The sequence below is a fragment of the Canis lupus genome, chromosome 2 (assembly GCF_003254725.2).
Source record: "Canis lupus dingo isolate Sandy chromosome 2, ASM325472v2, whole genome shotgun sequence".
NCBI lineage: Eukaryota > Metazoa > Chordata > Mammalia > Carnivora > Canidae > Canis > Canis lupus.
In genome coordinates, this window is record NC_064244.1 from 31,326,685 (window position 1) to 31,398,773 (window position 72,089).

General features: G+C 43.8%; 4 long non-coding RNA genes across 5 annotated transcripts in view; 3 read left to right on the forward strand and 1 right to left on the reverse strand.

Moving 5' to 3' along the window:
• Nucleotides 1-7,825: 7,825 nt before the first annotated feature.
• Nucleotides 7,826-40,144, reverse strand: LOC112658983 (uncharacterized). The gene is made up of 4 exons (XR_003136076.3): nucleotides 39,498-40,144; nucleotides 23,570-23,812; nucleotides 15,858-16,045; nucleotides 7,826-8,958 (listed from the first exon to the last, which is right to left on the reverse strand). It is a non-coding gene; the product is annotated as an uncharacterized LOC112658983 (long non-coding RNA).
• Nucleotides 40,144-57,203, forward strand: LOC112658982 (uncharacterized). 2 transcript variants are annotated; one of them, XR_003136075.3, is made up of 7 exons: nucleotides 40,144-40,296; nucleotides 44,709-44,771; nucleotides 51,029-51,166; nucleotides 51,518-51,634; nucleotides 52,337-52,607; nucleotides 56,366-56,461; nucleotides 56,872-57,203. It is a non-coding gene; the product is annotated as an uncharacterized LOC112658982 (long non-coding RNA). The 2 variants fall into 2 exon arrangements; XR_003136074.3 differs by having other exon boundaries at nucleotides 51,029-51,634.
• A 5,807-nt stretch (nucleotides 57,204-63,010) lies between these two features.
• Nucleotides 63,011-63,610, forward strand: LOC125753660 (uncharacterized). The gene is made up of 2 exons (XR_007405980.1): nucleotides 63,011-63,265; nucleotides 63,427-63,610. It is a non-coding gene; the product is annotated as an uncharacterized LOC125753660 (long non-coding RNA).
• A 5,367-nt stretch (nucleotides 63,611-68,977) lies between these two features.
• LOC112658984 (uncharacterized) overlaps nucleotides 68,978-72,089 on the forward strand; it is an 8,069-nt gene continuing 4,957 nt past the window's right edge. The window contains exons 1-2 of the long non-coding RNA XR_003136077.3: nucleotides 68,978-69,266; nucleotides 70,677-72,089. The exon at nucleotides 70,677-72,089 is cut by the window's right edge and continues 637 nt beyond it. This is a non-coding gene — a long non-coding RNA (uncharacterized LOC112658984). The remainder of the gene's footprint in view (nucleotides 69,267-70,676) is intronic.

Below are 72,089 nucleotides of genomic sequence, written 5' to 3' on the forward strand. Positions count from 1 at the left end.
ACATGAAACTTTTAAGAGACCGACTTACACCTTCCTCCTCACTGTTATGCCGCACGGGCTACGGTGTGAGCTCTGAATACACACTTGGGCATTTCTCGTGATTTCTCCCCGCACAGGAGCCGTGCCGGGTCCCAAGGGCTGGGCCTGCTCAGGTGCTGCCCCCAGCCCGTGCCCTGCCCCAGCATCATTGGCTCCTCCCGCTGAGGCCGGGCTGGTCCAGGGCTCAGCAGGCACTGAGAGGCTCGCCGTGGCCAGTGCTCACTCGCTCATCGCGTTCCTACCATCCCCTTTTCCTACATCTTCTGTCGCTGTCACCTGAGCTTTCGGATCAGGACCTTTTGCTGTTGTTTAAAGTTGGGGGCTCTACTATTTCCCAGCTTCGTTAAAGCGATCTTGATGGTATAAGTGGTATTTTCTTTGGCTCATTACTATTTGGAAATATTGTTTCTCTGTAGTTCTGTGTTGTTGTCTAACCTTCATCGTTTTTCTGTAAAATGTTTTTTTCTAAATCAAACCTCACTAGCACTCTTCTAGAACTACTCGGATACGTAGGGTGACACCATCTCCACCAGAGTGGACCCTCGTTAATGACTCTGGGACCCCTTCTTTCATATTTGCAGTAAAGCCATGAACTGAACCACCAAAATTAAGGGGCTGCATTTATTTCTCTGCAGAAATAAACACTCTGCTCTTCCCTGGGAATCCTGTCCTGAACGGCTTGGGGTATGGGGTCACGTAATCAACTCCAACAGAGTGATGTGAATCTGATCTAATATTTCAAACTGTGCTTTGGGGTAAAATATTTACCTCCTAGATGTCGCACTGGTCTAACCTTCTTACAGGAAATGCTGCTCTGTCGGTCTTTACTGGCCCTGGTGTGATGCTTTGTGTAGACCCCCACCACCTGGGTGGGGTCCCTGCCATCCCCTGGCCCTCAGGGAGGGTATTGTCCACGCTGTTTGGGGTTGCTCGGGGACCATGTTCCTCTGAATGGCTGTTCCATGTTTCCAGAAACACACCTGCAGCTCCAAGTTCACTTTGGCTTCTTCCATCTGCCTTGGAAATCCTGGCTGCAAAGCCATTTCAACCTGAATCCAGCAATCTCGTCTGGCAGGATACCTAGCTAACACACCGGCTACCTGCCCTAGGTGCTCGTGCTCATCTCTGAGTCCTTTTCACCCTATGGAGGAGGGAAGCCATGGACAGCTGTTCTCAGGAACCTCCCCTGCCTACACGTGACACGATGGAATGTGAAGTGCTGGAGAGTTAGCCAGCTGGGGATCCTGGACCCCTATTTGGAAAGGGGTCAGCGACCCCGGTTAGTCTCAAGTTACTTCATACACGTCCATCTTCAGCACTGAAGCACCGATGGGATGGATCAGGGCATACATGGTCATCTGGACCTCCATCTCTTTCTGTCCTTCCTAGTGACCCTGCATTGTGCACCTGCCATTTGGGGAGTGACCAGAGGCAGGGTTTCTGCGAGGGGTGTGCGGTGTGCTGCAGGCAGCCTGGGGAGAATGTTCTACTAGCCCCTGAGGTCTCCTTTTGCTCCCTGCACAAAGGGATGTTTTCAGAGATACCTCCCATCAGTGAATGAGATTGGGGCGGCGAATGAGGCCCTTGGGTATGATCTAACTGCATCCCCCTCTGTCCCTTCTTCATCCTTTACCCTTACAACCCAAAGGAGCAGATGGAACCCTTTTGTAAAGTCTAAGCAACTTCACACTTAGGGCCAAACCCCATGGTGGGGTGGTGACGAACAGAAATAGCATTTCTCCACCTCATTTGAGAAAATCTGTGATTTAGACCCTCTTACCTTGACTTTTGGCATACTAACTGAATTCAGAAAATCCTGCCTTCCATAACAAATTCTGGCATTAAGCCTACATTTCTTGCTAAAAAAATACAATTTTGAGTTTCAGAAGTTATTATTCATATATTTTTAGTGTGTTATCTGAAATACTGCTGTCCACCTTCTCCAGGCCCATGACGGAGAGACAACCATGGGAATATCATGAATGTGACACAGAAATGCAGAAGAGAAAAGGATGCTAATATTCTAAATATAATTCCCTGATATACATGGTATTCAGTAGTAATTCATCAAATATCTTCAGTATAAGCTACTTTCCTGGAAGCTATGTATCAGTTAAAGAGAAGAGATTGAATAAGAAGAAAAGATGGAAAATATCAAAAGACCAGTTTGTTTTTTAAAGACGCGTAATCAAGAGGCTATAAAGCTGTAACTTCATCAAGCTTGTATTTCATTGCTTGTTATGCATCTGTTTTGTTTGTTGGTTCTTTGGTTGGTTGGTTTTAGTTTAAACAGACTTAAAAAATAAAATAAACAGGCTTGAGGTTGTGGAATTATCCCATCTCCTTTTCCATTATTGTAAGTAAGAGCTCAAGGGACACAACTCTTGTGTGTCATTATTTAGATGGAAGATAAGGGATTGGGACATTATATTGAAACCACTCTGGTGGGGAATGTGTATTGGACACAAGTGTTGCTTGAGGGCACCCAGCATATCTGAAGCCCCTCTGTGTGTTTGGGGGTTGCATTGAGTCCTGCTCTTCTGGAATAACTACATGCCCTGTGTCCCTTGACGCTAGAGCACAGGCCTGTGATCCAGGATCTGTGCCTTGAGGTGCAGAACCAGATATGACATTCTCAGGAGCAGGGCACACACAGCATCTGCATCTTCCAACACTAAGTGATGCTTTTGGAGCCAGAGTTCAGTGCGGGGTGGCAGCGCTGGAGCCTCTGGCTATCATCCTGTGTGTCTTTGATCCCTGTACCTGTGGTGTGCTGTTCAAGGAGCTCTCTGTGTGGCCGACTGTGGTGCTCTTGGGTAGTCTCACAGGCTGGCTTTTGATCCTCTCCCAAATTCTCAGATGATCAAATTATCAAACTGAGGTTTTTCCACAATTTCTGTCTTACTGAACTAGCTGTGCTCTGTTCCCTATGACTGTGAACCTGTGTAACATAGGATGTTGGTAGAAATTCTCATGTCTTAGAATTGCAGTGGGAGTGGAATATTAATAAAAATTATGGGGGCAACCCCTGTGGCACAGCGGTTTAGCACCGCCTGCAGCCCGGGGTGTGATCCTGGAGACCCGGGATCGAGTCCCATGTCAGGCTCCCTTAGTGGAACCTTCTTCTCCCTCTGCCTGTGTTTCTGCGCCTCTCTCTGTGTCTCTCATGAATGAATAAAAATAAATAAATAAATAAATAAATAAATAAATAAATAAATAAATAAAAATTATGGGCAACCCAGGGCTCCTAAGTAGCATATGTGTATTTAATTTAGGAAATGAATTTGTAAGAGCAAAAATAACAAATAGAACTTTAAGTAATAATAACACATTGTCCACCTAAGGGAAAAAGCTGAAGAAACTTGCGTCAAACTGGACTGGATATAGGAAAACCCTCACATGTTCCTTAGACTTCACTGTCTCCTCTTCCATTTCAACACTTTTGATACACTAAAACCTTGACGCGCAACCCTGTTTCCCAAGAGTCTCATACTGCCTCCTTCCCCAAAGTTTACCAAAAAATTCATACTAGATTTGACTTAATTAAAATAGTGAATAATTGGGCACCTGGATGGCTCAGTTGGTTATGTGTCCAACTCTTGGTTTCAGCTCAGGTCATGATCTCAGTATCCTAAAATGGAGACCAGCAATGGACTCTGCACTGATTGGGGAATCTGCTTAAGATTCTCTCCCTCTGCCCCTCCCTCCATCCCAGGTTCATCCATGCGTGATCTCCCTAAAATAAATAAATAAATAAATAAATAAATAAATAAATAAATAAATAAATAATAAAATAGTGAACAAGCCAAAGAAGAAAGTAAAATTAGTCTCCAATACCATCACCCTGAAAAACACATTAACAGAGATCAATAAACACACCTAATTTTTATATATAACCACATCTATATAAAGCTGATGACATTGAACATTTTATTAAAGACTTGCCAGTGTCGGGTCGCTCAGGTGGTGCAGTTGGTTAAGCGTCCAGCTCTTGGTTTCTGCTCAAGTTGTGATCTCAGGGTCTTGAGATTGAACCCCAAATCGGGCTCTGCGCTCAGAGGGCAGTTGGCTTGAGATTCTCTCTCCCTCCCCCTCTGTCCCTCTCACTCTCCCTCTCTAAAATAAATAAGTAAATCATAAAAGTAAAATAAAACAAAGACCTGTTCATTCTGTTAATGAACACTGCCATGAGTTATCTTTCTAATTCATCATGGTTTATTGCTCAGATCTCCACGTTAACTGCTACATATTGTTCATTTGGATGAGTGTTCTCCAAGTTATCGAGCCAACGCACATTGTTGGGTGTGCAGATTACATCAACACTTCTGTGAATAAACACTGAATAATTATAATTATGGTTTTGAGATTCCTTTTTAGAAATGTTATTGTGGACATTCATTCAGATAGCTTTGTTGAAACAGACACGTCTCGATTAGAAAGAAGAATGAAGGGCATTCTTGAAGAAGAAAGAGATAATTCAGCCGACAGATTCTGAAGGTATGCAGGAGGGAGAAGGGCAGTGTCACACTTGGTCTCAATAACCAGTAAGAAGAAACAGTACTTACAGGCTGATTTTATTCAAGCCTATTATTTTCCTACAACTCTGAACCTCACTCATGGATTACTTAGCAGACACTGTAGTTGTCTACTCAGTGCACATTCTTTCCCTCTTTATTGATAACTAAGCCTTAATTTTGTTTAGGAAAGCAAGAAGTCTGGACAAAATGCACATTTTCCTGATTCATTTGCAGCAGAGAGTAGCCCTTGGGCCACATTCTGGCCAACAAAACACAATAGCCAAGAACTCTAAGGACTGGGGCCATGCTTTTGCTTGTCTGGTTTAGACACCAGTCTCATTCCTTCTTCCTACTGCCTTGAGTATGAATATGACGTTGGGGCTGGAACTGCATCTTAAAATTTGGGACAATGTGCAAGAGGACAAAAGCTACTTTGTAAAGATTGTTGCCATTAATTCCAAGTGAATGTTATGATTAGTTAAATCTGGGAAACATGGCCATCGGGGAGGTTCCTGCACAAATGTCAGAGCATGGATGTAATAGGAGCTCAACAAGTGATGAGCTCAATAAATGATGAATAAGTGAATGAAGAATGAATGAACAAATACAATTTTAAATTATGGGTTGATTTGTTTTTCTCTACTTTTGACATTATTTTCAACCTGAAACGTTTGGTAATCAATCTTAAGGAAGAATCAGTGGCATATGGAGAGTCTCAAATTTTAAGTTAGAGTTATGGATAGTTTTCATATGGATTTCCTTTGCCTTCAAAACATATCATGCTTTTCAAGTCCATTGAGGAATTGGTATAATGGTAAGGTGCATGGCCATCTTTATTTTGATTTTAATTTAATAAATAATGAGTGGGAAATATCAGAAAGGGAGACAGAACATGAGAGACTCTTAACTCTGGGAAACGAACTAGGGGTGGTGGAAGGGGAGGTGGGAGGGGGGTGGGGGTGACTGGGTAATGGGCACTGAGGGGGGCACTTGATGGGATGAGCACTGAGTGTTATTCTATATGTTGGCAAATTGAACACCAATAAAGATAAACTTATATAAAAAATAATTCAATAAAATCTTTAAAATATATTAAAAAAGAAAAACATAATTTAAAGTTAAAGCAGGCACCCATTTCAAGGAAAGATGATAAAATCACACAAACAAAAAACAATGCCAAGTTTATTTCAGAAGCATTATCTAGGATTTCAGCCTGGTTATCAGGTCTAAGACTTGAATATTCCTTCCAGATTTTGTTCATGATTATCTTTACATTATCTCCAAATAGTCTCATATTAGTGCAAGTTTATGTTGAACTTGCTGAACCGCAGTAATTATTTTGAACAATATTAGAATCATCATAATTATATTCTCTCAGCATGAGTAATCAGTAGGATAGGTTCAGATCATTCTGAGTTATGCAAACTTAAAATTAATTCAGAAAATTGTCATTTGAAGATTTCTGAAGAAATATTTCATTTCATCTGAGTGCATGATTTTGAGAATTCTAATCATCTCTAATTACTCTTTTTATTTTATTCTTTGCAATTGTTATGAATTGCTATCTTGAATAGGAGGAGCGTCAATGAATATTTATCAAGTTCTTGTTTATTCTAAGGAATGTAGCTTTATATCCCTATCAAATTTACTGCCTTCCACCCAATCTCTCACTCTCCCTTATGGTAGAGAAATCTTAGCATGATTGCTTAAATTTTAGATCACTAATGAGGTAACATTCATTAATGGTAGCATTAAAAAATGTATTGATTGGAATGGCTTCCTGGCTTTCCTTTGCCCAGGATTTAGTGCTTCACAGGAACAGCAAGAAAGGTAATCCTTTGGCTCATATTTTGGGGACAATTTAATTTGGTTCATACTCAACTTACCAAAAAAAAAAAAAAAAAAAAGCTTATAAGATAAGAATAACAACTACTGATCATGTGGCATCGATTTATTTCATCATTCCCATTGTTCCTTCAAAACCATCAGCCAGCTTAGTGAGACACATGCCTGGGTTTGGGTACAAGTGGGTATTTGAGGCGCACCTGGTTCCATTTTGAATTTTATCAGCTTCTGTATATTTTGAGCAGCTAAAAATTTTCTACATGCTAATTTCAGAAACTAGCAGTGTTTATTATTATCTATATCAGATGCATCTACTTTTTATTTTTTGTGCTATTAAGCCCCTGGACAGTATGTTTTACATCACTCAAAGGTGTGAGTTTTGGTCCTATCATTTCCAGCACCTCTGAACATCAGCTGCTGAACAGAAGCATGGCCCAGACACTTGGTTCTACCTCTGGGTCTGGGTCAGTGAGTGGCATGGACTTGGCCAAGTCTGTCTTGTGCTCTGACACTTAGACCCCTCATCTGCAAAGAGGATTGGACTAGATGTTCTCTGAGACCTGACCTGAGACTAGGGCAGCTCTGTGATCTAGCTCAGGATAACGTTACTTTTTAACAAGATGGATACATGGCCCGGAATAATGAAAGTGGAAATCACGGAAGCAATGAAAGTGCCCCCAGGAAGCTAGGAAGCACTCACACCTGTAAGTTGAGAATAATATGCAATTGAATTTTTTGAGTTTTTTGCTTTTTAATTTTTTCTCATTCAATATGCAGCCCCGTTGGGCAAAGACTTCATCCAAGGGCCAATTTTCATAAAATTCACATAGATGTTGAATTTTCATTTTATCAAATCTAATGATATTTTGTTTAATTTGCTAGTAGTAAAGGATTTCAGGTGGAAATCCTCAAGCCAAACAAAGAAGTGATTTGGTATAACCAAAAGGATAAGAGTTTTACTAATCAGACATTGTATGTTAATATTCCAAAAATAATTTTTAACATTATAAATATATAAATGGCAGTTGTATCGATTCAAGGATAATCACATTTCTCACCCGAACAAAACTCCTAATAAACATTCCAATGAGGTTGCAAGACAGTTAACACAAGCAGTAATTCAAATTATCATGAGTTAAGAAAATGTATTAAGTTTGGGCACCTGGGGGGCTCAGCGGTTGAGCTTCTGCCTTCAGGTCATGATCCCAAGGTCCTGGGATCGAGTCCTACATCGGGCTCCCTGCAGGGAGCCTGCTTCTCCCTCTGCCTGTGTCTCTGCCTCTCTCTCTGTGTCTCTCATGAATAAATAAATAAAATCTTGAGAAAGGAAAAGAAAATATATTAAGTCATAGAGACTCTTTCTGCAGAGAATAAGAGCACAAATTTCCATACATATATTTCAAGATTTTATTCAATTTATTTTTTAAAGGGTTCACCCATTTCCTCCACCTCCCACCCCTTGATTCTTCTGTTCTATTATTTTGTTTTGTTTTGTTTACTGCATTACAGCTGATAGACAACCTCAGATTCCTTTCAGGCATGCAGCACAGTGAATCAGCAACTCTGTGTGTTACATTTGCACAAAGTCTTGATGCAAGTGAAGATGTGGGCTAAGCAGGTACATGAGAGAAGAGCTTTTCACATAGAGCAAATCTTTGGGAGGAAGGTCCAAGGCAGGAGTGTGGCTGCATGTTGGAGGACAAGCCAGCTGGCCTGCGTGGCCGGAGAAGGCCTCTAAGACTTTAGGTGTTTACATGCACACGGTGAAGATGTGAGGTTCTTAAGCTCCTGGAAGCTTTACTTCAAGCAACAAAGAGAACCATTGAGCAATTAAGAGCTTCAAGTGTGCAAGTGCTCTAGAGACACGCAGGACAAAGACAGCATCTAGCAATGGCCTGGTGTCCTCTGAGGTCAGGAAACGTCCCCAGATTTCAGCCGTGTTTAGCCTGAGACCTTAAGGATGAATAGAATTAGCAGAAGAGGGGCCTGCAGTGGTGGGATGGCATCGGCCAGGCAAAGGGAACAGCAGGAGACGTACGGGATGGCAGGAGCCTTTCCCACCCATGACACTAAGATGTGTTCAATGCCGGCAGGAGAGAGAGAGAAGGTTTGTGTCTAAAATTCTGCTCTAAGAAATGCATCAGCCGCTAACGCGGCGCCTGGGGAAGCCATTGCTCACCACCACCTGCCACGTCCTCCAGAAAACCTCCTCCGGCCACACGTGGCCCGAATAAATTTTCTGCCTATTCAAACAGCAGAAAAATGTGCAAGTAAAGAGAAGGTAGTGATTTCTGTTTGTTAATGATTCCATTTATCTGCTTGGGCTGGAAAACTGTGCCTGCCTGAGCTCATGCTCGTTGGTGACCAAGATCCTGCTTCTCTGCACAATCTGCTCTTGGGTTGGAAACCACAAGTCTCATCTCCCCATGTCTTCCACCTGCCAACCGTTCATTTTTCCTTCCCTTTATTTTGTAAATCCTTACTTCGTAAAACATTTTATCTGTGGAGTCATTTCTTCCTGACTTGTTAGACTGTCATAAAACAGTCTGCAGAAAACCTGAAAAATAAAGGAAAACAGGATAAGAGAAATAAGACACCAAAGAGAAATACATGTTACGTCTTCGTAACATGTTAGAGCGTGCTACAATCTTCATGTAGAGCACAGGAATGGATAAGCGAACACCCTCACACGGGCACCTGGGTGGCTCAGTGGGCAAGGCGTCTCCCTTCTGCTCAGGTCATGATCTAAGGGTTCTGGGATCGAGCCCCACATTGGGCTTCCTGCTCAGCGAGTAGTCTGCTTCTCCCTCTCTTCCCCACTCCTGCGGTCTCTGTCTCTCTGTCTCTCTCTCAAATAAATAAATATTTTTAAAAATAAAGTTAATTAATTAAATTAAAAAAGAAGACCTTGAGAGAGTTGATTAGACATTTAAATTAAGAATACAGAAAGAAGAAAATAAACCAATGCACTCAGAGAAGAATCTTTTCTATTACTAAAGCAAAGAATAAATATCATTTCTCTTTTAGAAGACAAAGACTTTAATAAAGGATAAGAAAACTAAGCACAGTTATTTTTAATAAAACATGTATGAGAACACACATACACACAAATGCTATGTAAATCAAGGGAGTGAGAAGTTCAAAATCCAATGAGATAAACGATAAGAAATTTTTGCCAAAGGGATTATCAGGCATGGGTGCAAAGTTGCATATGTGAGATATTTATCACAGTCCTTTCATGATCAGCAAAAATTAGGAATATACTAAGTGTCCAAAAAAAAAAAAAAAAAAGGTCTGCATTGGTTTAAAACAGCGTAACATCTTGGGGCACCTGCATATCTCAAGTGGTTGAGCATCTGACTCTTGATTTGGCTCAGGTCATGACCTTAGGGTCATGGTTGGAACCCCACATCGGGCTCTGTGCGTAGCGTGTAGTCTGCTTCTCCCTCTCCCTCCGCCCCTCCCTCTGCTTTCTATCAAATAATAAATAAATAAATAAATAAATAAATAAATAAATAAATACTTCTACAAATTTTTTAAAAAATCAAACAATGTAAATTCTTGAGAAGAAATGTTCAGAAGACATTTGAAGGTTTAGCTTCAGAAGTAGTTAAAAATGTTTTAAGTGGTTTACCACACTATTGATAAATGATTCTAGATAATATTTAAAAATTATCGTTTCAATATGGAACTTCATACTTATTATATCATTATTAAATGCTAAATATTATTCTTGAGTAAAATATTGAGAATTTTACTTAGTATCTATTTACTTACAATATTGAGTAAATGCTAAGTAAATACTTACCTTCTAATGCTAAGGTAAGTATTTTTCTAAAAGACACCAGAAATAGATATTCCAGGTTGTCACTCATCTTTTGATAGTTGAATAATTTATTGTGTGTGGTTTCTTTTGTTGTTTTCTTTAGGGAATGTATCAGAAATTTCTTCTGCAGAACTTGATATTATATAACCACCTTTACTAAGTGGTAAGAGCTGAAAGCAGTAATTTAATTTGTGCCTAAATCATAGTCTGTGGGGTTCTCTTCAGATGGTTCACCTATTACCCCACAACTGTTGAATCACCTCCTCCTTTCCATGGTAATTGGAGATGTCACCTTTGGCATATACTACCCTGCATATTCTTGTGGCTGTTTGCTTTTTTTTTTTCCATTCAGCTTGTAGACTCATCCCTAAGGGCTGCTTCAACAGTTCACTGTATGTTCGTGGGGTAGGAAAGTCCCTCGTGTCCTGCTCACGTCTTCCTTCTTCTATGACATCTATCCTTCCAGTTGTGCTTCAGTGTATTTTTTAAAAATATATAAAGCAGGGCAGCCTGGGTGGCTTAGCGGTTTAGTGCTGCCTTCAGCCCAGGGTGTGACCCTGGAGACCCGGGATCGAGTCCCACATCAGGCTCCCTGCATGGAGCCTGCTTCTCCCTCTGTCTCTGTCTCTGTCTCTCTCTCTCAACTAAATAAATAAATAAATAAATAAATAAATAAATAAATAAATAATCTTTTTAAAAAATAAAAGAAAATATATAAAGCATTCTGAAGAAGTGACATTAACAAAACATCAGAAGAGGGAACTTCAAGTGCCCTTCCCCAAAAGAAACATTAAAAGACAAGCAGAAACTTCCAGAACCAAGGTTGTCAGACCCTGGAAAACAGAGTGTTACAAACTCCGAATCAAGACAAAGTCAAGGGGCATCTGAGTGGCTCAGTGGTTGAGCCTTTGGCTCAGGGCGTGACTCTGGGGTCCTGTGATCGAGTTCCGCATTGGGCTCCCTGCAGGGAGCCTGCTTCTCCCTCTGCCTGTGTCTCCACCTCTCTCTCTGTGTCTAAATAAATACAAGTTTTTTTTAAAAAAGACAAAGTCAAGTTAAAAATGGCAGAAAGCATCTTGGTGATTTGAATCTGGGCCCCTCTCACTTCCTCCCAGCTCAGTGGAGGTTCTGAGGTTCAGTGTCCATGTCATTTGTGTGGGGCCTGGCCCCATCCCCAAGAAAGCAGAGCAGACCTTATTTGCAAACCATGTCTGTTCTAACTCATCTGGTCTCCCAAAGGACTTCGGACAGATGCTTTCCTCGTGTTTTTCTAACTTGGACCTCACCCAGGGCCAAAAGCTGTGAGTTGTGAAAACATGTACGGTGCCCAGGATAAACCCTTGTATGTTGGGTCAAATAATTTCTGAAAAGTGCCAGGACCACTTGCTGGAGAAAAGGGGAGTCTTTTCAACAAATAGTGGTGATAAAACTGGATCTCCACACACAAAATAAGGAGGTTAGATCCTGACTCACATCATGGACAAAAGTTAAAATAAATCAAAGAGCTAAAGGTAAGAGTGAAAACTATAGAAGTCTTAGAAGAAAATAGAGGTAAATCTTCATGAAATTGGATTGATAAATGAATATATGTATATATTCATATTGTCCCTAAGGGTTATTTGCATTGTCTGTGTGTGTATGTCTATATCTATCTATATATATATATGTCTATATCTATATCTATGTCTATATCTATATCTATATCTGTATCTGTATCTATCTATATATATTAATGTAAATATTAATGTATATTAATATATACACACATATCCTAAATGCCAAAAGAATGAATAAAAAACATTGAAAATACATAAATTGTACTCAATATGTTAACTTGAATGGTCATGTGGCCTCTCTGAGGATATCTGTGTTTGGGGAGTTCTTTGGAGCAGTGGTAGATGTTATGTGAGGAAGGAGAGAGTAAGTGATGGATTAAACCATTGAGATTTGGGATTTTTGTTAAGGCATGTAACCTTTTTACCCTACTGAAGCCATGACTCCAAATTACTTATTTTTTTAAAGATTTATTTATTTACTTATTTGACAGAGAGAGAGAGAAAGAGAGAGCACACCAGCAAAGGAGCAGAGGGAGAGGGAGAAGCAGACCCCCTGTTGAGCAGAGAACCCTACTCGGGACTTGATCCCAGGACCCTGAGATCATGACCTGAGCTGAAGGCAGACGCCTAACCGATGAGCCACCCAGGCACCCCCATGACTGCAAATTCTTAACAACACGGGCCTATTTATCTTCATCTGCAGTAGTTTCTAAAATCCGCCATTTACATTTAGGTTTTTAATATATTGGAATTATAATTTTTGACTAATTTTTCCCAAATAGAAGAACTATTATTCTTGAACTGAACTGTCCTTCATTTCCCGGCATCCACAGTGCCCTGTCTGCTAAATGTGAAACTCCTTTTCCAGGACAACAGAGTTTCATGACATCTGGGCTACTCCTTCTCCATATAAACTTATGAATCTAATGATCAATATTCTCAGGAATACTAAAATCAAGTCAGTTGTGAGGAATGTGGTATTTTGTTGAATTACACAACAATGTAGGGATAATACCTTTACAGTGTTCAGTAACTACACTGTTCAGTTCAGTAGCTCAACCACGATATATCTTTTTCTAGGGCACTACAAGCAAATCTAGTGTAACGTGAACGAAGTGGTAATAGCTGGTGTTTTTGTCATATTTCTGGCATTTAAACACCCCAATTTTATCATCTCACCTTTGAAAATGATTTTCGCTGAGATTTTCATTTTGGGGGCATCTGTCTTATAAAGGTAAAAGGAATTCATTCTCTTACTTGTTCCAAAATAGACTTCTAAGACTTTGGATATTGAATTGAATGGAATATGTGTTTCTGCATACATTGAGATGAAAAGGTGTTTCAGTCCTTTCATTAGTGAGAGTGATAAGTGGTCGCACACGCGTGCTCATGTTCCATCAGCCACGCATTCCTGGAATAAGCCTATGTGGCCATGTTGTGTTTTCTAAAAGAAACATTGTGGATTTGAACAAAAAGAGAGGGGTTGCTGGGGGTATCCTACAGGAGCCGCATCAGAATACACCTAAAGCACATTTCTTGCATCGATAAGGCATATTTTTCTCCATAAGGCTTTTCCAACCTGAAAGTCAAGACAGTTTGTGTGGCAGGTGACATTCAGACAGACAGCACCGTAGTCCAGTGAGCACGCTGATGGGGAGAGGAGTTAGCCTGGTCTATGGGATGGTTTAGGAGACAGAAAATTCTCCCTTCCAGTGATGCCACTCACTCAATATTGAGATTTCAATATTGCCAAACAGAAATTTCTTCAACCATTAGGTCCTACATGTTCTGCACTTGGGTGTCAGCAAGTCTCTCCTGTACCCTGGCTGGGAACTGTCCACACATATAGCTTTCCTCTCTGCAGCGGATCCCTCCTGGGATGCGGCGTCAGCCTCCCTGCTCGGCCTATGCTACTTGAAATTTCACTGGCAACTCTACTTACGTAACTTGGGCTTTTCTGGACTCCTCTCTCATTTTCCCATCTCCCTCTGCTAGCTTAGAGCAGGTTTTGGGGGCATACACTTGTCATCTCTGAAGCCCCAGGCATCAGGGTGGTGCCAGGGAAGGGGAGCCTATAGACCAGGGCTTTGGGGACACTGGAGGGCCTCCGAGCCGCGTGACTGGTGCATCACCAGACGAGCTCTCCCATTTTCTCAAGTGATCTGGTGTCCACTGACTTGCTGGCCGGTGACTGGTTCTGGAATCTGCCCGGGGACAGAAAATCAGCAGGAACTGGGTGCCAGGAGTAGAATGAAGCACTCCAGAAGGCTCTATCACCGAATTAACTCCTATTATGAAATTAATACTAAAATAATTTCATAATATTAATAAAATTTCATATTATTTGAAAAACGCATCTAATAAATGAAATTTTGTTATGGTATCCAAAGATAACATTGAATAATAATAAAGTCAAATAGGGTATATTCTCAATTCAATAATACTCTAGTTATAATGATTTACAGAAGTCATTATTTTGAGTAAAACTGCTTATTAAGTGGTACATTTTTATTTCCAAATAGACTGGCTCGTATCTATATGTTTAACTAGCTTCCTGGCCCCATCGCCGGTGCTGTGTCAGGGCTTCTGTGTAAAACAGTTTGTCTGACTAATTAAAATGTGATTTCCAAGCCTATTTGTTATTACTTCTATTATCTTCTTGTAAGGCTCTGAAATAGCATGTTTATGGCTGCCTGCAAACTCATCTAATTTAATATTTGCCTAGTAACCTAAATGTCCCCATTTAACAGCAGCTGCCCTTGGAATACAGATTTTTTTTTTTCCACAAGGCAAGCTAAATTTTAACTAATTGTCACTGCGATATTCCATTCTGACTGGGTACATGAGCCTTTTCGATGGTGAAATTGGAATTGTTAAATGCAAGCGGTTATTAATTTGTTCTCAGTACAAAGGATGCAATTATTCATCTAAAAATAAAGCTCTTAGGGTCTGGAGAGAAGCAACGAATGGAACAAGTCCTCATAATTTAATATTCTTCGTTTTGATTTTCTTAGCAGATCTTCTGAATGACATTTAGAGGCCAGAACTGAAATTATTAGCCAGCATGACCAAGCAATTCAAGGGACTGTAATGACTCCTACAAAAATTATGAAATGAAACCAAATGATTACAACATTTTCATAGTAATTGTCCTTTTCCATCTCAGAAACCCGGAGGAGGCCTACAGGGGCCGGCAGGTGCCCCGGGGCCGGTGGCCGCCAGAGCCTGACCTCTGCCGGGAGGCAGCACGGGACCTGGGGTCTGCGTTTCCATTGGGGACCCCGGGCCATGCTGCCCCCCTGAATCCCACACCGCCAGGGGCCAGGATGGATGCAAAGTTATCATGGAGTTTAATTCACTGGCTTTGAATGCGGTTTAGACAGAAGAACTCAGGTGATCCGAGTCCCTTCTGTCCGTAGGAAGCTTGGGATTAACGTAACCGGTTATTCTGCAGAGAGAAGGACACAGAGACCTCACGAAGCCTCAAAGTGCACAAGTGATCGCGTGGCTTTATAAAAAATACATCGAAAGGACTCCTTGACTGTCAACTTGGGTACTTGGCTTTGTGTCCATGTGGCTGGTCCCTCTCCACCTGCAGGCTGGCGGGCTCCTTACCAGGTGGACCGGGCTGTGGGGCGTGGAGGCCTGTGTCGGCAGAGCCCGCTCCAGCCCACGGGCATTATGCCGACCCGCAGAGGCCTGACCCCAAAGTCCCTCGGGGGGGTTCTGGAGAGTATTTCCCCACCTATATTACATCGTAGACTCTTGAGATGGTTTCACACCCGACCCTATAGCCGGAGTGGGGGACAGCGTGGCGGAGGCAGGCTGGGCTGGGGGTACTGTCTCTGCAAGACCAGGACTCACCCCTGTTCCGAGCAGCTGGGGGAGCAACGACCGAGGGCCGCTTCCCTGCCTGGTCGGGTTTCCCTGACCTGGAGAAGCCCCTGCACCCTCGCCGTAGGGCCGTGCTGGAGTCCTGGGCTCTCCGACAGCCCAACAGGAGTCTGCCGTCCCCCCCATATCAGGGTCGCAGGGCCACCCCCCCAGTGGCACCGCCCCCCCTCCCCGATCTACCTGCTGTCAGTCGCTGCTTCCCTGCCACGAAGATCCTGCAGAACTAAAATATGTGCCGTCTGGCTCTTTGGATGAGACCTGTGCCGACCTCTGTTCTAGCAGAGGCTTCCATGGCTCTTCCTTTTCCTAGAAACTTTCAGTAGGTCTTTCCCATTGTCACTCTCAGTTGATCAAGCTGTTTCTGTGCCCTATTAAAAATAAATAAATAAATGAAGAGAGTACTCTCCGTTTCCAGACATCTAACTCCCTCTGCCCACGTGACGTCTCCCGTGCAGTTGCTGAGGCTGGTGCATCTCCCGAGGCATCTCCCGCAGCGTGGACGGCCTCTTTTTGCTGGGCCCTTGCCTGGGGGAAGGGGTGAGGGGCTCTCTGGGGTCTCTTTCACAGGGACACTGGAGGACCTCATCACCTTCCAAAGGGCCCTCATCCTGACACCATGACCTTGGGGGTCAAGTGTCAACACGGGAATTTGGAGGAGCCACAACCATTCAGTACATACCACGTATCACATAGGTCCTTTGGGCTCCTGTCTGCATAAGCTCCTGCTCCCCATCAAACAAGCGCCTCTCCTGGTTCCAGTGCGAGTGGTGTTCTGCGCTTAATTGTTGGGGCCAGAACCTACACGTGTTATTCATCCTTTCCCTATGCTCATGTGCAATCTTCCAGCAAATCCTCTATCTTTAAACTGTATCCAGAACCCCACAGTTTCACAGCACCTCTACCTGCACCACCTTGCATGGAGCCACCAGCACCTCCTCAGCCGCAATCCCAGTTCTTCCCACTTCCGCATCCTCTACTCTATGGTCTGCTCCCCTCACAGCCGGTGACTGACTAGCCACGTAGAGCACGTTGGCCAGGTTAGGTCCCTGCTCGACAGCCTGCAGTGGCTTCCCACGCCACTCAGGAAAGAAGTCAGTGTGTAAAATGGTCTCGAAGCCTTATAATTCTGGCCACATCGACCACGGCCTGCCTCACACACACACTCACCCCCTTCCCCTTTGCTGGTCTTCGAATACACCAGGCATACTACTGCCCCAGGGCCTTCACCCCCGCGGCTCCCGATGCCTGACCTCTCTCGCTCTGATTTTCGCATGCTTTGCTTCTTCTCGTGCTTCATGTCTGTTAAAATGACACTTCTCAGTGCGTCACTCCTGGCCATTCTGCTAAAAATACAACGCCTCCAACTGACACTTCTATCTCATTCTCTCCTTACTGAAGCCCTGGATTTTTATCTGGCCCATACCAGGCACTACATGGATTTTGTTGAGAGCACGAATAATGCTCTGCTGTTGCAGTTTGGCCCTTCCTGCCTACATGGTTTCATGCACTTTCCTCTCTCTCTGTCTCTCTCTGTCTCTCTCTCTCCCTGTCAGCACCTGTCACTGTCCTTATGACATCGAAGGAGTACTCAGAACGGCATAGGGCATCACACCAGTTGAAGCGCCATGTGCATTCCCAGCATGTTGTCTCGTTCTCCAACAGGTCTCGACCCTCATTGTCCACGCTCGGCCTTTGAGCCTCTTCTGGCACAGAACCCAGGCCCCGTCACCCTGAATAGCACTGGGAACATGCATTTGTCCCCACGCGACCTTTCTCCTCTCCGTGCCTCCCTGCAACCTTAGTCCTCTATGCATTCAGCAACTATTTACTGAACATGTTCCATGTGTTGCTAATCACAAAGGATGTAATAGTGAGCAAAACAGGCAACGGGCCTGAACTCACAGAGCACGAATGTCGGCCCAGGAAGCAGGGATTAAGCACATAACACCACCAGGTACAATTGCACACCGTCCTGGTGCAGTAAACTCAAGTTACAGGGCGGAAGCAACCCCAGCTTGTTTCAGGAGAGTGAGAAAGGATCTCCCCGAGGAAGAGACATTTAGATGATATGCCAAGGACGAAGAGAAGTAGTAATAAGCTGGGGATCCCTGAGTGGCTCAGCAGTTTAGCACCTGCCTTTGGTCCAGGGTGCAATGCTGGAGTCCCGGAATTGAGTTCCACGTCGGGCTCCCTGCATGGAACCTGCTTCTCCCTCTGCCTGTGTCTCTGCCTCTCTCTCTCTCTCTATGTCTATAATAAATAAATAAATAAATAAATAAATAAATAAATAAATCTTAAAAAAAAGAAGTAGTAAATAAACTGAAAGATTGGAGACAGGGAAGCTGTGATAGCCCTGAGAGGGCTAGGAGCCAGGGCTCCTAAAGGCAGTGGTTTCCAAGCACAGCTCGTAAGAGTGAGCAAGAAGCATCCATGGGTTATTCTGGCAAAAGATTTTATGTAAAGCAATGCCCTCGGGGGGGGGGTTGGTCTTGGCGCAGAAGGAGGGGCACTGCTGAATGGGAGGGGGCAGCGGCAGGGCCCACAAATCTTTTATTCTCTTTCTTCTGAATGAGTGGAATCATGTGTCATTGTTGTGTGCACACTACCAGGAGTGTGAATCCTCTTATGAAGTGATTCTGACTCTGGGGGTTTTATGTCTCCAGCACAAAAAGGGGGCGGCCCTGGAGACTGGTATGTTTAGTCTCAGGTGCCAAGAAATGTCCTGTTTGGGAACTCCAAATACCCTTGAGCCTGGGACAAAAGAGAGGCGGTGGGGCTAGCAGGCGCTGGGGGCGGGGTGCACCATGGAGTTCAACTGGAGACCGTGGGGCCTTTGTCTGGGGTACCCGGTGGGTTGAGCGTCGAGAACAATTATGAGCTGCTTCTGTAAAGAGTGTGGATAGAGCAAGCGAGCTGGGGAGTCGATGGTATTTTCTTTCTCTGGCTCTGTTTTCTGTGGAGCCAGTTGGCATGGGACGTCCTTTAGTTCTGGTATACTTTACACAGCACCGTTTGTCACCTACTATGTACAAAGAAGTGTGATTGTGCTCTCAGGCATTTTCATCAGCTGTGTTTTTTTTGCATTTAGAAAGTTAGTTAACTTGAATTACAGATTCCTTTTCCAAATTCTTCTCACGGGTTCTATCTAATAAGTGGTGAAGGCATTTCAGATGTCGTGCTCTGATCATTTTGACAGGTAAACTGGATCCTAGGTAACACAAATTATCCAAACTTAGTGATAATCCAAACTTAGATGGTGATATAATGGCACTAAGGGATTATTTTAGAAAAACTTAAGATATCTTTGTGGTTGGTGATCCCTGGGTGGCTCTGCTGTTTAGCACCTGCCTTCAGCCCAGGGCGAGATCCTGGAGTCCTGGGATCGAGTCCCACATTGGGCTCCCTGCATGGAGCCTGCTTCTCTCTCTGCCTGTGTCTTTGCCTCTGTGTGTGTGTATGTGTGTGTGCGTCTCATGAATAAATAAATAAAATCTTTTTAAAAAAGATATCTTTGTGGCTAGAAAACCAATGGATAACACTGAGTCCATGCCAACCACCGCTGTGGTGTGAGAGTCACTGTTATTTTGAACAATCACTTATTACCTATTTTTAAATTACTTAGATAGACATTACAATTCTTTTTTTTTTTTTAAGATTTTATTTATTTATTCATGAGAGACACAGAGAGAGAGAGAGGCAGAGACACTGGCAGAGGGAGAAGCAGGCTCCATGCAGGGAGCCCGACGTGGGACTCGATCCCGGGTCTCCAGGATCATGCCCTGGACCAAAGGTGACGCTAAACCGCTGAGCCACCGGGGCTGCCTGACATTACAATTCTAATCAACAGATTTCTCTGGAAGATATTCAGTGAGTGGATGTTTAATGCAAATGTCCTTTGGGTTGTAGAAAAGACAGTTTTACATGCAGGTAAAGGCAAAAGCATAGTTACAGGTGGGTGATTACCTTGATTTTGAGACAAGCAGTGAAGGTAGAAAGAAAAGGTAGATGTGCCTCACACTGCAGAGAAAGCATTAATAGCAAAGAGTTCATGACTGGATTTGGGGCATCAAAGAGCGTGAAGTCATGGGTTACCTCAGAGTTGAAACCTGATAACCAGCAGTATGATGATAGAAATAAGGAAAATTTGGTGAAAAGCTTCATTGGAAGACATAAAGATGAGATTAATATTAGATATATTGAATTTTCTTTGTTCAGGGAAGGAATCATTTATCAAAGCCCAAATCTCATTGATTGTAATTTAAGAAAATCAAACCGGTGTAGATCTCGCCCTCTTCCTCTTTCTGTCAATAAATGTTGGAATGAAGATAACCGATTCTTTGCAAAATAACTGAGGTGCCACAATGTCCTCTAATAAATAAATCATTCCATTGTTCCAAATGCATCGTGGAGGGATGTGTGAGATAAAGGCGCTCGCGTGAAATCGGCTTTCAATGAGACAAGGTGCTTTATTGTGAGATCTCTCCCGCTTACCTTTCTCCATTGAGAGGACTTAGCACATCAAGGCGGCAGGCTTCCTCCTCTCACATTTTGAGAGAGAGGTACCCAGACACACGGTTAAATCTGCTGCTCTGGGAATAAAGTGAACCACTGCAACATGAAACACGTTCAGGAAAAATGCGATGCGAGGAGTTACCGATGAACCCGCAGCGGTAATTAATGGAACACTTATGCCCATTGTAGTTACGAGGTTGGCCTAAGTCCAGTAGGACAAGGAAGTCAAGTCTCCTAATTAGCTATGATTAAAGAGCAGATAGAAAGTTAAAATACACCAGGACACACAGTAAAAGATGAACCACTCAGAAAATTTTGAAAATGGCTGACGTTAGGTCTAAATACCTTTCTCGAGATTTTAAGGTTGTTCAGGCACATAGACCGTACATTATCATAGAGGACGGTAATTAAACATCTACTCTGCTTGTCCTTTAGTATTTCATATCTGGTGTCATCTGATATTGGGACACACACAGAGAATAAGCCATCTCCAACCAAATTTATGAATGAATGTGTGCTCTGAGCCACATTAGTGATATGATGTGTAAACACCCACCTGTAGGTTTTACTGCAACAAAGCTCTGTATACGACATTACGTCATATTTTCACATCATTTCAGGTATGTGACATTTGTAAGTCTGAGGCACTTAAAGTCCAGAGATTGTTGTATCAGTGATATATCATTGAATGCAACCTCATAAAGCTGAACTTAAACCATCTCCAGGTACTGAGATGATAAAAGTATCATCCCATTTAATATTACAATACATAAAACACATTTATTTGAGAGCCATAAATGTTATAACTTAAGACATTAATAATTATTTTTATTGACTCTGTAATAATTAAACACAGATGTTTCTGTTTATTATGGTCTTCGTATATCATATGACCATTAATTTCAGACAAGAATGTGGAATTTGGATGTTTGTTAGCCAAGTTGAAAGCTGGTGGTCCCTCTGTAAGCTCACACTCAGGGGCTTTCTTTTCTGAAGGGAGAGAGAATGTTTTGTCAAGGAAAAGCAATAGAGGAGGAATGTCTGGGGGAAGGCCTGGAGAGCGCAGAGCTAAGGACAAGAGCCTTCCAGTTAGTTTGTGAAGTGTATATATGGATAGTGTGAACCAGATACATTTTTAAAAGTCTGACATGCTCCCCCCCAAAAAAGCATTTATATTTTAAGTGTTTTCAAGATGGATGTCAATTATTTGTGTAAACACAAAAGCCATAAGTGGTATGAGATGAAATCTTTCTAAGATTGGATTATAATAATAATTGTTGTGATTATTTTTAAATTGTGATGACTATTACATTTGTCTGTATCTATCAAATAGTTCTCTGAGATTTGATTGGGGTTGCGCTGAATCCATAGACCTCTGCAAGCTCGAGTTGGGCTCCCCGCCCCATTCTGTTAGCCCACAGATCCACTCGACCACAAGCTCCATGGAGTGTAGACAGTAGTCTAGGGATGAAGCCCACTCTGGAGTCAGGTCTTGGACAGATGGAGACCAGAGAGGCAAGACCAAGACAAGGGATCTTCCGGGAAGACGGGGTGGTGAGAAAGGACAGATGAAAAAGCTTCTATTCAGGCGCCTTCAGGGCACACCATCAACTATAATCCACCTGGTGTGGTGTTACTCAACATAGCAGCCAGCCCACCCGAGCCCCGCTACTTCCAAGCCTAGCCCACCATTGCCCTGCTCCAAAGGACTTGACAGCACTCATGTCAGAACCTAGGGCCCTCCGGCCTACCTTAAACGTAGCCTACACAAAGCCCTGCCGCGGAGAATTTCAGAACCCTGGCTCCAAGTGCAAGTCCTCATCACACTCTGGAGCCAAAGGGAGGAACCAAGGCAGGCGTTTCTAAGACGACTACACCGGAAGAGATCCACATGTGTTCATCATGACCCTCCCAGCATGAGGAAACGCCGAACATGCTAGCATGGGTGGGAACACAAGACCCCCGTCCCCAAAGACTTGACCTCCCCATTTCTGGTGGTTCAAAGTTTCAAAAACCAACCTTTATGACTGGAGTGCATAAACCACGGCGACCAGGGCCACAGGATTACTAGTTAAGCTTTATGATCTGACCAGCTGTTTGCAAGAGCAAAGTCACGTCAAGGTACCAAATTCCTCTGAGGGCAAGTACACCTGCTCCCATCTTATATAGGACAGTGGGGTTTAAAGAAGGTAAGTCACATTTCAAATTGACAGGTCTAAGAGCTGAAACTATTTCTCTCCTGATTTCCCACGTTGTTAGCTAACGCAAAGCACTGTCTACCCCAGGAAAGTGCCTTACCATCATTTTCAGTTTTCCCCTATGACAAAAAAATTTCATTTCTCACAAAAAACCTGATTTTATTTCTCCCTAAAACTATGAAGGCAAAAAATATTTCATAGATTCTGGTTCCTTTCTCACCTCTTCTGTCTTCCAGCACAAGGCTTCTCTCTCTTCTCTTCGCTCACCTCTCACTTGGGCTTAGTAGAGTTAAGGACCCTCAGGATCAATTGCTTTTGTAATGGGAAAAATTAAAACCCAGTATTGGAAGCCACAGGCTACAGGAGGGTCAAAGTAGCTCCTCCTATATTGCACTGTTCACCCTTCATCAAGCACCACCACCCCCCCGACCCCGGGCCTGAGTGGGGGAAGAGGTGAACGCAGGCTTGACGCTGTTCTTGGGTCTGGTGTGAGTCCCACATACCAACAAGGAGGACACACAGAACACTGTACGGGGGAGAACGTGGAGGACAAACTCAATATTCAGAACCCACTCGGATCCCGATTCACTGAAAACAAGAATTAAAAAAAAACAACCCTATATATATTTAAGACAATTAAAACATTTGAATATGGACAAGTTATTATATGACCTGACAGATTCTTTTTTTAAAAATCCTCTTCGGTATGATTATAGGGTTGTCCTACAACCTGACATGTACACGTCTCCTTTCTAATTAGAAACATGGGATGAAGTATCTGGAGGCTAAATGACATGTTGCCAAAATTTTATCTTAAGTACTCCAGCAATCGGGGGAGAAAAGGACAGAGAGGAAGGCAGGCGGGAGAATGAGAGGCGTGAGATCCCACCTACAGACGAGGTTGGGGAACGTGGGTGCGGGATGACATGCACATAGGGCTTCATTCTACTTGTGCTGCTGCGCCTGGGTCTGTCTGATGTAATACGAAATTTAAAAAAGAAACAGTTTATGGCATCAAATGAGCATCTCATAATGAGAGTCATTATGAGCAAACACCACTGACTTGCCACTCGGCTCTGAGCTGGGGCCCTGCGTGTCCCGTGGGGAGGACGGTTGCACTGAAACGGGCAGGTACGTGCCAAGGAGCAGTGCACGTCTCCCAGGATGGGTGAGTCAGCGTACCCCAACGGCGTGGCTCTGGCCTCCCTGCGGTGACAAGGCCAATCAGGGCTTCCAGGTGACAATGGCATGTGAGAGGGCAGTTCCATCTCGCTCAGAAGGCTGACCTTGGACGTCTGCGGCTTTTGTGCCCCCTCAAGAGCTCTGCCGTGAGGGGGAGAAGGTGAGACCATTCGCAGGTGACACAGGGAGCAGTTATGCAAAGTGACGTGGGTGACAGGAGAGCGGGAGGGCTTCGGGCAGTACCTGCAGAAGGAGGAGGGGAGGGAGAGAATGATTTGGCATTGCTTTGCCCAAACAATACAAAGCTGTTTTTCCAGGTCTAGCCATGGTCTCTCCAATGATGTGGACCTCTTTATACGCGCAAAGGGATGGCTCCGATCATTCATTGCTTCGATTTAAAAAAAAAAAAAGTGCTGAATTTTGGTTCCCAAGGTGAGCCTGATTAATGCAAAACACAATTCAGGAGGTTCTGAGCCCTACCCTTCCTTTGGCATGATTTAGATGTAAAGCAGAGATGACTATTTCACAATCCACTGATAAAATTTTTCTAAGACCAAAAAGATGCTAGCCTGAATATGAAATTTGTCTCATTCTAGACTCTGAAGCTGCTCTACTTGTCTGTCTGTCTGGAAAAGAAGTAAGACTCCGGAGGAAGCTATAAATTAACAGGCCACACAAAGTTCTCTTTTAGGGAAGACGTTTTCATTTCCAGTCCAGCCGCCTGCCTATCTCACCAGACTGTTGCCTGAGGACTGTGTCTGGGGAGAGGTGTGTCAGCGAGACGGAAGTGCTGCCGCCAACATATTTCCCAAGGTCACGATGCACAATTCATAGCAGCTCAATGGGGTGTCATGTCAGTCCTTGGGATTTCAGATGCCACCACAACACGGCCTGGAAGTACAAAGCCATTCCTCTTGTCGTGTTTGGGCTGGTGTGGTGTCGTGCAGGTACTAGGATACAAGCAGAGCCCTCTCATTCTGTGAAAATGATGGGTGTGACGCATGGTGCCCTGGGAGGCGTATACATGTTCATCCCCGAGTGGATCATCTTAGGCTCCACTCGTAATAAAACTTACGAATATGGTCTTGATTCATTCCTTGACCCAAATACCATGCCGCGGTGAAACTATGTGTCCTCATTTCCTCTGCTTTCCCCCTGTTTTTTTAACTTTTTGTTTTTAATTTTTTAATTAACCTTTTCATTTTGAAATATGTGCTAAAAAAAAAGAAATATGTGTTATTTGCAGAAAAGTTGGGATGATACTACAGAGGAATGCCATACGCCACACCTGATGTCCCTGTTACTAACATCTTAAATTGTATATTTGTCATAATTCGTGAGCTGGTATTAATACATCATTACTTACTGAAGTCCATGTTTTATTCAGATTTTCTCACCGTCACTTTCTAAAATTAACTGCATCACACTGGCAACCCACTTGCACATGGTCGTATCATGGTTTCCTAACACTTCACATGTATGATCAGATTTAATAATAGTAAATAAGACACGATCAATATTAGGAACCCCCCATATTTTTTGAATGAAGAAAGCGAAATTCAAAATTGACATAACACATAAAGTTAAATAATATGAAAGAGAACAATGGGGATTAAAGCAAGAATTCCTAACATTTTCTGGGGCGCCTGGGTGGTTCAGTTGGTTCAACATCTGCCTTTGGCTCAGGTCATTATCCCAAGGTCCTGGGATCGAGCCCCCACATTGGGCTCCCTGCTCAGTGGGGAGTTTCCTTCTTCCTCTCCTTCTGCCTCTGTCGCTCCCCTGCTTGTGTGCTCGCTCTCTCTCTCTCCCCCTCCCTCCCATCGAAAATAAATAAATAAATAAATAAATAAATAAATAAATAAATAAGTCTTTAAAACAAAGAATTTCTAACACTTCCTTATTTTATTTTATTTTTTATTTTTTTAACACTTCCTATTCTACTTGGAAGAGATTCTTTCCTCGCAAAGAAGATACCATTTTTGTGAGAAGTATGGCATATTTATAGTAAAGTCGTTCTTGACATAAGATCCATCCATTTATAGCCACAGAATTATTTTACACTATAGGAATTAAATAAATAGGGAGCTGAGAAATAATTCTATGCTATAAGAGCTCAGAAATGCTGAAACTGTTATACTAATATCACCCAATTATATTTCCTTCCTCCTAGTCACCTACTCCTTTCATCCCTATTGATTTTGTATACATTGTGCCTACACTAACCTATGCCCGTAATTATGGACTCAGTACCAAACAACAGAGAAATACTTATTTTTTTCCAGATTAAAGAATTCATTGCAAGCATGAAAACAAGAAACTTTGAACAACCTCAGAGAACGTGATGGTGATTATTTAGTGTTTAGAGGATCTCTATTTCCTCTTTCTATTTCTCCTTCTCCCGTCTCCTCTTCTTCTCTGAATCCAGGTGCAGAAAGTATAGCAATTAATATTAACCTGAATTTGATTATTTGGCTCTTCAGCATTTCATTGGATTATGTTGACTTGGTAATTTGATTGCTCGGCAGATGTGAACTGTACTGATTGCATTAAAATATGTAAAGGAAATGAGGAAATATCACCAGACCACATGGTAGAGAGACTTGGTCCCCCGCTGCTGGGCACGTCCTCCAGGGAAAGAGATGGAGCGGTGAGTGGCGCGGCGGTGGCCCCTCAAAGCCTCTTCTCCGAGGAGCCGACTGTGAGACAGGGTAACACAGGACTTTGCAGCAAGGTGGTGAATTTGTAGGTGGAGTGAAATCCTCTAAAAATTCCCATGATCCTGTTAAAACTTAGCTCATGGCTGTCCTGCTAGAGGAAAGGATAGCCTTGCTGGCCCCTGGAGTGTGGGCATAGGGAGCGAAGCGAGCATGGGGCTCCCAAGCCACGGCGGCAGGGCCTGGAAGGACCCGGTGGGGACCACGCAGACCGACGGCAAAGGCCAGGCTCTAGTCGGCAGAGCACGTCCCACCGGAGTGAGCAGAGCAGGGTGCTAAGGCTTCAGGCTAGCCAGCGTCAGGCTGAACCTTCTCAAATAGAACCTAGGCTCTGACCAGTCTCTCTGGCAGGGTCCTTCGGGGAGCCAGGGGATGGCAGGCAGGGGTGGCACGCTTATGCCGCCCAGGGCATTGATCCAGAAGCTGAGACAGACCTGAGCTGGCACATGTTGGCCTGATTTGCTGCCGCAAACATAGAAGATGTGGCTCGGCCCCAGTAGAGCCAGAGGAATGTCGTGAGTATAGGGACACTGACAGGCAAGCGCCCTTTGCCGGGTAAAATATAAGACATCTGGTCACCTTCATTTTTGAGCTAGACAATGAATAGGTTTTTAAAGTGTGAGCATGTTCCCTGTGTGCCCTTCTATTTTTACTTGAAAAATCTGACAATCCCAGATGAATATCTCCTACGGTTTCCAAGGTTCACCATCGAGAACCCCAGAGGAACATTTGGGGGGCCGAGTTTCTCCGGAGGCCTCGCAGAGCAGCCCGAGGAGTACTTTCCAACAGGAAGGAGGACTTTACCCGTGGGCTCCCCACACCCCGCCTGCCTCACTTGGCTCTCAACCTGATTGCGTTTCTGACATCCACCCCTCATCTCATGTTGCTTTACTTAGAACCCTTTATTTTGTTGCTTATACAGTATTTGTCGGATTTGGGGCAACATTAAAGCCGCTGCCACCTAAATTTGCGGGTAATCACTCAATGTGATGTACTTCCATAGATTTACTTTGCAAATGCTCGGATATATGTCAACGCCTTATCTGTGGGGCTTTGAAATTAGTTTTACAATACATTCACAAAAATTTAGATTAGAGGAAGCCTCCACGAGCCATGCTGAATAATTCAGAGAACAGTGACTTGACGCTCATTTATTAAATATGAAAAACACGGCATTTGTGCAGTGCTTTAAAGCTCTGGCGTCTATCAATGACAATTTCCATCTATTCTGAAATAAAATGCACAATCTGCCACTGATATTATGTTTTCCCGGATAACTCAGACATCATTCTTGCAGAGGTAATAAATTACAGTATCTTCTTCCTGAAACACGACAGTCAATTAGCCATTATCTGCCATCCAAACAGTCAACTCACTCCTGAGAGGATTTCGAGATGAATCCTGTCATTCAGCCCATAAGCAAATTGATAAAGATTTTTCTCCCCATTGTAACAGAATCTGTGAATAGTCTGACTTGGTTTCTCGGTGAGTGTACAGTCACCTGCATTGGGAATCCATCACACGTCCGCGTGGCCTGAGACACTCTGCACACGGAGCTGCGGGCCCTGGGAATGCGGCTGGTCTGAACTGAGGCAGATGGAAGTGGAGACACACGCACCGGAGTTTTGACTTCGGATGAAAACAAAAAACACTGTATATTATTTTATATTAATTGCATCTTGGATCCATTTCCGTATATATGTATATTGGTATATGAAAGATACTGTTAAAATTCCGCCTTTTTTTTTTTCACTTCTTGATGTGATCACTAGAAAACTTTGTCAATGCACCTCACTTTGTGTTTCTGTGGGTAATGCTGCATCAGACAGTAAGCTTCCTGGGGGTGAAAACTGGGTTGCATCATCACGGTTTATACTCCTATAGACGGTTCTTTGAACAGCAGGCCATTTCCACAGTCTACCTTCTTACTTTGCTGCAAAAATCACTGAAATTGGGCTTCTGTTTTCACCCATCACATTGCACCATCCCCAAAATGATTCTTCATTATTATTCACGTTGTTTTATAATATACAACCCCCACTTCTCACTTCACAGACATTTACACTTGACTGAGCATTGCTGCACACACTCCTTGAACGCTCGCCCTTTGCAGGGTCTGTGCCACTAGACTCTGTGGATCGTTTGTTCTCTGCTAACGTCCCTATTGAGCCTCTGTGGGTTCATCAGCATCCCTGCCCTCAGCAGTGTTGGCTGTTTTTCCTGTAGATAATATTTTCTCCTGTTGTGATTTTATTCAATCGGGTGGTTTAACTATCACCGACAGACTGGTCTGTTTATGTGTGTGTGTGTGCACATGCATGTGTAAATTATATAAAAATCTATTTCGTTTTGGTGTCCCGGGGAAGGGTGATTCACCCTGTGTGTGGGCGCGAAGACCAAACCCGGCCTGTGAGCGAGCTCCACGGTGAACTGTTGCACATGAGGGAGGGACTCCAAGGCCTCTGCTACATGGCTTACAATCACGAGGACCTATTTGTGTTTACAGACCTGTGAGTCAACTGATGTTTGGCTGCTGTAGGTCGGGCTCGGCTGGAAGCTGCAGGCCCCACGTCTCCTGGCCTTGTCTCCAAATTATGCATTTGATTCCAGTTCCTTAGTTTCTGGGAGGGTCCCAGGAGGATGGGGCTGGGGCTCAGAGGACACGTTCTTCTCTGTGGCTGGTCACCAGAGAGCAAGAGCCAAACTATGCAGGCAATCGAGGGAGTCTGCTGTAGCATCACATCCAAACTCAGCACCAGTGAGGTGGCAAGGTGGCTTCACCCAAGGTGGGAATGTTACCTTACAGTGAACCAGCATTTTATGATTTTTAAACATGTCCTGAGATGTTTCTTTTATTTTCAAGTATTACTGCCATTATTGTATTACTCGGGAAAAGCACAGTATGAGAAGTGACTTCAAAATCTCAGTGGCTCACAAAACCATGTGTTTTATTCTTCACACTAATGTGCTTGTGAGTCAGTTATGACTCTGCTCATAACAACCTCATTTTGTGACCCTCTCTGAGGGAGCAGCCCCCATAAGTAACGCCGCCAGTCTTACAGCAAAGAGGAAAGAGAAACATGGTGAATCTCAAATTGGCTCATAAAGCTTTTCCTTGAAAATGACACACATTACTTCTATCAACATTTCATTACCCAGAGCACAAGCCATGCTGCTTCTAAACTCAACAGGGCAGGGATGTATAATCACCCACAAGGAAATGAAGTAAATAATTGTGAACAATGCAGTCTGCCATACTTCCTTGAATTCAAGCATGGATCATATTTGCAAACTTTATTATTCTTTCTGATTGTGACACCATAGGAATACAGTGAATATTGTCCCTGAATTTAAGAATGTTCAAAAAATAATAATCTGTGGCTTTGTGGAGCTAAATTTCCAGAAAAGTCAGGCACGTTTGTTGGACTGATCTGCTATGTACAATTCCATAAACTGGATTTTTTTTAAGAGCACAATTTGTGAACAAACCAAATGGCCACAGGACTAAAGATCCAAAAGACACAATAAGGTCAGAGGTGTATTTGGCGTTATTTTCCTATCAGGAATTGGCCAGTTATAGAAGTGTAGAATGAAAATCTAAAAGGCTGAAAATCTAAAAGATTGAGATTATTCTGCAGAAAGGACTTTCTTCCCAAAATCTGGTTGTGTGTTGAGACGTATGAGGCACACACACTCAGAGAAGGTTTATTACCCACATAGTGAGGTTGTTTGGGAAGGCTCCCTCGCCAGGGGCTCATTACATCATACTGTGGTTTGGGGGAGGGATGGGGTGAAGTCTCTTGTGCTCATGGCCTGGGTCATGTGTGCTTTAAAATTCTGGCCAGTGTCAGAAGTGGGGACACTAGAGTATTAGCTTGCACAGATGTAGAACAGAAGTGAACAGGAGTGGAGGGGCTGTAGGAGTCAACAGTCAAATATCAGAAATGAAATCAGACTTGTTACAACAGCTTTTAGGTGGGACGTTAGAGTTCAGAATTTCCAAGAGTAGAGGACCTGGTAAATGTGCTAGGAGTTGGGTTGCACACCCAACAGGGCACACACCATGTGAGCAGAATAGGCAAGTCCCATAGACACTGAAATATGGCATTGCAACATCTGCACATCTATTTGAAACAAGACGCTACAGGACACTTAGAGTCCAGAGCATAATTGCCTTAAGGAAAGAAAAGTAAACACATAATTTCTGGGGGAAAATAATCTCACTCACCATTTCAAATTACACCTATATTTATTCATAAACAATATCTGATATGCAATCACAAAGAAGTAGACATGTAGCAATGCTCTATGTTAGATTTGAGGAAGAATAAAGGTAAACCATTGTTAGCTGTGTCTTAGTCAGCGCTGGCTGCCACTACACAATGCCACAGGCCAATGGTTTAACCAATGGAAATTCATTTCTCCCAGTTCTGGAGGATGGATATGCTAGATCAAGTTTTTAGCTGATTAGTTGCTGGGTAAGAGCCCACTTCTTGGCTTATAGTTGGGCACCTTCTAACTGTGCCCTCACATGGTGGGGAGGGAGAGGGAGAGAGAGAGGGTATGAGCTTTTTAGTGTCTTTGGTGTCCTAAAAGGACACAAATCCTATGGGTTAAGGGGCCCCACTCTCTTGGCTTTATCTACCCTAGATTAATTAAGGCCCTCTGTCCAATTACAGTCACATTAAGACAGGGGCTTCACAAGACATAAAATCTGGGAGGAAACAAACATTCAGGCAATAATCTATACAGTAAGACCAATAGGAGGTCAATGTAATGGTATTATCAAAAGTGAATTTTAAAATGATTAAGATTAATATGCTTAAAAATAGAACTCAAGACTAAAGAACAAATGACCCAACTTAAAAATCAGGAAAAGACCCCCTAGACATTGCTCTAAGGAAGATATATAAATGGTCAATAAGTACATAAATAGATGTTTAGCATCACTAGGGAGGTGGACACAAAAACCACAATGAGATACCCCTATTAGCATGGATGCTATCAAAGAGCACACAAATGAACAAAACAAAAACAAACAAGTGTTGATGAGTATGTAGAGAAATTGGAACCCAGCATTGCTGGTAGGAAGGTAAAACTGGTGCAGCCACTATGGAAAATAGTATATGCTGTTCTTCAAAATACTAAAAGTAGAATTAGCATATGATCCAGCAATTATGCTTCTAGTTACATAGCCAGAGAATTGAAAGTGGGGCATGAAGAGATATTCGCACACCCTTGTTCTTAGCAGCATTATTCCCAATAGTCAGAAGGTGGAAGTGATCCCAGTGGATGAATGGATAAACAAAATGTGGTCTGTCCACACGATGGAATATTATTTAGTCCTGAAAATGAAGGAAATTTTGATATAAGCTACAACACAGATGAATCCTAAAGAATTTGCTGAGTAAAATAAGCCAGTCACAAAAGAACAAGAACTATCCGGTTTCACTTACCTATCTGCATTTAGGGCAGTCAAAGCCATACAAATAGAAAATAGCTGGTGGGTACAAGAGGCTGGGGTGCTGGGAGGTGGCACTGGGGAGTTGCTGTTTAGTGGATGTGGGGTTAGTTTTGGGATGATGACAAACTCTGCAGGTAGATGCTGGTAGTAGTTGGGAAGCAGTGTGAATGTTCTTAACGCCACTGAACCATCCATTCAAAGGTGTTCAACTTGTAACTTTTACAGTATACATGTTATACCACAACTGAAAATAAATTAAAATAAAAATAATAATTTTTTATGGATGATTTCTGCAGAGAACTGAAAGTGACATGAAAGAATACTAAAAAAACCCAGAGTTTAAGGACACGATAACGGTAATTACAATGATGAGTGAATTTAATAGACTATTAAAGACAGCTGGAGCTAGAGCTGACAAACACTTTACGCCTGAAGCACAGAGAGAGAAGTCAGAAACTAAGAAAATGAAATAGGATATTTAATCCAACTCGTTTGTAAAAGCCATAGTCTCCATAAAACTGATTCAAGACTCCAAGCCACAGATTTGAAAACCTCTACAAACTCGAAATAGGGGAATAAAAAGGAAACCATCCAGGTTTATCCTCATAAAAAAGTGCTGTAAACCAAACACAGAAAAAGTCTTACAAATATCCAGACCAAAAAAAGTCATTAACTTCCAAAGAATATTGTAATGACATCTGACATCTCAACAGTAGCAATAAAAGCCAGAAGACAATGGGATGGCATTTTCAACATGTTGACAAAAATTATGCCAACATATAATTCTATCATAAGAAAAATACCTTCTTCAAAATGAATGCAAAATAAAGATATTTTGGGGCAAGCAAAAACTAAGATACTGGTTTATGAGCAGACACACAGACATTTGAGAATAATCTTCAAATAGGAAGAAAATAATCTAGCACAGAAAGAAGGTGAAAATTATCAGTAGAAAGAGTCAATAAATAGGCAAATCTAAACAAACACTGATTGTATGAAATAGTAAAAAAAAAAATGCCTTGTGAGACTGAAACTATATAGAAAATCTAAATAAAATACTTACAAAATTTCACAGATCAGTTTTGCTAACCTTCACACTAATTTAGGGTTAGTCACGTTTCTAAAAGACCAGATAATTCACAAGCTAGAAGAGTAGAAAATTAAATTAGAAAACATTAGGATAATTCAATTAAAAAAGACAAAGGAAATTGAATAATTGAATAGAAGAGGTAACTAGAATAACTGTTAAAATTAAGGCAGAGACTGAAAGTTGGGTATAGAACAAAACACAGCTGCCTATGAGAGACATACCATTATCTACTGAAACAAAAAGTTGAAATTACTAGTATGAAAAAAGTTATATCTTGCCACCACTCTCCAAAAAATAAAAATATTTAATTATACAAATATCAAAGTCAACTTCCCTAAGAAAAGACACAGTATGAGAAAGAGGAGAATATTTTAAGGCAAAATTATAATCTCCCAAATAAAACTTTTGCCTCTTTAAAAATAGCTTTACTATTGCCATTAAAATTCGTCTGCAACAGACTAATCTACAAGTGGTACCTAGTGGTATATAAAGGGCTAATAGTGCAAAGAGACAAAATTCAGAATGGATGTTAAATGTCTGAACTACATGATGAACTAGCTTTATCTCACTGAGCATGAAAAACACTGCACCTATCAACCCCCAAGTATGCATTTTTCTCAAAGACACAAGAGATATTTACTGATATTTACTGTGCCCCATAGACTGGGGCACATAGTGAGTCTCAACAATTATAGAATGACTCACCTCATACAGATGATAGTTTCTACATGCAGTAAAATTAAACTGTATAGTGGTAATAAAAACATTTTTAGAGGGGGCACGAGGGGCAGAGAGAGAGACAGAATCTTAAACAGACTCCCTGATGAATGCAGAGCTGGACGTGGGCCTTAATCTCACAATCCTGCAATCATGATCTGAGCCGAAATCTAGTTGGATGCCTAACCCACTGAGCTACCCAGGGGCCCCAAAAAACATTTTAGATTCCACATGTACTTGAAGATTAAGAAGTACTTTTCTGGATAACTTACGGGTCAAAGTATAAGTCATTGTGTACCAGAGTGAATCAGAATCTATTTTGAACTAAATGAAGGTTAAAAAAAAAAAAAAAAATATATATATATATATATATATATATATATATATATATGACATTGATGCCTCTCAATTTGAGCTTTAGAGAAAATATAAGTACATCTATTAAAAAAGACGGGCTTGTAAACAGGTATGTCAGCATTGACCTCAAGAAGCTGTAAAGAGCACAGCAAATTAAACCCAATGCAATTACTCTATTTACAGAAGAAACAAACTCAAATTTTCACCCAAATAATGCAAAAAAAAAAGAAAAAAAGAAAATGAAACACTAATTTGTGATAAAAATCACATTTAACATTTGTTGTGTGTGTGTATATATATATATATATATATATAGCAGCTACCATAATAGTTAACAGTGAGAGACCAACAAATTCAACAAATTCCCTCTGAGATTAGAAACAGGACAAAGATGGATTGAATTGATTCACCAATTCAAGAAATCATTGTTCTAGAGGTCTTAGTCTGTGTAACAAGGCACGGAGAAGATAGCAAACAAATATAGATTATAAAGGATTAAAGAAAACCAACATTAATCATAGATGTCATGTTTATTTTTGGAGGAAATCCAAGTGTGCCTCCAAAGAAGCAATTAGAATTACACAAATTTACCAATAATATGGAATATAGATTATATATATATATATATTTTAAAGGAGTTTTATTTTATAAATGCCAGCATGAAACAATCAAACAACAATCTTTGGAAAGAAAAAAAAAAAACTGCCATTTACAATGGCACCCAAAGCTCAACAGGGCTTATGAGTAAATCTAATAAAAGATATGTAAGAATCTACTGAAACTAAAATTGTTAAGACAAATGAAGACGTACTTTAAATAAAAAAAACTAATATCCTATGTGCATATTTTGAAAGGCTTAAAGTTGTAAAACAGCATCTAACAAAATTATGTATAGATTTAATGAAAACTCAATCAATACCCAAGACAGTTGTTTTCTTTTTTTTCCCCCAGTGTGGTAATTGATGGACATACTGAAACATACATTTGGAAATGTAAAGGGCAAATATATCAAAGAAAAATTTTAAGAAAAATATGGTGAAGAACTTAAGTTGCCAGGTATCAAGACATTTCAAAGCCACATTCGTGAAAATGATGTGATTGTTAGCGTGAGGATAACCAGCTAGACCAACGGAATGGAAGGTGTAAGACCAAATATAACTAAGCAGCTAACCAAACAAGCAAACAAATAAAACACTAACATTTGATCTAAAACAATGTCTAGACCCAAAACAGTAGGGAAAGGGGGTTCTTTTCAGTAATTTGTGCTTGGCTAATCAGATAGATACCATACAGAGAAAGGAGGGGTGAAAAGAATCTTCACCACCACCTTACCTCATACTCCCAACTAATTCCAAATGAATTGTTGAGAAAACTGAGAAAGGTAAACATGACACTTTGCCTGTAAATGTCAAGATAGTGAATAAATATGGCTGTGCCATCCATAAGATCTCCATGGCAACTGCTCACCTACACCTTTGCAGGGAGAAAGCAGCATCCTTTAGGACGGGCGTGGCCAGATGTGGCCTACAGGCAACAACAGCAAAGGAGAATGGATTCATGACCTAGTTGGAAAGAAATATTCGTTGAATACAATGCAAAAAATTCAGCCTTAAGGGAGAAGATGAAAAGTACCAATTACATAGAAATTAAGAATTCTTCTGCATCTAATGATGGCACCAAGAGAAAAAAAATTGCCAGTCACTGGCTGGGAGAAACAACTGGAACCATAGTGGCCTGCTACTGAGAGTGCACATGTAAGATCACTCTGGAAAGCAGTTCATCATTGTCTGTGGAAGATGAACTTTCGTGTTCTATTGCTGTTTCTAGGTGTTTCCCACAGGATGTATGTTTATATACGCAGGTACTAAAATACATGTATTCATTCAGAACAACATCATCTTTAGTAGCGGTGTCCGTAAAACAACCTAAAATCCTTCCCATTCAGAATAAACAAGGGGAAGCTATGGAATATTATGTTGAACTGAAAAGGAGTGTATGATGCCGTATGAACGTGGAAGAATGAAACATGGACGTGTTGATGTTGAGTGAAGGAAAGAATGAACAGAAAATACAGCTGGTGTGATTTTAAAACAGCCCAAATCAATGAATTTTGGAAACAAGTTGGTGTGGTGATCAGGAGAGGAAATTGTCGGTGTCTGGTACGCTATTAATTGACCTGCATGGTGTTTTCACCCTATAACAGTTCATCTAGTTGTATTCCTTGATTTATGTACCTTCCTTTATTTATGTTAAATGTTTTCTTTTTTTAAGATGAATGAATATATATATATATTCATATATACATTATGAATATATATATATATTCATATATATTCCCCCCCCACCCAGTATTCCTCAGGTTAAAATATCTGACTATTTTAGCTCCAGGACCGTATTTACAATGCTCAGATCATAATCTCTACAGCCAGAATTTCCAGGTTCAAATCCTCAACTGCTCTGCACTAACCTTGGGCAAGGTCATTGATACTTTTGTGCTTCATATTCCTCAGTTGAAATGAAAAAGCTAATGTCATGATTCCTGTTGAGAATTGCACACGATAATGTGTGGACCCCCACCGAGCAGGACACAGAGTAAGCACTAAACCTTGGTAGACTTTTCTGCATTTCAATTTACATTTTATTCTCATCAGATGTAAATCCTGAATGTATTTAACTGTTGTCAATTTTCGTGACCTTTCCATTACAGGAGCTTCAGCCAGTAGTCATTATCTAAATGTGGTAATTATTGAAACATTGACAATGAGAAATAACTGATGCCAGCTTGCTATTCCATAAGTTTTAATGCTAGCAAAGTATACATAAATATATGTATTTTAATGTTCAATTTTGAGTCTATAAATCCCTAGCATCAATGAGAGTAAAAAAAAAGCTAATGTTCTTTTGTCTTTTTTTGGTTCTGATTTAGTGTGGTAGCAGTAACTGATTCTGTTCAGCAAGCAGCACACGGGGGTGATGAGGTTTCAAGCAGCACATTGGCCTCCTCATAAGTTCTGTGTCCAACAAACGAGCCACCAGCTCTAGTGAGCAGCCAATTTTGCTTGGCAACTTGCAGAGTCTTCCCTTGGGTCACTCTGATCCTGTTCAGGAAAACCAGGAGAATATTCTCCCTCTTCTTGTTGGAAAAATTCAGTTTTATTGAACATAAGAAAAAAATACTTCCTTCTTTTTTGCCACTGGTGAGAACACAATCAACGGTGTTGGTGAACTAACTATATTTGTAGTGAAGTTACAAGGATAACGGGGCAGTTAAGCAAGCAATTGAGATTCTAGAGACTAATACTGATTTGCTACGACGCGCCACCCTGACTGCGCGACCTAGTTCGTGTCGAGTGTGCGCGACATCCTCTTAACAGTATTTTGTCGACCCAAAACGGAAGCAAACAAAGCAGCCAGCTATCGACAAATCAACGGAAGGGGACATGTTGTGTATTCCGGTTAGAGTGGAGGTGGTGCTGGTGGTGTGAAGAGTGACACATGTCTACGAGGCATGTCCCGTCAGGGCATCCAGCCCGTGCTTGGAAAATCAGTGCTAAGCAGGGATGCAGGGGTGAAAATAGGGAAAGCAAATGCGTCTTACTTTGCCATTTTACCTAGGATCAGCCGTGGCTTTGTGCCGAAGGCTTTTTAGAAAGATGTGAAGCATTAAAATGACTAATTATAAGCACACTTTACACCATTCCGTGAGGCCTTTATGATTACAAAAAAAGCAGCACACTTTCTAATTGCTGCTGAGGGGGCTGTGGTGTCTAATATTGTATTAAACCACGGTACCAGCATTTTAGTTACTTATGCAAAAACCACATCTGCAATTGATAGAAATATTTATCAGTGTGTTCACCAAAATGAAAAAGCACTGAAGCAAGTAATAGCATTTAAAACAAATATAGGAAAGTCCAAATGAAAATGAAGCATTTGAATAATTACACAGTGTGCAGCCCGGAATAAATGATATCAAAATCCACTTGTGTTTCAAATCAACAACACTGACACGTAACAGAATCTCGATGATACTGTACAACGAAAATTCAATCCGTAAAAACATCCTCGTAGAACATTTCAGGACAATGGGAAATCTGCAATTTTTCTTTCGCATAGAACAGTTGGATGCTGGAAATCATTATTTTTTTTTTCATTATTATCTCATGATTACAGGGTAATAATGATTATCTATTATCTCATGTAACTCATGTGTTCTAGTTTAGGACTCCCGCATTGTGGAGACTGTAAGGAGTTTAGTGTAAGCTTGCATTTATTTCGGGAGCTTGTGACATCGGATGCATGAGCTGCTGCTGCCCTGTGCATCTGCAGTCCTGTCCAGGTGAGAGCGGGCCCCCGGAGGTGTGGGGCCTGCTTGCTCCTTCTTTTTCTTTTTTTTTTAAGTTTATATATATTTTTTTTCTTAAAGATTTATTTATTTATTTATTTATTTATTTATTTATTTATTTATTTATTTATGATAGACACAGAGAGAGAGAGAGAGAGAGGCAGAGACACAGGAGGAGGGAGAAGCAGGCTCCGTGCCGGGAGCCCAACATGGGACTCGATCCCGGGACTCCAGGCCACGTCCTGGACCAAAGGCAGGCGTCAAACCACTGAGCCACCCAGGGATCCCCCTGCCTCCTCCTTCTAAAGTGCGTGCAGCCACCGGGGTTAGCAACTTGCAGCATCCCGAACTCATCCCTTCCTCCCATCCTCGGTGAGCTCATCATCCTGAGACTGCGAGAGGCTTCCTCGTGCCTTTGCAGCTAGTGGTCAGAGGCACCGCGAAGGGGACGAGGGGGGGCAGCCAAGGGCCTCTGGAGGCCGTCTAGTGCACAAAATGAGCTTGCCCATTGGTCTGAGTACTTGTGGGGTTGGGAAATCTGCTTTTGGGGGCTCATTCATGTCCTCAAAGAAAGCCTTCTGCTTTCAGGGCTCCACGCAACCCTCCCGGCATCCTAACGGAGTCTGAATGCGAGCGGCAGGTGTCAGGCAGGCCAGCTGGGCCAGGTAGGGCCCTGTCCAGAGGCCGCCCTCGGGGATGCGCCAGGCTCTCTGGGAGCGTCTGTAGGAGCGGAGGAAGCAGCTCAAGCCCCCAGGAAACTGGCAACTGCAGTGTGGACAGGCCTGAGACGTGCTTCTGGAGGCCCGCCTGCTGGCGGGGCGGTGGCCCCCTGGGCTTCTCGGCTTATTGAGGTTTAACTGACAGAGAGAAATTGCCTTTCCTCTCGGGATATGAGGAGCTGCTTGATACACACGTGACATGATGAGTTCATGGCCCCACAGGGCTACTGTTGGGGTGCGTGTGCGGACAGTCCTTGGGGTCTATCTCCTGGCAGACGTCACGTGTGCAGTGTGGCCCAGGTAGCTATTGTCAGCGTGCTGCACCTGACCTCCCCCGAGTGCACTCGCCTTACAACTAGAAGTGTGTACCCCGTGACCAACATCCCCCATCTCCCCAGCCCCCAATCCCCAGCAGCCACCCCTGTACTCCGTGACCAAGAATTCAGCTTTTTTAGATTCCGCATGTCAGTGAGACAGGCTTCATCTTTCTCCATCTGACTTATGTCCCCCGGTGCATACCCTTGAGGCCCAGCCGTGTTGTCGCAAATGGCAGCGGGTCTTTTCTGCTATAGCCACGGCGCGCGTGGACGGCTCATCTCTCCACATTGCGGCTGCGGGGAGGGATGCTGCAGTGAACAGGGCAGTGCACATATCTCATCGAGGTCCTGATTTCAATTCCTCTGGGTCCAGATGCTGAGGCAGGATCGATGGATCATAGGGTAGCTCTAGTTTGAACTTTTTGAGGAACATCCCCACTGGTTTCCAGAGCTGCTGCGCCATTTCGCTTGCATACCGAGGTCCCATCTCCACAGCCTCACCAACACTCATCTTTCCTTGTAGTTTTGGTGCTGATCCCCCCAGCAGGTGGGCGGTGACATCTCTCCGCGTTGGGATCTACATTTCCCAGAGGAGGGGTGACGCTAAGCCCCTGTCTGTGTGTCTGTGGGACAGGCCGTAGGTCTCATGCCCCAACACCTGGTTGGTGATTTTCCCATCACACAGCCCTAGTTCTTCTTTACAGCAAGATCTGTTAGAGACTAGAGATGGAGAGAGTCCTCACGTTGGCAGAAGACTGGCTGGTCCTTGGGGGTCAGCTACTCCCTGGGCCCCATAGAAGGTGCTGGCGTCTCCTGGTCACACGGCTGGGTTCTGATGATGAAGATTCCAGAATCCAGGTCCTTAGGCTAGAAGCCGACTGCCCTTTTGGACTGTGAGGTAATAGAGGGGAAGAGGAAAAGACCCCAGGGTGGAGAAGTCATCCCGGGGACCCTCCCTGGGAAACGTGCTAGGGCTGCTGCCGCAAAGTCCCACAGAGAAGGTGAGTTGAAAGGATGGGACTGTACTGTCTCACACACATTTGGAAGCTAGACTCTCAAGGTCAAGGCATCATTGGGGTTGGTCTCTCCAGCCGAGGCCGGTCCAGACCTGTCTCCTGGCATCTGCTGGTGGTTGTGATCCTTAGTCTTCCTCACCTTGGAGATGCTCCCGTCAGGCAGCCCATCTTCAGACACTGCTTGCCCTTTGTCTCTGCCTCCGTGTCCACATTCCTGTCTTTATCAGGATGCCCCGTGTATAGGATTAGGATCACTCTCATGATCCCATTTTAACTTGGTATCTCTGTAGAGACCCCGTTTCCAAGGAAGGTCAGGTTCTAAGGTGCGGAGGGTCAGGACTCTTTTTTTTAGGGACATATTTCAACTCAGAACTGTTTCTCTTCCAACACCATCCCTTTAAAAAAACAGAGTTCAATATATGATTTCAAGTGATCTTAACTGCAGCATTTCTGGCGTTGACCTGTAGAAAGAGCTCGGATTTTGAACACGCGGACAAGGGTGTGCACACACGGTTAATTGCGGGGGAAGCTTGGAGGCGCCCACCTGTAATTTATTCTAGTTCTCAGCTCCCGGCCAGCCCGCTGTTGTGCTCGGCCCCTTTCTTGCTCAGGCTGCTGCTGCTTTGTCCTGCACCGGCCCAGAAACAGCAGGTCCACGGCGAGCACGCTGTGAGCCCGGCCCACGGCGCCTACCAGTTCCTTCTCAGGTAGGATGGAGGAGAGCATCAATGAGAAAAAATCACATCTGAGGGCTCTGATGAGCCTTCTTACTCAGCAAGAAGGAGCAAATCTAGAAAAGGGTGGGAGCATTTAAATTTCCAGACTTGGGAATTATTTTAAATGGGTGGAGACCGTATGCTGGTAGTCTAACAGCAGAAGTGATTTTTCTTTTCTCTGAATCCCAAAGATGGTCATTCAGTCATCAGAATCCAGGGGCATCTGGTAGTCAAATCTATGCAGACATATTTTTCACACGACTCTGCTAGACAGTCTTGAGAATAGAGTAAAAGATATAAAGTACATCTGAGTCCTCATGGAGCTTCGATGCTAGTTGATAATTGCCCGTGGAATATTGGTGAACGCCCAAATACAAATTTAAATACCAATTGGTGTCAGACAGCTAAGAACATGCAGAGTGAAGAAAAGAGGGGTCTAACCTTAAGGATTTAGATCTCTGTTTTTTTCTGAGTTTTTGACTGCCTGGAAACAGCAGAGTGTATTCTCTGATCAACTGGTACTTGGGATTTTTTTTTCCCTTAACATGCCAGGAAGGATTATCTGCCAGTGGCACCCTATGCTCATATAATGTCCAGTGGTAGGAAACAGGTATGTGCCCTAGCAGAGAATAAACTAGGCATTTTACGGCTCTCCTGTTTACTGGGCTGTGTGACCTGGGGCAATTAGCTCTGCAAATTTCAATTCCAGTGTGATTAATGCTGAATTCACACTTTCCGAGGAAAAATGCCTGGGACTTCTCAGATTACAACGTACCAGCTTCCAACGCATGTCACAGATCCCACATCTCAGATTTGCTTCGGTGCTTGACCACAGCGGTATGCTGGGGTAATGGATAGAAAACTAGCTGTTATTTTCTGCTGGAAAGCCCTTAGCTGAAATTTAAAAGGTGAAGTAGACCTTTCTGAAGTGTTATCCTCTGGTCTACAAATGTAAAAATTCACTGATGTTAATAACCACTTTTTCTGCATTTCCAAATTCTAAATACTTCTAAAGGTTTTCACTTTTTGTAAGTTGGAGTCCAAACATTTTTCGAGACAAAACTAAACCTGACCTGACATAAGACTATTTATAGTCTCTTTTTCTTTAATCTTACTTTCAGTAATATTCATGTATGTCATTGCCGGCGTAATAGGTGTTTGGTCACATGATGCTACTATTCCATGCTTTACCTGAAATACTGTCAATGCACATTATTCTTTCTAAAACTATGATGGTTCTGCAAAAATATATATGGCCTGAAAACTTATACATAGTAGATTCTGAGACACTAAAACTGTCTTGTATTATATTTCTTAAAGTAACACACTTTAGCAGAGATGAAAAAAGGTAAATACATTATAATAACAAAGAAAAACCCAACAACAACAACAAACAAATAAAAAGAAAAAAAAAAAAAACCCACCTGAGGGCAGCCCAGGTGGCTCAGCGGTTTAGCACCACCTTCAGCCCAGGGCGTGATCCTGGAGATCCGGGATCGAGTCCTACGTCAGGCTCCCTGCATGGAGCCTGCTTCTCCCTCTGCCTGTGTCTCTGCCTCTTTCTCTATCCGTGTCTGTCATGAATGAATAAATAAAATTAAAAAAAATAAAATCCACCTGAGTATGGTCAGATACTCACCCAGCAAAGCTTAAGGAACTTGGGGGAACTGTGGGAAAAACTTTGCAATGTTTCTGCTTATCTGTCTTAAGAGCCTGTCCGCCCTCAGCCCTCTACCATTTTGTGAAAGTGAGCCGTCATCCTCACAGAAGGGCACGCTCCCTGAGGATGAATGCTCCCGTGATAGAGTAACAGAAACTCACTTGGATGTGTGTTAAACGCAGTCCTCTCCCAGAGCATTTAAGGGCCGTACGCATTCTTACACTGTCTCAAAATGCTGTCCAAGACGTTTGTCAAGTTGGTGACAGAAGAATGGAAACGACCTTGAAGAATCGGTGGTCAGTGGAAGTTTGGTCCCTCTCCTCAGGGTGGCTCACGCTTCTCCATGCAGCCAAACCCTCCGAGTATGACGAGGTGGTTCACCTGCACCCAGTTTACTCTTTATTTGTTGAAATGTTATCTACTCCAGTTAAAGTGAGACTCAAAATACACAAAGATTGGAAAAGGAAGATACAATTTTATTGACAAAAAACCCAAAGACGTTATGGATTTATTTCCAGAAATAATTGTATCATTCTTACATAGAAGTTCAATATTCAAAATTCATAAAACTTCTCTAATAACATTGATAAACAAAAATTAAGATACCGTAACATTTACCATTTACTATAGCAACAGAAATACAAAGAGTCTAAAAACACAAATATGCAGAAGACACAGATAAATATACTCGTTATTATCAAAAGTTGTTGGAAAGTACTCATTGGAAAAGTAGATCAATGCTTAGGGACAGAAAAAATAGAAAATTAATGTATGTTAGATATTTTAAAATTGATCTGTAGATTCCATGCAATTTCAGACAAGGAATAAATGTACTTCAAAGAGATTTGGGGCCGGACACAAAGATTCTTACCTGTATGGCTTAGCTTCAGCTGCCGTAATTAACTCCTGCAGAACAGGAGCTTGAACCAGAGACGTTGATTCCCTCACAGCTCAGGAACCTGGGAGTCTGAGACCAGGGGCCAGCATGGCTGGGTTCCGGGGCGGGGGGTTCTCCTCCCGGTTTACAGATGCCACCTTCTCACTGTGTCTTCACACAGGTGGAGAGAGGTCTCAGGTGTCTTTTCCTCTTCTTCAAAGCCCATCAGTCCTCCCAGATCACTGGGAGGATTACAGAGTCCTCCCCACCCTCTGAATGCACTTAACTCTAATTACCTTCTAAAGAACTCTCTCTCTCAATATAATTGCACTGGGAGTTGGAACTTCAACCCCTAAATTTTGGGAGGACACAGTCCAGCCAGAAGCATTATCCATCAGCAGTAGCTCTATCACTTCTCTGATTATAAGTTTCCTAATATCCATAATAAATAACATAGTCTGTCTGAGACAGTTAGGGTAAAACTTATGGTAAGAAGTAAATGACCCAACAGTGTAGGATGCTGTAATCCACCTCTCTAATTCCTCTTTATGCTTCCTGAAATCACTATGTTTTTGTTTTACATGAAATATAGTAAGCCATCACACAAAGTCATGTTATTTTTGTGACTGTTGATTTATACTGTTACAAGATGGAATACGGCCATTATTTTTTTAAAGTGTATTAATTTTATACCACTGGATATCAAATATTGTCATAAAAAGACATATTTTTCAAGAAAAGTAAAAATTTAAAAGAAATTAATATTCGATCCTAGTGTCTCTAATCAAATCACAGGGTATTAGTAATTCCAAACAATGCTAAGTAAGAGTTTTGCAAGATGTCTTTATATTTTTTTAAAAAGCAATGAGATATGATAACCGTATAGAAAATTTGAATTTTAAATAATGTGGTTGAAATCTTGAAACTGTAGATTAGTAATATCAAAATATTAATATAAAGCTTTAAATCGTATACACACTCAAAATGATTTAAACAGAATGGTTTACATGTACATACCATGTATATTAATTCTATTCTTAATAGTTTGGGAGAAACCTGGGTATAATACTTTGTCCAAGACAATGGAAATGTCTAAATTTTAAAACTCTGAGCTCCCTTAATTGGTCTCGTGTTCTCTATATAGAAAGACAGAGTCTTAAGTGCCTGAAATGACCAGGCTGTGGGCAATCATCAATGAAAACCCGAGGTAAGTGCCAAAGTATTTGCATATTTTCGTCATCGTGAAAAGGTTATACAATTTAACAAATGCCTTATATGCAGAATACATAAAGACAAGCCAATGGAAAAAATGGATAATCACTTGAATATACAGTTCATAAAAAGAATATTAAAGTGGCCTATAAATATATGAAAAGGTAGTCAACATCAATCACCAGAGAAATGTAAATTATAACCATGATCAGGTAGCTCTGTACACACACGGGAAAGGGTAAAGTAGAATGAAGTGCTAAGGAGAGTGGGGGGCACGGGGAACCCCAGTGCAGTGCTGGAGGGAGTGCGATTTGGATTAACCAGTCTGAAAAGGATGGTCACTAATAGAGCTTCATTTACATGCCCGATATCCCAGCCAACCAAAGACGTGCGTAGGAACGCTTATGACCTGGCTACACACAACAGCCCAAAACTAGAGACTACCTAAGTGACCATTGGTAGAATGGATAAATGAGCCGTGCTATATTCACACCAGAGTGGAGTACAGGACAGTATTGAGAACAACAACAACAAAAAATAAATAAAAAAATAATGTAATCTCAAAATCTCATATCAATCTAAAAAAATACTGAAAAAAGTTAAACATTAAAAATGGAATGCTGTACGCTTCCATTCATAAAATGGTTGAAGCAAACATAATAATGTACGAGGTTAGAAATTGGGAGGCTGGCAATTTTTGGCAGAGCTGGTAATTGTATGGAAACACGATGCTTTCTTCTAGAACACTGGCATGCTCAGTCCCTCTGTCTGGGGTGTGGTGATGCTGGCATGTTCCTCTTATGAGTATCTATCAAGTTACCTACTTACAATATGTTCATTTGCCCTTATGTATTTTATGCTCAAATAAAAAGACTTTAGAGAGAGGGCGCTCCCTGTGGGATAAGCTACCTTCAAAACAACTGAATCACGTGTTAAATATCATCTGCAGGTCAAAGAACATCTCCCCAAAAAATGTAGCCAAATGGCTATTTCCAACCTGATTGCTCATGGAAAAGAGGTGTCTCTGCCCCCTTTAACACAGGGACCAAAGCGGCTTCTCCTCTCTTTTCCATATGAGGACGACGACCCAGCTCTGACCCACTGAGCTTTTGTAGTTCTGAAGGAAAACGTTAAAATGCATTAAAATCGTTCTTATTACTGTATTTCACTTGCTTCCCAGAAAGCCTATCATAGGGATCCCTGGGTGGCGCAGCGGTTTGGTGCCTGCCTTTGGCCCAGGGCGCGATCCTGGAGACCCGGGATCGAATCCCACGTTGGGCTCCCGGTGCATGGAGCCTGCTTCTCCCTCTGCCTGTGTCTCTGCCTCTCTCTCTCTCTCTGTGTGTGACTATCATAAATTAAAAAAAAAAAAAAAGAAAGCCTGTCATAGAAGTTATTACATAGATTGGTGATGACGTCACAACTTTGCCGCAAAGTCAGCAAAAACCCAATTCTGCAAATGAATGCCAGCTTTCCCGTGCCCGTTGATGACCAAGAGGAAGAGCCTTACCAACCAATCCTTTTCTTCCATACAGAGGACGCAGTTCTTTCTTCTTGCTCCTTATTCGTAAAGACCCCGAAGTGGTTCTCCCTGGAAGTTCTCCAGCTCTGTTTGAGAGTTGACCTCCGTGGTCACACGTTGTGCGCATGTCTATCCTTTGCTGGACTTAGGGTGTTCATCCAGCATATAAATCATGAGCATCACCAGGTTCAGCTAGACCATTCCTCCAGTTTAGACTTGTCCGCTCACACTCTTGATTTGCCCAGTTCAGTCACATACTCAAAGTCCGAACTGTGAAAACAAAGCAACAATATGGTGACTAATTATGCTTGTCCAGTCTGCAGTAATGAGTTGTGAAGGGCATTTACTTAACATGCCCCCTCTGAAGCATTAGAACATGATTGCAAATGGCACGTGTGATGTCCAGCAGTCTTCTTTTTTTTTTTTTTCCAAAATGTTTGCAAGTTATACTGGGAAGTGGGAACACGGAGGCAAAGTGACAGCTCCCGTCACTTAATGAGACGTTTATTAAGAAACCAGGACTGATGATAAGCTGCAAATTAGCCATAATATAAGTAATCAGCAGAGATGTCACATTGGTAGAGGAAAAATGATAAACAGCCAAATGCTCATCCCTGTGCTCATCAAAAAGTACCTGCAGTTCATTACAGACGGTAATTTGCTGGAATCCCAAGATGTAGGTAGAGGAAGTAAGTGTTTTTTTCTAAAGTGCATTCATCAGTGCTAGTCTGTGGTTTCAATGCGGATTTCATAGATTCCTCAAATCACACCTTTGAGGTTTATAATTTTACCTAAGTACTATCGGTGTGAAGTATAAAGTATCGGTAGACTCTGAGACTTTGGGATGTGTCAATAAAATTTAAAGAAATAATATTCCAGGAAAATAATTCAATAATATAAGCATTTTCAAGTACTCCCAGTGGGTACATAAGCATATTGGAAAAGAAATCACTAATTGCAATTATAATGGATTTCTACACTATGTATACACCCCAAAGATGGAGGTAGAAGGAAGAGACATATAAAATGGGTTATTAAAATCCTTATTAAAGTACTCAAGATTAAGGTGTTCTAGAATGAAGGAAGATGTCACAGGTAAGATTTCATAATTTCCTAAAAACTCAATCCATACCTATGAAACGCTTGCTGGGGCCATCCCTGAACAGCTTCCACCTGGAAAAAATCATGTTATCCATACCAGGCACGTTTCCAATATGTTTGCATTATAAGGTTACCCGAAATAAGTATTTACCCTTTTCACCCCTCCAACCTTAACTGCTTAGCACGGAGCCAGAAACACAGAAAGAAATTAATAAGCACATTGATATTCCCATGTTGGCTTAATATTATGGGTACGGAGACTGGACGGTGCTTTAGTAACCACCATATCCAGCTTTTTATCAAGTGAGATTTATGTGCCTAGAAAGCTATTTATGCAAGCTGAAGACTCCCCATGGTTCCAACCCAAAGATAGCAAATAAATATTAATTGACTCCAAAAATAAACAAAGGAAGGAAGGTAGGAAAAAAGGAGGAAAGAACAAATAAGTAAACATTAACGAGGTGAAATAAGGACCACACAACAATGTTCTGTCTTACAAGTAATTGCCAAACCCCAGTGATGACTGCAAAGACACATCTGAAGCCAGCTGGACATACTCAGTTCTTCTGTGTGTGTATAATGATCATCTATCCCTAGATATTATCAAATTATCACCTACAATGTAATCCCCTAAAACAAAATTTTAAAAACTCTGTTTGGATTTACTAAGGGCTCCCGAAAATGAGTATTTTCTTCTTAGACCTGTCTGAACAAAACCTTCCAAAGCTTTCATGCTGAAAGTCCATCATTTCTTCTCAAATGACCAGTACAAATGGGAGGGGGGGGATTATGTAATAAAATGGAGGAGAAAAATACTCATGTGTTATATATAATCTCAAACACATGCAAATAACATCATATACTGTCATAGATGATGATATAATATACCTTAAATAACTTTCATCTGAACTCATATTAAAATCATTATCAGATTGATCTGTTTCACTTAGTGACATGCATTTAAATTTTCCCCACGTTTCTCCATGGCTTTATAATAAGCTCATTTCTTTTTAGCTCTTAATAATATTCCATTGTCTGAGTGGACCACAGCTTATTTATCCATCACTCCCTGAAGGACATCTTGGCTCTTCTAATTTTTGGAGATTATTAATTTTATTTTTTTTAAGTAGGCTATATGGCTCAGCATGTACCCCAATGTGAGATTTGAACTCACGACTCGGAGACCAAGAGCTGAGCTTAAATCAAGAGTTGGACACTTACCCGACTGAGCCATCCAGACACCCCGAAGTTTTGGTGATTATGAGTCAAGCTTCTACAGACATCCATGTGTGGGTTTTTGTGTGAACATAAGTTTTCAACTTCCTTGGGTGTGGGTTAAGGAGCATGATTGCTGGTTTATATCATGATTGCTAGAGTTCCATAAGAAAACTCTACTTAAGACTGTTGTGAAAAATTGACAACTGTCCTCCAAAGTGGGTGCACCATTTTGCATTCCCATCAGCAATGAATAAAGTCTCTGTTACCCCACATCATGGTCAGCATTTGATGTTGTTAGTGTTCTGGATTTGGGGCATTCTAATAGTAGGGTAGCGCGAGCTCGTTGTCGTTTTAGATGGCATTTCCCTTATGACGTAGATTGTGGATGATCTTTATTTTCTATTTGTCCATCTTCTTTGGTGAGGTTTCTGTTGAGACCTTTTGCCTGTAATTTAACTGGCTTATTTGTTCTCTTATTATTTGGTTTTAAGAACTCCTTGTATATTTTGAGTAAGAGTTCATTGTCAGTTATATTCTTCTAAAGATTTTCTCTCAGTCAGTAGTTTGTCTTTTGCTTCTCTTAATGTCTCTTGAGAGAAGTTTTTAATTTTAGTAAAGTTCACTTTAATAATCCTTTCGTCTATTGTGTCTTTGGTGTTGTATCTAAAAAAGGCACCATTTTACCCAACATTCTCTAGATTTCCTCCTATGCTATCCCTAATGAATGTTATGCTTTCGTGTTTTGCACTCAGTTTTGTGAACCTTTTTGAGTTAATTGTGGTGTGGTGTGTCTACATTCCTTTTTTTTTTTTTTTTTGCATGGTGACACACAGTTGTTCTATGTGGAAAGTTGCCCCATTTGTGGAAAAGACCATCTTTTCTCCATTGCATTGTTTGTGCTTCTTGGTCAACTATTTACATTTCTTTTTAAAGCTTTTGTTTATTTATTTATTATTTATTTATTTATTTATTTATTTATTTATTTATTTATTTCCTTATTTCAGAGAGAGAGAGAGAAAGTGCATATGAGTAGGGGGAGGGGTGGAGGCAGAGAGAGAAGCAGACTCTCCCACTGAGCAGGGATCCCAATGCAGGACTTGATCCCAGGACCCCAGGATCATGACCTGAGCCGAAGACAGATGCTTAACTGACCGAGCCAGCCACCCAGGCGCCTTGTCAACTGTTTACTTTTATAATAATGGGCCAGTATTGGTTCAGCAAATGGAACAAAGGAGTCACACCAATGAAAGATGATAGTACTGGGAGAAACTGTATGAAGGGTAATATGACTATTGTCTATACTTTGAGCCAATTTTTCTACAATACTAAAACTGCTCTTGAAAAAAGCCTGAATCTTAAAGAATGCCGGCCATTCACATTGCCATCTTCCCTGAGATCATTTAAATACGTAGAGTGAGAACTGGCATGGCTTGGAGGACAGAAATAGCTGCAAGGGAGGAGGCACGAGCTACATCACATGACCAAACTTATGTCACGTCTGGCACGTTATGAAACTTGGGCTTTATCCATAACTGTTTTACATACACAACATATTTTCCCCAAGGAAATAGCTAATAATCTGGAAAATAATCAGAAAAGATACGGCCTCATTGTAATAATTCAGTGGCTTGGGAGAGGTACGTCGGAATTAGCCCAGCCTCTGCCAACACCAGGCCGGAATATCTTTATTGGGGACTGAAGCCACCCAGGCAACTTTCTGCAGTTTTTATCTACAACATTCCTCTGTCTTGCTGCTTGCTGTAATCCATGTCAAACACCGGCCCTCCACCACAGAAAATAAAATAGTAAATGGCACCTAATTCACTGAACTTAAAAGGTGTTACAGAGTTAATAAGCAAATTAATTTATCATCTTCAACCAGAAGAGTAATTAAACTCCAGAAGAAATCTGACTCATAATTGAAAATGAGTAATGAGCAAGCAGGATGTGAAGAAAAATAAATAAGCGTAGTCATTAAGAGAGGAAGTTAGTCTAACAAGGGGGCATAATGTCAAGTATTTGTCACCTACGGCTCAGAACATCCTGCGTCCATGCAGTGGGGTCGCTTCCAGGAAGGGGCCTGCGGTGGGGCACGGTTGGGGCTGTCAGGAGGGGCAAGGCCGCTGCGATGAGTCGGGGGTGGGTGCCTGGGCCCCCCCACACTTAGCCCTTGACGCCAACAGCGTGCAGCCACTGGGCCAACAAACGGTATCCAGGTTTCTGGACTTAATTACTTCTGACTAGTGACCTCAGCCCGCAAAAGTCTCCACCAAACTTACTGAGGATGACCTGGTGAGAGGCCAGTTTCATAAATTTGAGGTTGAGTCAGGAGTTTCTAGAACTTTGACCAGGTTTTGCACATCAGAGGACGAAACGATGTAATCTGAAAACGTCGGCCTTCTTTTTGTCAGTCCCCGTCGATGGAGCGAGTTGAATGTCACGTACGCGCACGGCGCTGTGCAGGAATCTAGTAAATCTAAGCGACTGCAATGAAATGAGAGATGGAGTTGGGGTAATTAGAAAATAAAATTAAACAAAGCACCGAAATGGTGAGTAGGTAACACAGTAAGTACTCGCCAGGCAGAGGGCAGATCGGGCCAGCGAGGGCTATTTGGGTGAGCTTCTGGGATGGGAGGTTGGCGTGAGAGAGGCTTCGAGGGGTGTGGGCTTCAACCTGACATGGCAAGTGTGGTTTAATAGGAGCAGGTGCCTGCGGGGCCAGGACGGCTGCGAGGGCGAGGGGGGCTGGGAGCCGGGCAGGTAAGCCTACAGGTGGAAGAGACGGATCAGGAACAGGACGGGAGGAAGTGGGAATCCAGCTTCCCTGGAACTGACCGGGAGGCCACTCCACCTTAAATCCACCTGCGTTTCCCTCCGCGTCTTCCCACAACCCCGGCAAGAACTCCACTGTCTGTCTCAATCAACTGATTTCTGATTGCATTACGACCAGTTAACCGAATTAGTTGAGAGATGGAGAAATGTCTGCAACATCATCCCATTTACGCTGGTGGCCAGAGGTACGTGAGTTTGTCGTCCCGGGGTTTCTGCTCATCAGAAGCGAAACATTGGCGTCAGGGAGGCAGCGGCATGATAGTTCTTTCTCCAATTAGGCCTTGGAGGCTCAGCAAAGGGACTAATCCTCTTTATCTCGCAATAGCATTGACCTGCGTGTACACAGGCTCTCCTTTTCTGGGCTTTTGTGTGGAACTTGGCACTGCTTTGAAAAGTTATTAAATTATTCACTTTTAATTTTTTTATTTGCCGTCCACTGCCCTATTTTTTTTTGAAAATGTAGATATTTTAAAAGATTTTATTTATTTATTTGATATAGAGGGAGAGAGAGAGAGAGAGCACACAAGCAAAGGGAGTAGCAGAGGGAGGGGGAGAAGCAGACCTCCCATGAAGCAGGGAACCCGATGCCCCAGGATCATGACCTGAGCCGAAGGCAGATGCTTAACCAACCCAGGCGCCCCCTGAAATAGTAGATTTTAAATAAACTTTTCCTTTTAGAATTGCTTTAGTTGTACAGAAAAATTGCAATGATAGCACGAATCACCCTGTAACGCATCCCCATTTTCCCGGTGTAGGATGTTAGTAACACCTTACAGGAGCATAGCACACCTGTCGCCAATAAAGCGACAACATTGAACGTTATACTACCAACTGGGGCCCATATTCTGTTCCGAGTTCCCTGGTGCTTACCTCACATCCTCTTTCAGTTCCAGGAGCCCACCCAGGATGCCTACACGACATTCAGTTGCCACGTCTCCTGAGGCTCCCGTTGGCTGCGACCTTGCAAACACCGAGAAGAACTAAGATGCAATACAGAACACACCCCTGCTGGGATCCGTCGCACGTTTCCTCCTCCTGAGACCGAGGTCGGGTGCTTCGGACCAAGGGAACCAAAGCCAACTGCCATGTTCCTCACATAGCATCTCTGGCCGACACCGCCCTCACGGTCCATGGGCTCACCGGGTCTCCCCTGGCCAGGTCAGGGCTGGTAGCTCCCCTGCGGTCGGGCCTTTCCAGCCCTTTCAGGCCCTGGGCCCGCGGGAGGGCAGTCTGCGACCCAGAAGGGGGAGCCACATCCCACCTCCTGGAGAGCGGGCCACCTGCAGCCGATCAGGGCATCTGTGCGGCCTGTGCCGTGTCTTTATTCCATGACTTATTCCTATCGATATGGGCACATGGGTGTCTATTGTGTGTTTTGCGATCTAACCCGGTGCTACATCATCCACTTTGTGCATCTTGTCCTTTCAGCTTCAGCCCCTGGGACCAGTCGCCTCCTGTGGTCTCTCGAGATTTTGCCGACAGTGTTTTCTTTACTTTGGGTTGCTTTTGTTTTTCACTTTCTCACTTTCTGCCACTACAAGAAACACCAGGCTCATCTTATCTATTATATTATTTTATGATTAACAGAAGCCCAGAGTTTGTTCAGGTTTTCTTTGTTTTTAGAAGTTGTCCTTTCTTGATCCCTGGCACACCACGGTGCACTCATCAGAGTGCGGTCGGGCAGTTGTGCTATGCATTTCCTTTTATTTTCTTACTAAAGACTCCGCTCATCCAAGGTGACCTGTGCCAGCACCACTCACCGTCATCCCTCAGTGAGGTTGATTCACGCATCTGTATTACAATTATGTTATTTTGTCGTAGTTGGTATTCATTCCTGGAGTTCCCCAACCTCCTAAAAGATTTTTCTTAATTTGCATATGTTAAGACTCCCTTTCTGTGCTGTGAAGTTCTATGAGTTTGATAAATGCAAAATGCCATGCATCTACCGCTGCATTGTTACACACTATTGTTTGATTGTGCCCCAAATCCCCTTGCTTCACCTTCACCTTCCCGTTCCATCACACAGCTGGCAGCACTGACCATTTTGCCATGTTTGTATTTTTTTCATGTATTTGGTACCGTACACCATATAGCTTTCCCAGACAGGCCTCGTTCACTCAGCAATATGCATTTCAGGGCCCTCTCTCTCTGTGCCTTCAGGGCTCATTTATTTTCTATCACTGAATAATATCCTGATGTATAGATACGTCCCAATTTGCTTATCCAATCACCTATCAAAAGACATCTTGGTTATTTCCAGTTTTCAGCGTTCATGAAAAAAGTGCTTATGAGCGGCTTATTGGTGTGGACGTACCTTTTCAGAACCATCGGATAAATACCAAGAAGTGCTAAAGAATTATGCAGTGACTATGTTTAGTTTTGTAGGAAACCACCAGATAGTCTTCCAAAGTGGCTGCACCATTCGGCGTTCCCACCGGCAGTGAGCGATAGTCCCTGTTGCTCCCCATCCCTGTCAGCACTTAGTGTTGTCAGGGTTTGGATTTTAGTCACTCTAATAAGTGCTGTTATTATCTTGTTGGTTTAATGTGCAATTGCCTAATAATACATGACAGAGAATGTCTTCTTGTAAGGCTGTTTGCCATCTGCATGTCTTCTATGGTGAAGCATCTATTTAGATCTTGTTCTACCTCTATTTAGGTCTTGTTAAAACCTCTTTTTGTTTTAACTGAAACTTTATGCCTGTTGATTAGCAATTTCCCCACCGTGGAGTACCTGGTGGGCTCAGTGGTTGAGCATCTGCCCTCGGCTCAGGTTGTGACCCCGGGGTCCTAGGATCGAGTCCCACATCGAGCTCCCCACAGGGAGCTTCCTTCTCCCTTTGCCTGTGTCTCTGCTTCTCTCTGTGTGTCTCTCATGAATAAATAAATAAAATCTTAAAAAAAAAAATTCCCCCACCTCCGTAAACACCATTCCATCTTTGATTTTGTGAATTCAACCACTGTAAATACCATGTCCACATGCAATCATTCAGTCCTTGTCTTTTTGTACCAAAGTTTCTCACTCAACATAATGCTTTCAATGTCTCTCCATGCTCTCTTACAGGACAAAATGTCCTTTTTTAAGGCTGAATAGCATTTCATTGCCTGTCTTTGATTTTCTATATTTTTCAGAGTTTTGAACATGAGGTGACCCAGTGATCTTGTTTTGGTTTTGATACCTCCTTGCTTAGTGTTTCCTAGGCTTCCTGGATCTTTGGTTTAGTGAAAATTATTATTAGTTAATAATTTTCAAATATACTTTTTTTTTTTTAAAGATTTTATGTATTATTCATGAGAGACACAGAGAGAAGCAGAGACACAGGCAGAGGGAGAAGCAGGCTCCCTGCTGGGAGCCCAATGCAGGACTCAATCCAAGGACCCCGGGATCACGCCCTGAGCTGAAGGCAGATGCTCAACCACTGAGCCACCCAGGCATTCCTCAAATATTCTTTTCCATTACTGCTGCCAATATCTCTGTGCTCTCTCTCTTCTCTATTTCTACTTGTCCAGATATGAATGTATTCTACTTTTTGAAATTACTCCAAATTTCTTCAATGTTCTCTTTCTTTTTTTCCTCCTTGTATTTCACTTTGAGTAGTTTCTGTTCAACTATCTTCCAACACACTGGTTTCCTCCTAATTAAGTACCCAACCTATTGGCAAGCTCATTAAAAGCACTCTTGATTTCTGTTGTAATCTGTTCTTTCTTTTTTAATTTCTAGCATTCTCTTTTGATTTGTTTCCTTACTTCTCACCTCTTTGCCTATGTTATATATTGTTGTGTGGTATCTACTTTTTCCATTAGAGTGTGACTTCTTATAACAGCTAATTTAAAGTCCCTGTCTGTGTGTAGGGGAGTTTTTCTATAATCCTATGATTAAATTTCATTTTTTTAGTGGTCCTGTGTTGCTGGGATGTGTTTATCAGCTTTTAGATTTTCCTTTGGTGCGACAGGCATCCCAGGGGGACTGCAGGTGGCTGAGTTTCCACTCCCTGGGATGAAGAAGACTTCCAAACAGCCTTTTCTTCTGCTGAAAAGGACTCACCATAGGAAAAACTCTGGAGTTACTTAAAAATGGTTGCTTCCCCCCATCCCCACCCCTGTAGGGCCATGAGGGTTCTTAGAGTAGAAACCCGCTGCAGTTCCTGGAGGCGAAACCCCACGGTGTCTGCAGGCCCTGGAGCTGTTCCTGTCTCGCTAGGGCCCATTCCACCTGCAGAATTGGCCAAAGAGGTCACTCTGATGTTTCCACCAGTTTATGGCTTCAGGGACTTCAGGTACAGGTGATGTCCTGGATTGGCCTCCCTCCAGATTTCAGAGTGGTGGTTTGCCCTGCAAATTTTCTGAAGTTCATGAAAAGTCAGTTGTTAGCTTTTTCAACATTTCTGTTATGATTGTTAGGAGTCCACAGTGACAACTTCTGATCCGTTTACATGTCAGAGCTGAAACTGGAAGTTTGTCTCTTTTGTTTTATCCTTTATGAGTCTTTACATTTAAAGTGAGTTTCTTATAGAAAACATACAGTTGAGGTTTTTGTGTTTGCTTTGTTTCGTTTTCAGTTTTTTCTCTTCTCCATTTTGCCAATCCCCCCTTTTAAAAAATTTTGTGTGTATAGAACAATCACATTTAAAGTTTTACTAATGCAGTTAGGTTAGTACCTGTCGTATTAATAACTGTTTTTTAACTTATTGCTTCTCTTCTGTTTCTTTTTCCCCCTTCTTTCTGCTTTCTCTAGTTTTAAATCGTCACTTCGTAGATTCAATTTTATCTCCACCATATGCTTTAAGGGCAAAATATAATGAGCACCTCCTTTTTTGGGCCATGCTAAAATTAGACTAACTTTGCTCATTAATTATATCTCATAGAGGTGACCACTTTGTAATTTATTTCCTCTAAAGGTCTTCTTTTTTCTTTTAGTATTTAGCAAATTCTTTGGAATATTGAGAAAATTTTCACTCCCTCATAAAATGAAAGACAGAAAGCCAACACACACAGAAATGTCTCAGCCTTTACGTAAGTAGCAGTCCTATGCCATCTTTCTCTTTGTTGAATTAAAAAAAAAGAGAAATGAGAAAAAAAAAAAAAAAACATGGTTAAGGAATTAGCTGAAAGTCACAGAATAATGGTCCCCAGCTCTCAGTGATGCCCAGCTAGCCATTTGTGAAAAGGAATGATCATGAAGGTCTGAGTTAAATCATGTTAATGTAAGAGCCTACAACAATGAAAATGCTCATTCTGTGATCATTGTAGCTCCAATTTCCACTATTATTATTAGTGAATAAGGTGTCTGGGAGTTCATGGTACTATTCTTAGAACTTTCTGTAAATCTGATGTGATTTGAGAAAAAAAATTATAAGCTAAAAATAGACCATACTACTAATGTGCCTTGAAATCTGAAATAAGTGATCTTCAATTAATTACAGACAGTGTGACATGATTCTTCATGTCCTGTAGCTGCCTTTTTACCTTTGATAAGAATATTGTTCACCTGTGAGTTTCTGAACATTTCACCTGCAAAAAAGGAAGGAAATTCTACAGTTCATCTTTTTTAATGAAAAAAAGAAAGTCCTGGGCAGCCCAGGTGGCTCAGCGGTTTAGTGTTGCCTTCAGCCTGGGCCATGATCCTGGAGACCTGGGATCAAGTCCCACATCGAGCTCCCTGCATGGAGCCTGCTTCTCCCTCTGCCTGTGTCTCTGCCTCTCTCTCTCTCTCTCTCTCTCTCATTCTCTCTCAAATAAATAAATAAAAAAACTTAAAAAAAAAAGTCCTCAGAATTTTTCTAATAAATTTATTGACAATGAAATCATGGTTCTTTATTTACAGAAGAGGTACACAATTTTGTTCTGTTTAATGAACTATAATAAAACAGGTTGGCTTGGGTGAGAAGACAGTATTACTATTATCACCACTATTATTATTTGTGATATACAATGGCATCCTCAACTTTGCTTTTGCAAACACTTTTTACCCGACAAAGGCACAGGCACTGAGGTGCAGACACCGGTCCCTGTCTCTCTTTCTCTCAGCCAGGACACCTCCAGATCTCTGCTGTGTTTATGCTGTGCCACCTTTTCCCCTTGAGTGCCTTTGTCTGGGACAGGACAGCACATGGGGAAGACCCTAAATTCTTGCATAAACACAAAAGGTGAAACCTACCAGCCCTTGGGAACAGTTGGAAATTTTTAAAAATAGATTTTTTCTTTGGATTTGACAACCTAAAACGTTTGTTTTAGTAGGATGGGTTCAAGCTTCATGAGGATAGAGCCAACTGCCTAGAGTAGCTCGAGCTGAAAATTCACGGTTTGCTAACTCTCTAAATTACCTGGCACCCTGTTCCTGATCTCCGCTACTATACACACGGGAGAGAAACAGGCTTTGGAAAGGCAGCGTGGGCCTCCGGCAATCTGAAAATGCAACAGAAACTGCCTTGGACATCGGATTAATCCTCTAGATCGTATCAGTATCTTTGGCAAACCCCATCTTCTCTGTGCTACAATGGCATTTCAAATGCATAAATAACTGCACGCTGGAAGTGGTCTTTACGTAAAAGATTTGCATGATACCACCAGGAAGGAAGACTGAAGCGGACGTCAGACCTTACAGCATGTGCTTTACTCCATCTTGGGAGGGGACGCAACTGTTTGTACAAAGTGGCGAGCATGTGCTTTCCAAACGGACGCGCATTCAGTTTCCACATCACTTATGCAGAGGATCGCAGCGGAAATCCAAGCTGCTATTAAATCTGAGAAATCACATTTAGTGTCAAAAAGTAAGGAAACTGGAAGATGACTGCATCCTTCCGGGTTTTGTCACTTGCCAGCTGGGTCACCTGACCTCGGATCAGTTCCATGATTCTTGGCCTACCATTTTTTAATATCTATTAAATGAAGTTTCTATAAAACACACATATAAAACCTCAAAGATGGAAGTATCTTATACATTGAAAATAATAACCAAATGTCAATCGGTATTACTCAAGCAAGGAACCTATCGACCACCCCCCCCCCCGCTTCCTACTACTGTTTTATGCCTTTCCAAAAAACATAAATAATATTAAAAACTTTCAGCATTTGCCGGGTAGCAGTGCTGGGAGGAATAAGAGTGTGGATTTTCATTCCTCTGCTGGGTCGTAAAGACTATTGACTGGGTGCTGACCGGCGCGGCCTCCCCTGCCTCCGCCTCCCTCGTGTGCTTCAACCTGCATTGCTGGCCCGGCCCGAAAGGCTCGCTCCGAAACTTGGACTTCTTAAATTCCCTGCCACGCTGGGAACACTTCGTCTCTGGAGCTGATGGGAGGGTGTGAGAAGATGCCAGTAGATTAATGGCACAAGGCCGCTGAAATACAACGAGCCTCACGGCCGCAGAGCATCTCTGAAAGCAACACAAAGCCAAGACAAAACACCTTCTTCTTGGCAAGAGGGGATAACTTATTCTTAGGTTTTGTACTCACCTCATCTCTTAAATGGCAGTAAATGGATTTTATGGAAATGCTTTAAGTAAATAATTCTTTAAAAGCCGCAAGGTATCTCACAGAGTCGCTCCTGGGTTCGGGAGCTTATTTTCCCCTCTGTGTTGTGAACGATTTCACCGCAGCCTGACGGAAAGGTTACCGGGACAGGCAAGAGTAAAATAAGTTAAAAGGGTGAGCGGTGACCTTTGACAATGTGGAAAGACATGTTCTATTTTACAGGAAAGCTGTCACCACGTAGATGACGGTTGTATTAATGCGGAAATTGTGGCCACTGTAGGAAGGTCTTTCAAACTCTCAGATGCAATAAAAACACTCATTTTTGTTGAACTCATGTTGCTTGAACATTAGAAACCAGTTTCTTAAACCTGTTTGCGATAGCAGTAACAATTAAACCGGGTGACTTTAATAAAGCTCCTACTTGCAACAGCCGGCTCTACAAAAATATAACATTTTCCGGAATAAATTTGAACCCTGTGGCAGACTGTACGTTGCAAATCATGACATTTTGCTAAACAACACTGAAGCCTAAATCTAAGTAGGTGTATACTACCTGCTGGGTACAAGATTATAATTTCCTAAACTTGTCATTTTTCCCAAACTCTAGACTTCTAACGTGTAGACTTCATACAATTCTAATCCTAATTCTGCTCAGTCCAGTTTGTGTGCGTCTGTGTCATCATCTGTGTGACACTTGACAAGTTGCTGCTTAAATCTATACAGAAAGTCTAAGCATTAAGAATAACAGGGTTTTTTAAAGAAGGTGAATGCAGTCCTGACCCAGCTCCCCGAAACCCCCATAAAAATGCTCTGGGAACTTGGTCGTTACGCTGGCTTCTCCCTCTCCCTCTCCCTCTTGCCTATTAGTGGGGATCTGGCTCCGCTGGGGAAAGCACTGCTCCGCAGTCTCTGTGTCAAGGCAACCTTCCCACGTGTCTTTTCAAGATCCAGGAGCCTGGTGGCCCTGAGACCTTGCCAGGTCCACACTGCATTGGTCCGTGTTCACCTTCTTTTGATAACAGCATCCACTTTCCTTTTGAGGACATGTCTGTCCTCCAGCTCTGTTATTAGGAAAAAAGATGATCCCTCCTCTTCTAAAACAGTTTCCCAGATGCTTTGGGATAAAAAAATTAATAATTCCTTTCTTCTCCACATCATTTTATAAATAAAGGCATACCTTTTTTCAAAGTTGCAAACCTAAAGATATTTTATTAAAGGAGCCAGCTGAGCATCCATTTTACTGTTTATCAGTGTTTGGCTCCTAACGTGCTGGGGAAGATGATTTGAAATTGTCTAAAGTTGCAGAGAAAGTGATAGTCAGAGGACTATTTCAATGTATAGAAAATTTCTAGAAAGACTGGGGTATTTATGATTTGCCTCGGATTATTTGTCAGGATTGCAGAGCATGACTTCTTCAACATCGATGCTAATCAGTGACCTCAGAAGTTGAATCCTGCAAGCAGTTTATTCTGATTTTATTCTCTTTCTTATTAAAAATCTTTATCTGTTGATAGTTTGGTTCTCGCGGTCACAGTGCCAGGGGAGTATGAACAGGAGGCAGATGTAGGTGTAGACGCCTGGCTGGGAGCAGGGAGCCGCAAGACCCCTTCCTGAGATCTACTGGAAGCACCCAACATGGGCATGGCTGGGTTCCGGCGCCGCTTCGGGCAGGGGACTCCGGGCACTTCCCATTTGGCCCCTATTTTGAACTGACACGTGTATGGCTGCCCTCACGCCTGTTCCCCCATTGCAGGATGGCGGGATGGGAAGATAAGCTGTCCCCAGGGTCACCCGCACCAGAGGGAAGATGATGCCTCAGGAGCTGTACAGGTGACACCTGGCAGCCACGTCAGGGTGGAGACCTGGTTTTCACGCTGGTTTTCACGCTGAGCCATTCCTCATGGCTGCAATGATGGGATCGACGTCCAAGGAGGGCCAGTACACCTCCTAGGAGGGCCGTGGACGACCTCGGCGCAGGGCGGGCTGTGGCAGGCCGACTTCCATGTGGCGTCCGCCTCCCCACCTCCTGGTGTCCACGAGCCCATGGAATCTCGCCTCCCTGGGCCCGGAGCAACACGCAGCTTGCCCTCAGCCCACAGGGTATGACAAAGGTGATGGGATGTCCCTGCCATGACGACGCTCTTCCGCGTGGGCCTCCCCATGCTGCTCGCGGCCTCACCCCTGCGGCCTTGAGGAAGCAAGCCGCCCTGAGCCCAGAGTGCCAAGGACGCATCTGAGTACACTTGGAAGGGGCCGTCTCCAGGTGAGCGAAGATGAGAAGCTCGTCCTGACTGACACCTTGGTGAGGGTCTCGCGGAGGACCAGTTAGGCCGTGTCAGGACGCCTGACCCAGGGAAACCAGGGGACACCAACGCATGTGGTTGTGGGTAACTACGTTGGTGGCAATCCATCCCGCAGCCCTGAGCACCAAAGGTGTCCGTGGCCCTGAGCACTAAGGTGGCATCCACAGCCCTGAGCACTAAGGCCATGTCCCTGCCCTGAACACTAAGGTGGCATCCGCGGCCTTGAGCACTAAGGTGGCATCCAAGGCACCCTGAGCACTAAGGCCATGTCTGTGGCACCCTGAGCCCTAAGGCGGTGTCCACGGCCCTGAGCACTAAGGCCATGTCCGTGGCCCTGAGCACTAAGGCGGCATCCACAGCACCCTGAGTACTAAGGTAGCGTCTGCAGTACCCTGAGCACTAAGGGTGTCTGTGGCCCTGAGCACTAAGGTGGCATCCACGGCCCTGAGCACTAAGGCCGTGTCCACAGCCCTGCCCGAAGCCTCTGGCTTCAGCCTGGTGGACATTCATTGCCCACGGCAAACCACGGTTCGGAGGCACTATTTTGTTTCTGATAAATTTTCTATATTCCTTGGAGAGAAATAAAGCACTGTTGTGATTGATTTCTGGCTATGAGTTTGGGCTTAATATAAAGAATCTCCGGGAAGTCATTGAAGCAATCAGCACATGCAAAATGGTGGCAAAAACACATTAGATTAACAGCTCATCCCCTCCAAGGATGCTATCAGAGAAAACAGCTGTAAACATGGCATAAATTCGATTCAAGTTAAGCACAGCAATCTAGTTCAGGCTATTGATCTCGTCCCTAATAAATTAGTGGGTGAATGCCTGGCTGGGCCGAACAAAGGTTGTTGAAAATTCCTCACCTATAAACACTTTTGAATGATTCCCAACCCTATTTTCCCGACCTGATTTTATAAAAAAGAGCTTAGGAACTAATTCCCAGTTATCCAGGCAAAGGTTTGGTGTTAAAAGAAAGCAGTGCTTTTAACACCAATTAATGCACGGTTTATAGGGTCCCATATGGCGCACACGCCGACGGAAGAAATGCACGGATTAAAACAGAGATGAGACGAAGCGGAGGCAATAAGTAAGAGACCCTTTGCCAAATGAAAATGCGTGCGTACTCGGTGAACTACTTCGAGGCAGGGGCGAGATTTTCAAAATATATGTGCGCTGTCGGTTTATCTGTTATAAAAATAAATTTGGTAAAGTCTCATCAATGAAATGATCTTGTAGGTAAAAAAAAAAAAAAAAAAGTACGTCCTGGTCTATGCTAGATTCTTCTAGAAAATGAACAAATGCAGCTGTAAATAAAAGAACAATATATAAAGTTAGATGTACAACAGTACTTACTCTCCAAATGTGGCCTTCAGCAATTTATTGACTACTGAAAAAAACATATGACAGCGTGAAGCCAGCAGGCCGCAGATAATAGACTATCTGGAAAGAGGATCCTTTATTCCACACACAGCAGCAGCTGATAAATGGCTCTAGTGTCGGTGCTCGCCGGCGTCTCCTCTCCCCCCACCCCGACCCCACGTCCCTGGGATCGGAGACTAATAGCCCCCCAAGAGAAGGTGGCTTACACAGGCCCTTTCACCGGAGAGAACGCCCCCATCAAACACCTGTCAGGAGCTTGCGCCGGGGACCCGGGGAGAGCTCGTCGAGCATCTACCCAGACGCGTGGTATTTTCAGCAAGAAAAACAGGGGGAAGGAACACAACCCAGGGATTTATTTCTGCAGAGGGGAGACGCTTAATGATCCTGGGGCCAGAGGGTAGCCGGGGCCTTCGTGGTGTAAACGTCCTCTCTTCCCACATCCCCCCCCCGCGCACGGTGGGATGTGTCACAAGGGGTTCCCACGGTGACTGGGAGGCTTGCTTCTGAACCCCGTCCTCGGTCCTCGCGAGGCTTCTCATAACCCTGGCCTTTGACCAGAGGGAAGGGAGGCATCAGCGTCACACGTGCCCAGTGACATTGCGTCGCCGGGAGCGTCTTGTGTCCGGAGGGGCTCCGTGGGTGCCTGAGTATGACGCCAGCAGGTGCTCAGGGCCCTGGGGACAGGCACCCCACAAGCGCCCTGGGGGGCAGGAGCACCTCCGAATGGGCTGCAGGGGGGCCCACCTGCACAGTCAACCCCCTGGCTCCATGCCCCCACTTTTTTAACAAAAGATTTTATTATTTATTTATTTGTGAGACACAGAGAGAGAGAGAGAGAGGCAGAGACACAGGCAGAGGGAGAAGCAGGCTCCGTGCTGGGAGCCCGACGCGGGACTCGATCCCGGGACCCCGGGGTCACGGCCTGGGCCGAAGGCAGATGCTTAACCACTGAGCCGCCCAGGTGCCCCTGTGCCCCCTTGTTAGGAAAATAAATACCCATGATTTCAGCCAAGTCCTGCTTGTCTGCTTGTCTCTAAGACAAGACGTCCGGCCTCTTTCAAAGGCGACGGGGAAAGACGGGGATGGTTCTGGGGCCGCGCGGGTGTAGAGAGAGGCCGCGAAGCCATTTTGAGGACGGGATTTTAGCGCCATAATGAAGACGGATGGCAATTAAGGGCTCTTGAATCATTTAATAAAGAGAGGAGATTAAGGGAGGCGAGCACCCCTAGGAAATCAGCGGAGAGCAGTGAGGTGGTTAATTAGTGGCAGCGACCATGCACTCGGGTGGACTTGGGGAAGCGCTGCCCAGACTCATTCGGGGATGATGGGCTTTTTATTACCTGCAGGTGGGAGTGATGCGGGGGGTGGGGGGGTGCTGGGAGGGGAAGAGAGGCGAGACCCAGCCCCCTCAGGGAGGCTGCACACTCACTCCGGGATCCCTCCCCTGGGGACCAAGGCCCTGGCCCCGGCCCTGGCCCGAACCCCAGGACAGCCTGTGTGGAGGGGCCTGACGCCCCCAACTCGGCAGCGGCCTCCCAGGGCCCCGCCGAGGCCCCCCTGCAGATACTAGATCCAAAGGGACACTAGATCCGTCTCCACAGCTGCCTCCCTGGGCCCCACCAAGGTTCCCCTGCAGACACTTGCCTCGCGACACCAGTAGCCCCCAGAAGAGGCCCAAGCACAGAGCTCCGAGGGGCAAGTGAGGGTTTGTATGAGGGGACAGCTCCGCCCCCGCGGAGGGCTTACCCCCCACCCAAGGACCCAGAGCACCCCCAGGGCGTGGGAGGGTGCGGGCTGGAGGAAGCCGAAGGCCCGGCCCCTAGCACTGTTGCTGTGGAGAGGGGACACAGGGCGGGCGGACGGGCCTGGCCAGGAGCATCCACTGGGAGAGAACACCCCGCAGGCCCGGGGTGGGGGGCGCGGGGACCCCAAGGAAGGGGCCCCAGGCCAGGCTCACAGCAGCAATGGGGAGCAGCGGGAGTGGCTGATGGCACTGTCGGGAGCCAAATCCCGTAAATAAACAAGGACCAGTGAGGCTGGAAGGGCGGCAGGGCCCCTGGACCCTCCAAGAGGTGTGAGGGTTGTCATCATGCAGTGGCCCTGGGGCCACGCAACCAACCATGCCATCTCTGTGGGGGGGGTTGCATCCCTGCGAGGAAAGGCATAGTCCACACAGTTTCCCAAGTGCACCCGTTTTCGGGCATGGAACCCACTGCCTGAGGACAGGTTAAGCTCTGCCTTGGGTGGGGGGGTATGAGAAGGAACATTGCCGGCTCCCCCCCAGGCTTGTCTATCCCCAGCTCAGGAGCTCCAGATTCACCTGTCCCCAGCTCGGGAGCTCCAGGCTCACCTGTCCCCCAGCTCGGGAGCTCCAGGCCCGCCTGTCCCCCAGCTTGGGAGCTCCAGACTCAGCTGTCACCGCATCTCCAGAGGCCCCTGGATGGGCGGAGGCTGCTGTCCACATGGACTCGCCCCCCATTCCCCCCTGCTCAGCAGGTACCCCCCTTTCCCGTGCTCCTCTGCCTCGGAACCCGTGTTCCAGAAGCCAGCCGCACCCTGTGGGCAGAGGACCTGCTGGAGCAATTGGGGTCTTCAGGAGGCACGAGGCTTGCATCATAGTGATGGAGGATCGTCCAGGCTCTGGTTTGAGGGACTCGGGGAGGCTGAGAAGAATGGTAGGACTCAGTCTATGCCAGCAGAAGTGTGTTCTCTCTTTTAAAATATTTTACTTATTTATTTGAGAGAGAGTGAGCGAGAGTGAGCGAGCACAGGCAGCGAGGGAGAAGCAGACTCCCCGCCGAGCAGGGAGCCCGACGAGGGACTCGATCCCAGGACCCCGAGATCACAACCTGAGCCTAAGGGAGACACTCAGCCCACTGAGCCTCCCAGGCGGCCTGAAGCCTGTTTCTGTGTAGCTAAACTCGGCTTCAAGGTAGATGCGCCCCCGCCCTGAGGGACCCGAGCAGCCCAGGGAAGGGCGGTGCGTGCACCTCGGAGATGCGGCGCCCAGAGCAAGCTTACGCCCGCCCCCTGCGATGGTTTGAAAACATGCTTTTCCCCAAGAATAGCATGAGCTCAGCCCCACATCCGTTTGTAGGACGAGGGTGGACGGACGCGTGGGTCTTGGTGGAAACTGGTCTCTCGTCTGATGCTGCAAACCTCCCCTCGCCCTGACGTCCTTGGTTCCGGCTCCAGTTTTTCTTTTTCCTGCTGTGGTTGTGCCAACTGTGGATGGGATCACTTTTTTTTTTTTTTAAGATTTTATTTATTCATGAGAGACACACAGAGAGGGAGGGAGGGAGAGAGGGAGAGAGACCCAGGCAGAGGGAGAAGCAGGCTACATGCAGGAGCCCGATGCGGGACTCGATCTCTAGACCCCGGGGTCATGCCCTGGGCCGAAGACAGATGCTCAGCTGCTGAGCCCCCCCAAGGCCCCGTATCACTAGTTTTCATTCCTGAGTCACGGTTCAATTTAACGAGCACGGCCTGAGCACCGGCCCCACAAGTCAGAGGAGCCCCATCCTGCTCTCCCCGCCCCTGTTCCCGGCACCACAAACGTATGTCCCCGGGGAGCCGGGCTGTCTCCAGCCCTGGAGCGAGGCCGTGCGTCACCGTTTTACTCTGGTTTGAGGTCAGAGGCCCTTGCTTTCTGGGCCTTGTACATATTCAAGAAAATGCATCCAGATCTGTTTGTATATCTGCAGCGAGATCCATTTACCCACCAGTTCCCGCTCTGGCTCTCCTCTAGGCTCCCAGAGAGATTTAATTAATGCGCATTAGCGGAGAAAAGCTTTAAAAATGGGCCATTTTCTAAAGACCGTGAAAAGCAATCTTATATTTCGTGTGATTTCTTTCAATTTTATTTTAAATCAGAATGCTTACATTGGAAAGAAGAAGGAAATAGCTTATGTGCACTTGTGTATCATTGTATTTCGGATAGTTCAAGCACATTTAAACCTCTGATATTAGGTATTTCCCTGGAGTTGAATACTGAATAATCGCAAATTTATATTATGGCTAGGTTACATGCATGTGCTACTGTCTTTGAGCCTCACTTTCAATCTTGCACTGATCACATTTCTGAAGCTTGAATGCTTCTGCGTTATATCTATCTTCCCCTCAAAAAAAAATCTAGAATCGCAATTTTTTGTTGTTGTTGTTGAAAATACTTTTTAGCAAACAGAGAAAGAAAAAGAAAAGCAAAGAGGACAATGATGTTAAAGCTGCTCTCCAGGCCTCCGCCTCTTTGTCGCGGCGGCGTGGCCCTGCTCCCCAGACCCCCTTTCCCAGGAGCTCCCTCTGATTCTTCGGGAACCATTCGGATCAGGCTGGTGCCCCAGTCGGAAAACAGGAGCCTTCCCAAAGCCTCGGTTGACCTACACGTCTAGGAACCTCAGGGTCCGATCTCCCCTCCCCGCCTCCTCCCAGCTCTTATCAATAACACTTTGCAGAGTTGAGGATTCACTTCCTTCATCAAAGCTTCCCTCACTGGCCTCTGGGAATTGGTTCTCCTTGGGATCTTCTCCCTGGAATGCCTGAGGTCACCCCGGCCGCTTGTCTCCTCTCTCCATTTCCTCGAGGAAAGGAGGGAGGCAGGGTTGCTAACTTCCACCAAACTTTCCAGAGATGGTCTGTCAACCTTATGGACTAGGTATTACTGATGAGGGAGCAGAAGGCACAGGGAGGGCAAAGCACAAGCTGACCCCTTGCAACCCTCGCCCACTTGCCCCATCGTGGGGGTTGGGGGTACGGGTGACATTCCTCAGACAGTCCTGGCTACCCTAAAACAAAGGGAAGCGGAAAAAAAAAATGGTTAACTGAGAAGAGATCACAGTCCTGAGGGACCAGAGTCTCCATCAGCTTACAAACATCTTCCTGATTTACAAGCAGACAGCTTACTTACTGTCGGGGCCAGGCGGGAAGGGAAACTCCTCAAGATGGCGGATACGCCAAAATGGCTGAAGTTCCTGTCACCACCTCCACTTGGGATGACAGCTTGAGCAGACCCTTACACCTCTCCTTTGGACTTCCTCAACCGAACCCAATGCCCTTCAAACCCCAGAGGAGGAAGTCACCTTTGACTGGTCGAATTGCAATCCTTCCTTTGCATAGTGAGCGTCACTCTGACTGGTTGGATTGCAATCCTTCCTTTGCATATGAGCCAACCAATAGGAAACCGTTCTGCCTTACAACGTTATGGAAACCCCCTACCACCTTGTCTTGGGGCGACTTCCTCGACTCACTCTCTTTCCCCCGTGAGTCGTGGAACCTCGCCCGAGGGTGCCTGCAATAAAATCTGTTCTTGGACCCTCGCTTGCCTTGGCGGTCTCATTTCCGTCTAGTTACTAAAAAAACTTAACATTTTAACACTTACCAATAATCTAACTTCCAGATACCCATGGACTCAATTTCCTGGAGCCCTACCATCACCCTCCCCCCTCAGTAGAGATATTGGGAAACAAAGGCAGAGCGAATGTAAATAAAACTAAATTTCTTGTAACCTACAGCCCCCTTGACAAATACTTGACACGGGAAGCGTCTGATGTTCCTCCTGGAAGCTCCCAACCCTTTGGATGCCTCGCTAGAGGGAAATACAACCTTAGCTTGACAATGGCCAGGCCTCCAGGATCCAGGGAGTCCTCCTTAGCATATGAAAGTCCTTTTGAAAACCTCCCTTTGTCCTGACCTCCCCCAATTCCCAAGTATTTAATCAGTCACCCTTCGCACTTACAATGCAGCTCTTTCTGCCCAAGGGTCCCATCCCAGTGCTTCAATAAAATTATCTTTTTTTTTTTTTTTTGCACCAAAAATGTCTCAAAGATTCTTTATGGGCCATTGGGTCCGGACCCCAACACCACTTCAAACCACATCATTATGATAGGCAGTGTTTAGAATGAAAAAGATGTGTGTAAATTATTTCAGGCCACTTTGTCACTTGGTATTAGAAACAGGAGAACAGGCCATATGTAGGGAATAATTTCAAACTGTGCACTGTTTTAGTTTTATTCGTCTGACCTGTAAGATCCGCAGAATGGGAAGTGTTCCAGCCCAAATCCGTCGCAAGCGGATGGTTCATGCTAGATGGTGAAGCATTCTTCTAGGCGTGAATCCTAAAGAAAAGTCTTCAGTGACAGAAATCTCTAAGTTGATATCAAGGGCACGTACCTAAGTCAAACTGGCCAGGGCAGGGAGATCATGAAAAAGCCATCGAGCAAGTGGGCTTCTCTATCAAAGACCGTGTTTCTCCGGGAATCTATCCATCACGCTCCCTGGGAAAGCTTGTCCTCTGACCATGGCAGTGAATCATAGGCCCATAGTGAATGGCTAGCCCTACCGTGTTCCAAAATTTGTGTCACAATTGGGAGAATATTGAAGCAAGTCAGGTTCCACACAGACTCAAGACAGGAACTCATGCTCTCTTGGGGTGAAGGGAACCAGGCCCATGGAGCTGGAACTGGGTGAGGCTGGCAAGCCAGCCCTCGAGCCTGCTTGTAGGCCTTCCCACATTGGCCGATCTCCGTCTGAAGGAAGTCTCGTGTACTGGATGACATCACAGAGCTTGCTCACCAATGATGAGCTTGAAAAAGGAAGGCAGAAAAGTATTTCTAGATCAGTCAAAATCTGCCCCAAAGTAGCTCTAAGAAGCCGATCTCATTTCCACAGGTACTTCACATTCCAATGAGCGGCCCTGCAATGCCATCTACCGAAGTCACGGAAAGGTCATACGTGAAAGTATCACGCACACCTGGAGTCCAATGTCTCTAAATTCATTAGGAAACCTTGAAATGGAAAGTCGCTCATGTGTGTACAGCCCGTACCGATGAGTACATGGATGTGCATACCCTACTCTAGTCCCTACGTATCTGGCCTAATTGGGGAGAGTGACACAAACCTCTTCCAGATAAAGCCCAGCCCTCTGTGTCCCTCCCCGGGGACAACCCGCACGCTGACCTCAGGACGCAGCATCACCAACACGCCTCTGTGCTTGGACTGCATGTGTTGGCCGCTGCGACAGACACTTGGGGCGCATGTTTGTAGACACACGCCTTGGGAGAATGGCATCCCGCCACAGCACCTTTCTGTGACCTTGCCTTTTCCCTCACTATTCCGTATGTGAAATCTCTTTTTTTTCTTTTCGTATGTGAAATCTATCCCTGTATAGAGAGATGGATAGATTCAGTCTGCTAATTCTAACTTAACATGTTGATATAAAAATATCACCATTTCTTCTATTCCTCCGCTGAAGGGTAAGAATCTGATTTCCAATCATTCCTATTAGAAACAAACACTGAAGTGCCGTTTTCACACGATTCTATTAGGCCCATATAAAAATGTTATTGACAGGGCTAGAATTTTCTAGAAGCGTTGAAGTAGATTCACTATAGCGGCCAATTTTAATATTGTTGCAGAACCGCTCTCTGAAGTGGTTTTACCGAGGCACGTTACTGCCAGCGACTGTTAAGAGCCCCTTTTCCCTGGTCATTTGTGCTAACTCTCAGGATGTCACACATTCTTCCTTGCAAATCTGATTAATAAGAGATGAACTCTCAGTTTTCTTAATTTGCATTTCTTTGATTACCACTGCGGTTTTAATTCCCAATGACTTCCCCACTCACAGGAGCCGGCCTTGCAATTGAGGGATGGTGGAGTTTTAGCTTTATTATCTTGACAGTAAATCTGCCTACGTCACCACAAGACTTTCAATTTCCAGCACCATTGACATTCTAGCATCACTACTTCTAGTATCAATTTTCATTCTGCCTTTGCACCTTTGGTTTTCTTATCTTTTTCTTCATAAACAGTGTATGTTGATTCAGCTTGGTTCTCAGTGCTTGAGAATAATTTCTGATAGACTTGTCCTCCCTCCATGTGCCAAAGACATCCCTAGCCATTAGTAAGTCTGGCACCTTTCCTCTAAGATCAGTGGGATAAAGACATCCTTTTTTAAAAAAAAAAAAAAAAAAAAAAAAAGACATCCTTTTTTTCCAATGGTCTGGCCATATTTCTAAGAGGAGGACGAACTATACTTTCCTGTGCTGAAACCATCTGTACTTCTTCCTTGGTTCCAAACAGGCCTCAAGACATCACTGTCCTAAACCAAAGGGTCCTGTTCTCACGGGTCTGCAGTTAGAAGCCCCTATTATTGTTTCTCCATCTGTAAAAACAGAATGGCCAGACTCCCCAGTTCACGGACAAGGTCACCAAGAGGATGTGACTTCCAGGTGACCCCATGAGGGGCTCCTCACCCCCTCCCCATTCTTGGAATATGTGCATCGCCCACCATTGCCACAGTGGGAGCTGTTGAGGCTGCAGTGGGAGCTGTTGCAAGGCCACAGTCTTGAGAAAGTAAAGTGTTGCCGTGGCCATATGGACTGAAAGCATGACTGAGCCCAGTTACAGCCCTTATACAAACTTTTGAGATTCTGATGGTGGGTGCGGAGATCTACTTGTCTTGCGGCCACCCAGACGTCTTGCGGCCGCCCAGACAACCTCCTGTGTGAGTTCCCTGGCTTATCATCCTTGCCACCAACCAATCTGGACCAGCTGCCGCCTCCTTCTGTGTCTCCCTGCTGTCCTTGCACCCCCCGCTCCCAGGTGCGGGGGCCAGTGTGTGAATCAACACCAGTTGAGCTCACAGTTCTAATCAGTGACTTGGCACCAAAGTAGACATTGCTGAATACAGTATAATGTATGGGTGGGTAATGCAAGACACAACCAGCCCTAGAAAAAAAGCCCCACGAAACGGAGAGCTCGCTTCCAGTTGATGAAAGTCCAGTGTTTCCACATGGGAAATAGGCATGGAAGAGAGGTGACTTCCTTTTCCACATGCCTCCTGCATCAGAGCTGTGTGTGCCCATTACGGTGGACTTCAGGGACGTGAGAAACACTCTCCACCATTCCTAACGGGAGGCTTTTAGTGCTCTTTTAGTTTTGCTTTCCTTGGACTTTTCATGAGTATTGATGTTGGAAGACGGAATAAAACCAGACACAGCTAGTTAGCTTCCATCTGAGCCTTAGAGCAAATAATTGGGCATTACAAGGTCCAATAACATCAACTTGTCTTGTGAAAAATGCTGAAAAGCAAAATCCACCTATAGTAAGAAATAATAATAATATGGTAGGCAGGGGCACAGAGGCTGAATAGATCTTGCCCACTGAGAACCCTGAATGCACCGTGAGTCAGTCTGACCTGATGCACCTGTATAGGGTACGTGTCACTCCTATGTCTGGCATTCCGTGTGCTGGCTTAAATAGCTCCTTTTTGCCTGTTGATATCACAGGTGACTTGGGGGTCACCTCTTCCAGGAAACCTTTTTGTAAAATTCAAATTAACTTAGATGCATCATCTATGTGTGTTCATAGCATGTGGTTCCTGTCACCATAATAACAGCATATGCTTTATTTTTGTTGCTACTTTGGCTGTCTCTGCAACTAATCAATTAGCTCTTATTGGGGAGATTTTCGGATTGTCACTTTGTTTTGATT